This window comes from Zingiber officinale, chromosome 8A (genome assembly GCF_018446385.1).
Source record: "Zingiber officinale cultivar Zhangliang chromosome 8A, Zo_v1.1, whole genome shotgun sequence".
NCBI lineage: Eukaryota > Viridiplantae > Streptophyta > Magnoliopsida > Zingiberales > Zingiberaceae > Zingiber > Zingiber officinale.
This window is the reverse complement of record NC_056000.1, coordinates 37,908,909-37,980,997: the sequence shown is the minus strand read 5'-3', so window position 1 is coordinate 37,980,997 and position 72,089 is coordinate 37,908,909. Positions and strand designations below refer to the sequence as shown.

General features: G+C 36.3%; 3 protein-coding genes and 1 pseudogene across 3 annotated transcripts; 3 read left to right on the top strand and 1 right to left on the bottom strand.

The window, feature by feature from the left end:
• Positions 1-24,518: 24,518 nt before the first annotated feature.
• LOC122008532 lies at positions 24,519-33,261 on the top strand. The gene is made up of 6 exons (XM_042564285.1): positions 24,519-24,898; positions 26,009-26,206; positions 28,576-28,692; positions 28,798-28,947; positions 32,089-32,147; positions 32,925-33,261. The coding sequence occupies exons 1-6, from the start codon at positions 24,677-24,679 to the stop codon at positions 33,058-33,060; spliced, it is 882 nt and encodes a 293-aa protein (XP_042420219.1). The 5' UTR covers positions 24,519-24,676; the 3' UTR covers positions 33,061-33,261.
• A 2,028-nt stretch (positions 33,262-35,289) lies between these two features.
• On the top strand, positions 35,290-38,687 carry LOC122008531 (RAP domain-containing protein, chloroplastic-like). Its single transcript, XM_042564284.1, has 4 exons — positions 35,290-35,476; positions 35,779-37,637; positions 38,020-38,102; positions 38,549-38,687. The coding sequence occupies exons 2-4, from the start codon at positions 35,789-35,791 to the stop codon at positions 38,651-38,653; spliced, it is 2,037 nt and encodes a 678-aa protein (XP_042420218.1). The 5' UTR covers positions 35,290-35,476; positions 35,779-35,788; the 3' UTR covers positions 38,654-38,687.
• A 2,932-nt stretch (positions 38,688-41,619) lies between these two features.
• On the bottom strand, positions 41,620-49,919 carry LOC122008530 (glutathione S-transferase Z1-like). Its single transcript, XM_042564283.1, has 9 exons — positions 49,784-49,919; positions 49,599-49,655; positions 49,395-49,480; positions 49,228-49,299; positions 46,949-47,002; positions 46,777-46,852; positions 43,550-43,611; positions 42,276-42,335; positions 41,620-42,003 (listed from the first exon to the last, which is right to left on the bottom strand). Exons 1-9 carry the CDS (start codon positions 49,866-49,868, stop codon positions 41,899-41,901), a joined length of 657 nt encoding a protein of 218 aa, XP_042420217.1. The 5' UTR covers positions 49,869-49,919; the 3' UTR covers positions 41,620-41,898.
• On the top strand, positions 42,889-43,012 carry LOC122013081 (annotated as a pseudogene).
• Positions 49,920-72,089: the final 22,170 nt, after the last annotated feature.

Sequence of the window (72,089 nt, the reverse complement as noted above, 5' to 3'; positions counted from 1 at the left end):
ATGTTAGATTGCTACCTCTGTCTACTGCTATTGTGATTGAATTCTTGAGTTGGGTTGTTGAAGTAATTGCAATTATAAATTGGATATAGTTTTGATTTCTACAAGTGAGTGTGGGCTAAGAGTTTATTTCTTTTACTGTTATTATAGATTGAAGATGTGATCATTGTTTGAATTTAATTGAGCCTAAATTGTTGAAACGAGTTTGATCATGTTTAGATGAGAATTAAATGAAGATTTGTTGTTTGAGCTGATGTGAATTGAATGGAAAAGTCTAATTGATCTTGTTGACGAAATAATTAAATTTGAATCGAATTCTAGAATCGACACACATTTACTTATTAGTTTATCCTTGAAAAAAAATACGACTTGGGACTCTTTACTACACGTGTTGTATTAATTTGAGTGAGTTTCAATTTTTATTAATTTGGAGTGCCTTGTGAAATGTGAAAATGGCAAACACTAGTCACCATTGCATGCTTAACCAATGCACTAGCTAAATCAAAAGGGAAGGTTAAAAAATTGCAAAATTAATTGAAATTACTTAAAAATGAAATTGTGTCATGTGAAATTTGCACGCTTCATGAAAATGACAAAAATGATTTTGATGATCTTAAAAAGGAAAATGAATCGTTGAAATTACAAGTTGTTGATCTTAGAGGTGTTCTAGAAAAATTTACTTCAAGCTCAAGATATTTAGACATGATTTTAGGAGCTCAAAGGGGTGTGTACAACAAAGTGGGACTAGGTTTTAAATCACAAGATAAGGAAGTTAAATTCATGTCTCTAATTAGTAGAAATCATGCTTCAAGGGTTAAGTTTGTTCAAGCTTGGGTACCCAAACATTTTGTTATTGATGCTACCGGACCCAAAGTTTGGGTACCAAAACATTTGGTTCATCGTGTGTAAATAGGCATGCGTCGAGAGGGAGCATCCAACAACATGGTTCGTAGATAGTGGATACTCTAAGCATATGACGGGGGACTCTTCAAAATTTTCATCATTTAGACACAAAAGTAAAGGTACTGTTTCTTTTGGTAATAGTGGTGAATTAAAAGTCATAGGAATAGGAGATATTAGAATTTCTGAAAAATTTGTGATAAGAAATGTGTTGTTAGTGAAAGGCATGGTCTTTAATCTTTTAAGTGTTAGTCAACTATGTGATTCGGGTTATGGAGTTGAGTTCAATTCATCTCAATGCTTAATCAAGCATAGTGAACTAAACACAAATATTCTCATAGGCCATAGAAGAGAAAATATTTATCAAGTTGAACTATTTGGTGCTACTAATGTGTTTGCTAAGTGTCTCATGTCTAAAGAGGAGGAGACTTGACTTTGGCACCGAAGACTTGCTCACACTAACATGAGGAATATCAAAAGACTTTCAAAGAAGGAGTTGGTGCAAGGATTGCCAAAATTGAAGTTTCAAAAAGAAAAAATATGTGATGCATGTCAAATGGGTAAGCAAACCAAAGCTACTCATAAAGGTAAAAATATAGTAAGTAGCTCAAGTGCTTTGGAGCTCATTCACATAGATTTATTTGATAGTAGTAAACATATTTCTTTAAATGGTAGTAGATATTGCTTTATAATTGTGGATGATTACACTAGATATACATGGGTGTTTTTCTTGAAACATAAGGATCAAACTCTAGATATCTTGATTGCTTTTTGTAATAGAGTAGAAAATGAAAAGAGTCATAAGATAAACAAGATAAGAAGTGATCATGGAGGTGAATTTGAAAATGATATATTCACAAGTTTTTGTATGGAAAAAGGGTATAAACATGAATTTTCCACCCCTAGGACTCCTCAACAAAATGGAGTTGTTGAGAGGAAAAATAGGGTTTTGCAAGAGGCCGCTCGGAGCATGTTAAATGAATATTCACTTCATAGTTTCCTATGGGCCGAAGCAATTAATACGGCATGTTATGTGCAAAATCGAACATTAATCCATAGGTTTCTAGGAAAAACACCTCATGAGTTGTGGTTTGGTAAACCCCCTACAATTAAGCATCTTAGAGTGTTTGGGTGTAAGGTCTATATTCTAAACACCAAAGATCATTTGGGGAAGTTCTCCGCTAAGGAGGATGAGGGCATTCATGTAGGCTACTCAAGTCACAGTATGTCATATTGAATTTACAACAAAAGATCAAAATTAGTTGAAAAATCACTAAATGTTGTATTTGAAGAAAATCCTTCTTTGAACTCTACAAGAGCAAATGATGAAGAATTACAATTTGAATTAGAGAAACTAACACTAAACGAAGTAAATCATCAAGGAGAAGAATACCAAGAGAGTGATGGTGAGAAAAATGAACCTTTGCCACTTGAACCCAAAATTATAACAAATCAAGAATCAAGATCTACTAGGATTCATGTAAATCATCCCTTGGATCAAGTAGTAGGAGACATCACTCAAGGAGTGAGAACTCGATCTTACTTTAGAAATGAAGGAAGCCAAGTCGCCTTAATATCTCAAATAGAACCAAAAACCATTGATGATGCCTTGTTTGATCCGGAGTGGATCTTAGCAATGCAAGATGAACCATCTCAATTTAAAAGAAGTCAAGTTTGGGATTTAGTTCCTAGGCCTACCAACAAATCAATTATTGATACAAAATAGGTTTTTAGAAACAAACTTGATGATAAGGGAATAGTTGTGAGAAACAAAGCTAGATTGGTTGCTAGGGGTTTCAATCAAGTAGAATGATTAGATTATGATGAAACTTATGCACCCGTAGCAAGATTGGAGTCTATTAGGATGATGTTGGCCTTTGCCGCTCACAAGGAGTTTAAGTTGTACCAAATGGATGTAAAATCAGTATTTTTAAACGGTGTTATAAAAGAAGAAGTATATGTTGAGCAACCACCGGGATTTGAGAATTTGGAGTGTCTAAACCATGTATATAAATTTAAAAAGGTCTTATATGGGCTAAAACAAGCTCCCTAAGTTTGGTATGAACGATTGTCAACATTTCTAATATCAAAAGGATTTCATAGAGGAAAAATTGATCCCACATTATTCTTAAAAAATAGTGGTGATGATATGTTTGTGGCCCAAGTATATGTAGATGACATTATTTGTGGCTCCACAAATAAAGACTTTTAAAATGAATTCATTAGTCACATGGAGAGTGAGTTTAAAATGAGTTTAGTTGGCGAGTTAACATTTTTTCTAGGGTTACAAATCAAGCAAACAAAAGAGGACATTTACATTCATCAATCAAAATATGTCAAAGAGCTATTTAAGAAGTTTGGAATGGAAAATGCAAAGGAAATATCTACTCCCATGGCCACTAGTACAAAATTGGATAAAGACATTGAGGGGAAAGAGGTTGACTCTAAGGTGTATCGTAGTGCTATAGGAAGTCTTCTCTATCTTACGGCTAGTAGACCCGATATACTCTTTGTCGTAGGAATGTGTGCAAGGTATTAATCTTGCGCCAAGGAGTCACATTTGAGTGCCCATTAAGCGAATTCTCCGATATCTTAAGGGAACTCAAAATGTTGGTCTTTGGTATCCTAGAACCGAATCTTTTGACCTAGTGGGCTATAGCGATTCCGATTATGCCGGATGCAAATTGGATCGCAAAAGTACTAGTGGTAGTTGTCAATTTCTAGGATCCTCTCTAGTAAGTTGGTCAAATAAAAAACAACATTGTGTAGCACTCTCCAGAACTGAAGCGGAATACATTGCCATGGGAGAGTGTGTATCACAATTATTATGGATGACTCATACTCTAGAGGACTATAAGCTTACCTACAACAATGTTCAAGTTCTTTGTAATAATGTGAATACGATAAACTTGACCAAAAATCTCGTCCATCATTCAAGAACGAAACATATAGAGGTTAAACATCATTTTATTCGTGATCATGTGACTCGAGGTGACATCACTTTAAATTATGTTGAGTCAAAATCAAACTTAGTCGATATCTTCACTAAACCTCTTCCCGAAGTCGAATTTAGCTTTCTTATAAGAGAATTGGGAATGTGTTGTATTGATTAAATCACATCCTCCATGCTCATTTTATAAGTAAAGCGTTTTAAGGTCTCTTCACCTTAATTTTGCCTCTCACAAAAATCTAGAATTGCCCTCTTAATATGATTTAGATGGGGGTGAGAGGTTAGAGACATTTATCTTGGTCATAATGCTTGTTATGATGCATTATTTTGGTCAAGAAAAATGACTTTCATATGAAATATTCATTTGTCCGATCATAGGGAAAGCAAGTGTACAAATCATGTGCACGTTGCCCTACGATTATGATTGGAAATTTTAAATTTAACATATGTGTAAAACTTATTTTTGAAACCTTGGGTGAAGTTTGTTATTGGATGGGAGTTAACACTGAACATTTAGATACGTACTTACTCAAATCATTGAAGTTTTCGACAATTTGCAATTTTGTATAAGTTTTCGCTAAGAAGAGTCAAATCTTGTCAAATTTTATTTTTTCCTTGATAATATGCGATATGTATAGTGTCTACACAAAATTTCGTGATTTTTAGAGTAGTGTACGTTTGTTTGTGCATTTCCAAAACTTGGATCTGAAAGTTTTCGAAAGTGCAGTAATATCAGACCTCCCAATCGATCGGTTGATCGATTGAGAGGCTTGTGTTTCACCATAGAGATCATCTGAATCGATCAATGGATCGATTCAGAGTGTTTCAATCGATCAATGGATCGATTGGAACGCGTTTTTGATTTTCCAGAAAGCATTTAGATCGATCAATGGATCGATTCAGTGCGTTTGGATCGATCAATGGATCGATTGAGACGCATGTTTAGTTTCCACAGAGGCGTCATGAATCGATCGACCGATCAATTCACTTGTTCTCAATCGATCGATCGATCGATTGGGAATTTAAAACCCATCTTAAAACCCGATTAACCTAGGTTTTCTCTCACTCCACCTCACTTTCTCTCCCGACTCTTTTCGTGCCCTAGCTCTTAGGCGATTTTCCCGATGACTCTCCCGCCTGCATCGACCGTTCTCTGCGGCGGTTTTCTCCGGCGAAGGGCGCTCTTCCACCTTTCTCCCACCTCTGCTCCTTCTACGACCTAGGCCGCCTCGTCTTCCTTGTCTTCGCATCGCTCGCACACAATGCGAACTCAAAACCCCTAAGTATTGTCTTACTCCTTTCTCATTTTTCTTTGGTTCTTGCTCCTATACTTGAACTAATCTACATATGTCTTGTGTTTTTTTTGTGTTGCTTTGCATTTTCCTCCTGCATTGCATTGTATGCATTGTCCTTGCATTTTCCGTTGCATTGCAATTTTTTTTTTAATTTTCTATCCAATAGGAAGAAATAAAAAGTTCGTGAATCGGGCGAAGGATCATCCGTACCATCATCACGCCCATTACCTCCTTCTGATCCAAGATTTCCTAATGCTGCTATGCAATAGGCCTTTGGCAAACACACCTTCAAACTAATAACCCCTAGGTCTGTTGATCTTCAGTTCTATAGGGTCTCTTGCTTTGATACCTACTCCCGTTTCAAGCACTATAAACTTGAGTCGTTGTTATCTTGTGGGAGGAGAATGAATGTAAGTCTTGTCTCTGAATTCTATAACAATCTGCACACTTCTGATGGTGTTAACTATCGCACTCGTGTTGCGAAGCGAAGCTTGGATTTTTCATATGAGATTCTTCAGTCCTTTCTAGGGTGTCTACCATCTGACAATGATTTTATTTTTTATCCTACCCTTCCTGATGAGTCGCCTCCACCTTTTGAGCATCTCAGCATTGCATCTATGCATTAGTTCTTTTTTGGTCGTCCTCGTCCTGACGGGCCGGATGCTCACATCACCAATTTCTCTTCTCTTGAGTTATCGGCTGAAAACACCGCCATGTTTAAGGTGATCATCAACTATCTCTTTCCTATTGTCTCCCACGCCTTAGCAACTCTTCGACCTCCTCACATGTTTGCATTATATGTCATTCGACACTCCCTTGACATCAACATCGCCCTGAACATATTTTATTGCATCATTCATTTTACTCAACCAGTGCAGGACACGATTCACATGCCTTTCGGTCATCTCATCACTGACTGGCTGGAGTTTATGAAGATAGATGTCTCTCGGGGACGACTGGAGCCCATGACTGTTGCCTACTCTCGGATTTCGTCACGCTCTTTCACGAAGACGGGCTTAGCGGGTGGTCCCGGGGGAGTTTGATGGCGCGATAGGTGTGCTCTTGGTGAGGGACCCAGGGCTCGCCACAGGAGGGCTGCACAGGCATTGGTTCCTGCGGCAATTGATGCTGAGGAGGATATCCCCGAGCCAGCTTCTCCGACGTTCGAGGAGACTGTCGATACCCGGCTTGAGGAGCTGACCATGGAGGTAGCCAGCCTGCGCACCATGATGGATACCATGGTCCATCGACAGTCTATGATGCAGGCGACACTGGACATAATCGTGGATTTGGTGAGCTCTTGGGTGACGGGTCATCCGTCTCAGTCTGTTCCATCCACTGATCTCGTCCCACGTGCTGAGGATGTTCATGGTGTTGTCTCTGCGGCGACCCCTGCTCCAGCTACTACGTCTGCTCCTTCTACTGATCCGGATCCCCCTCCTCCGGGAGATGATATCGTTGAGTTTTATGTCCCCTTATGATACGTGTTATTGTGCGCTACATGGATGTTTGTTATGGAGTCTCTCTGTGAACTTCATTTTATTTTGGTTATATGATATGTTGGTTGGTGTATATTTCATTTTGTTTCTACAATCAAATTCTTATATTATGTTGATGTATGTGTGTTTTAGGGGGAGTACTTCTCGGATTTATCATGGTTGCTTAGTGCTCGTATTAAGGGGGAGCTTTGTTTTTGATTTTTGACAAAGGGGGAGATATGTTGACGTTTATGCTTAATTTAATTGCAATTGAAGTTCATGCTTACTGCTTATGCTAAATTCAGATAAATTTCAGCGTAGTTGCAATCATTATTTATCATTATATTATTATGGTGTATTGGAAATTAGCCTAAACTTAAATAGATTGTCAAACATCAAAAAGGGGGAGATTGTTGGTGTAATCATGCCCTCGAAGTTTCAATGTGTTGACAATTGTTTAAGTTTATGTTAATACGTTGAATCTAACATGCATTATAAGTTTGCAGGAGAAGTTTCTTGCAGGTTGAAAGACCGGATGCAAGAGAAGTCCAAGAAGGTCAAGGATCGGATTCTTGGCAAAAGAGTCCTTGCAGGTCAGAAAATCGGATTCTATTGCTCTAGTGTGATCAACCTTTGAAGTGCTCAAGATCTCTCAAGGAATTGAAGATCAAGCTTTCCATCTCCCCACACTTTCAAGACTCACGTCACAAGGAAGAAGCATTTCACGTTTGTAATCTTTCTTTTCTTCCTCATTATTGTGAGTGTGATCTTTTCTCTTGGAAAGGGAGGCTTGTAAGTCTTGTAAGGTTTCTCCACCTTCGGTGTTAGTCCGAGAAGGAGAAGTTTAATAGTGGAAAGGGTGACGGTGGTGTGGATCCTTGGACTAGTCACCTCCTTGAGGAGGTGGATACCAAGTAAATACAAGAGTTAGCATTGCCTTCAAATGTCTACTGCGAAAGATCAAATTTATCAAGAAAACGAAGTGAGTCATTCACCACCCCCCCTCCTCCTCCCTCTAGCTCAACCGATCCTAACACAATTTATACACATTTAAAAATAAATCTTCTAAATATTTGTCAGTATTATTATTTTTTATTTCTTTATATCAAGTTTGACCAATATTGTTATTTGAAATTATAATATATTAGTAAACATTCTCAAACCAACTTTATTATGATCCAAAACTATTATATAGATCTAAACTAATATTTTTTTAAAATAAGTAGGTTTTTTATTTTTTAGAACCTCCATAGTTATTATATGATCTTATTTATTATTAGAAGTGTGTGGACCTAATTGATCAAATTTTCAAAATAAATCTTTTCTTGTGATCACCGAAGTTTTTAAAGTCTTTCCATGCTTATATTTTTAATTTTTTTTTACTAAATTAAGTCAATATAGCAGTTTTGACAAAATTGGTATAAGGATATTTCTTATAAGACGATTTACATGACTAAGGAGAAAGCAATAGGTTGATCATAATGTGCCCTAGATTTTTTTTTTTTTTTTTGGGAAAAATATCATCTGAACCGCGTATGAGTAATAACTCGAAGTTTCCTATATTTCTTGGCTGGATTATCCAATCACATATGAAAATTTTTAAGGTTAGATTTAAAATTACCTGATTATTTTTTAAATTATTATTATTATTATTATTATTATTATTATTATAAGAAGTCTCCAACTAAGGAGAATTACACTATAAAAATACAAGAAATACAGATAAAATTTATCCGTCGCTAAATACATATTGCAATGGAATAGTGATTGAAAGCGTCTAGTCGTGCATATTTCAGTTGTTGATATTGTAGTGCCGAATATTTATATTTCGTCGCTATATATAACAACGAATGTCTAAAATTTTATAGCTCCTAGCCAAATGGAGTAAAAATCTATGTTAAAATATTAGCGACGGAAAATTTAAATACTCATCACTATTAGCGATGAATATTTAAATTACCTGTTGCTGTTAGAGATAGATATTTAGATTATTCGTCATTATTAGTGACGGATATTTAAATTTTCCGACGTTAATCTCTTGTTTTATGTATCGAAACGTATTGTAAAAGTATCGCACCCTTAATAGTAGCAACGGACATTTGACTTTCCGTCGCTATTAGCGACGGATATTTAAAAAATCTGTCGCTAATAGCGATGATTTTAAAAATATCTGTCGCTATTAGCGACGGAAAATCAAATGTCCATCGCTAATCTATCCTACAGTTTACTAATTCTCTTTTTATTTTTCTGTTTTTCCTATTTACATATAAATATAAATCACTCCAATTATTACAAGCATGATTTTGATAATAAACTCATAATACTTAACAACAAAACTTATAATAAACTTATTACACATCAACAATTACAACATAACAAACTCATAACACATAACAAACACACAACACATCACAAACAACATAACATTCTAGCTGAACTAAAATGAACTAGATACATAATAGTAAATCCAACCCATGTTCGAATCTAATATAAGATGAAGTTTGTCCAATACAAAATAATCTAATACAATACATCAAAATCAAAATAAGTAACAAAATCATCTCAGCATCCTGCATGAAATTTCATTAAGATTAATTGTGAATAGAAAATGAGATATTAAACTACAAAAGATATAATTATTTATCTTAAACTAATAAGTAGTTAAGCTAGTGGGCAGTTTTTAAAAATACATACTTGCATCCCTAGGATAAAAATATGCCAAATCTAAAAACATTTATGAAAATGTATAATACAATCAGATATTCATATAATTATTTTTTTAAAAAAAAATAATATTATTTTTTATTGAAATTAGAAGTTAAGATAAATGATGTATACATTAAAATAATCTACTCTGTAGGGGAATGGTTGGGATCTTGGGTGTCCTAGGACTCCAAACGATGCGAGCTAACCATATGTGAATCTAGAGAGAACGTCACTGTAAATGTTTACAGATAACAAACTATCGCATCAGTCTAAGCCCGTTGCTATCGCATCTCCCATATCTCTGCATCCCTCCCGGCCATCGTCTTCTCCAATGACGATAGTTGAGTCCGCAAGTCCTCATTTTCCTCCTGCAATTCTTGTACCTCACTAGATGAGGAGGAGGAAGTAGGATGACCCCTGATCCCTGGAGTCCTCATCCGTTCATACATAACTAAGGCCTGAGAGCCAAGCTTGTAAAAGGATGTCTTCTTCTTTCCACCGACGACATTATAATAAATGTCATTAACTAAATCGGTTGAAAGAGATTGTGACCCCTCTCCCTCTGCCTCAGGCTGAGATATCTTAGCAACTTTAGTAGACATTATTTCCTGTGTCAAAATAATAATTTTAGTAACCTCCACATAAAGTGTACAAATATATTCATGAAATTTAATATTCTTATGTTAATTGCTGAGAAACGTCGATCGACAAATGACACATCTTTCTTCTTATGAGTTTTATTAAATATCTCCCAATAAGTGGGAGTTCTTTGTAATTTAGCAGTCTATGTACAGGTAAATACATTAAAACTAATAACAAAATATATGTTAGAAAGATTTATATAATTTAATTTTAAACATACCAAGTCAGAGGCATGCTTCACCATCGAACGAGATCCATCAGTATACTTTGTGGATCCGATGCTCGGCCCAGTAGGCTTTGAATTACGATTGCTGCGTGTAATCGTTGAATTGTCCTGCCAATGCTGGGTAGCCCAAATGACTCTCCAAGATTTCCAAACTACATCAGGAACCTTAGATGGACTGGTGCTCCTTTGCCTTCACTTGTACAACATGTCCTTGTACAGTTTAGAGCAGTAGGCATTCCAATTTTTTTTTTTTAACATTTCCTCCTAGCCCTCCTCCCAAACATATATCTTCTGCAATAATATATTTTGATAATTAATATTATGTTAACTATAAATATGGTTCTATTCTAAATACTTACAAAAAATTTTCTATAATAAAATTCTTCATATCTTGATCTACAAGCCGCCATATAGTACCAGTAGGAGATAATCGTTCTTTAAACTTTTTTGATATATATGATGCTATCTAGTGAGTATCTCTGGGTTTGTTAGTTGAGTATCAATCAGAATTTCGAGGACACTTATGATGTCTCATTTTCACATGATCAACAAAATAATAAGAGCAGGAGGAAGTTGTTTCTTCAACCAAATATGTATTACATATTGATTCCTCAACTCTTGCTTTGTTACGAATATTATTTTTTAATTTCCTTAGAAATCTTTCAAATGGGTGCATCTATCTGTATTGCACAAGTCCACCTAGTTGTGCCTCATAAGGAAAATGAACAGGTAGATGTTCCATAAAATTTTAAAAAAAAACTAGGTGAGAATATTCGTTCAAGCTTACAGAGTATCATTGGAATGTCTGTCTGAAGCCGAAGCATATCTATGGATATAATAACCCTTGAAGTCAAATCTCTGAAAAAAAAAAAAGACTCTACTCTGTAAGTACTTGCCAAACATTGTTAGGAAGTATATCATAGAATGCTATTGGAATTAGTCTTTGTATAAACACGTGATAATCATGACTCTTCATTCCGAATATTTTTAACCTATTCTTATCAGCACAGCGAGACATATTCAAGGCATATCCATCAACAAATTTGATTGCTTTTAACCAAGTATATAATGCTTGCTTACCTTCTTTGTTTATTGTATAACATGCTTTCAGATATTTACTAGTTGTTTCATTCTGATATAACTCAGGTCTGTTTACTAATTATCTTAATTCCTCATGTAATTTTGTTGTATCTGTAGTTTCCCCATGAACCTTCATCACAGTATTGAAGATGTTATCGAAGATTTTTTTCTCAATATGTATCACATCTAAATTATATATGTCGAATGAGTAAATACTTCCAATATGATAACTCACAAAATATGCTTCTTTTCATCTAAAGATACATGTTCACTCTAACAATGTATTTATTTATATCATCAGATCCATTCTGATATATTGGAAGAAATCCATAACTGTCAATTTCATCAAGAACTTCTTTACCTGATTTTGATATCGTAGGAAGTTTCCTAACCATTTCATTCCTTTTGAAATTTTTCTTATTTTTTCTAAATGGGTGATTAGCTAGTAAAAATTTTCGATGATTATTAAACCAAGATACATTTCCACTACAAAGCAATGAAAATACATCAGGCTTACTCATGTAATGTGGATATGTTAACTTGTCAGTCATGCTCAATTCTAACAATATTGAGTATACTGAAAAATCACTAATCGTCCATAACAAAGCAACATGCATTGTAAAATTTGATTTACTTTCAATGTCATAAGTTTTAGACCCTACATTCTATAAATGGTTCAGCTCAACAATCAAAGGTTGTAAGAAACATCTACTTGCCCTTTTGAATTCTGAAGACTTAGAATAAGCACAGTAAGAAATATGAATTCATCTTTCATGCACATTTATGGAGCTAAGTTATATGGTATTAATATAACTGGTCAAGATGAATATTATTGTCTATAACTTTCAAATGGCTAAAATCCATTTACCGAAAGTCTAAGTCTAATATTACATGGTTCCATTGCAAAGGAAAAAAATATTGTATCAAGATATTTCTACGTTAGTGAATCACAAGGATGACACATTATATCTCCTTTGTGTATATGATTTTGATGCCATCTCATGGGGCTTGCTATTTGCGGTAGATGCATAGAAGTGTTGGAGCCTAGCAGTTAACGGAAAGTAATACATGACTTTCAAGGGAATATTTTTCTTCTTCTTCCCAGACATGCGACTACTCTGCTTATAACGAGAGTAATTACATATTCTACATTCCATCAGTTTGTTATCTTTATTCCAAAAAATCATGCAATTATCGATACAACAATGAATATTCTCTATTAGCAAACCTAAATCTCTAATCAATTTCTTTATATTGTAGAAGCTATCAGTCATGCAATTATCAGCGGAAAACAACTTTGACATCAATTGGCACATTTTATCATAATATCGTTAAGAGAAATGATGTTTTACCTGTTGGGACCAAAATGTAGCTAGAGGGGGGTGAATAACTCGGCGCGATCCCGTGCTCGACGTTGCTTGCTTCTTGTGATGAAATGCAGCAGAAAATATAAAGAAACAACCACACCATGCTAACTCGTAGATTTACTTGGTATCCACCTCAAGAAGAGGTGACTAGTCCAAGGATCCACACACTCATGCACCCTCCACTAATAAAAACTCCTTTACGGTAACTACCGAAGGCGGAGAAGCCCTACAAGCTCATAGTACAAGAAGAAAGGGAAGAGAAATACAATACAAGCAAAAGCTTACAAGATATGCACAAGAAACCCTAACCCTAGCTCCTTTCTCGCCTCTTGACTTGGACGTGCACCAGCACAAGACTCCAAGAACCTTCAAGATCTGGCGTGAGAGCTGTGGAGAAGTCGCTGTGAAGATCTGCTGTGTCGCTGAAGAATAATCAAGGAAGAAGTGTTGTGGGAAACGCTCGCCAACAGTTATATCCTGCGCCAACGGTCAAATCCCAATCGATTAGATTGCTCCCAATCGATCGGGGAGGCGTTGGATCGATCGGCCAATCGATCCAGAGCGCCTCTGTGCTCTTGGGAATTGCCTGGATCGATCGACCGATCGATCCAGGGCTTATCGCGCGAAATCGCAGCTCCCAATCGATTGGGAGGCTTTCTGTGTGATCAACGATTCTCCCAATCGATCCACTGATCGATTGGGAGGAGACTTGTCGCAAGGACTCGCCCAATCGATCAGCCGATCGATTGGGCATGAGCCAATCGATCGGATGATCGATCCAGCTCTTGTTTTTGCCCAAAAATAAGTCCAAAGTCCCCTAGACCAACATCTGGTTAATCATGACCTGTTGGTACATCATGCCTAGCATCTGGTCACCCTTGACCTGCTAGAACTCCCTCACCAAGTGTCCGGTCAATCCCTTTGACCCACTAGGACTTTTCTCTTCGTAACAAGTGTCCGGTCATCCTTGACCCACTTGGACTTTTCTCTTCGTACCAAGTGTCCGGTCATCCTTGATCCACTTAGACTTATCTCCACCAGGTGTCCGATCAACCTTGATCCACCTGGATTTCCCGTGCCAAGTATCCGGTCAATCCTTTTAACCTACTTGGGCTTCCCAACATCAGATGTATGATCAAACTTGATCCATCTGGATTTTCCTTGCCTGGCTTCACTCACCAGGACTTCCCTTCTGCCTAGCTTCACTCACTAGGACTTTTCCTCTGCCTAGCTTCACTCACCAGGACTTTCACCTGGCTTCACTCACCAGAATTTTCTTCTACCTAGCTTCACTCACTAGGTCTTTCACCTGACTTCACTCACCAGGACTTTTCTTCTACCCAGCTTCACTCACTAGGACTTTCCAATCAAGTATCCAGTCAACCTTGACCTACTTGACTCTCCTTCACAATCTTCCCACATGAACAATCGCACCTGTAATCTCCATGTGCTGTCTATATGTATTGTCAAACATTGAAACCCAAACATCAAGACTCGAGCTTGACTCAATTCAAGCTCAGTCAACAAGGTCAACTTTGACCTAGGGAATATTGCACCAACAATCTCCCCCTTTTTGATATTTGACAATACCTCCTTTAAGTTAGGCTAATCTCATAGCCCCAACTTCCTTCATGCCAATATATGAATGAGGATTCCCTTCATTCTCCTCCTTTTCTAGAGGGCAACCTCCCTCTTAGGTAATGAAGATCTAACTTAACCCTACATTCTCCCCCTATTGGCACACATCAAAAACTCTCCCCCTGAAGAGTTATCCAACGTTGTTTACAACTTCACTCGTTGTTCACAACACAATAACGAAGGTCTCATACCCTTCATTATTCTTAACGCTCATCCTTGAGCATATACCACTTGGTATATTCACACACGATTCAAATGAAGGTCTCATACCCTTCATTGTCATCAAATGCTCATCCGTGAGCATACACCACTTGAATAATGAAGATATCCACTCTCCATTACATTCAAATGCCCAACCTTGAGCATTTTTGTTAAAAAAAAGTTAACCACCTTCCAAGGTGTATGAGAAATAGATTTTCATGTCCTTAAAGAGTAACTCCCCCTAAAGATATGCACATAACATCTGTCATTGCACCAATAATGACTTGAAATCCCTAAACATATAGGAAATCCAAATTTAGAAGTTTTGAGGTTCAAAAATTCAATATTGAAACCAAACCTCAACCTAAACTTCTACTTAGTCTTCCTTGACCAATCCATCCTTTTTTACCATGAAAACTCCCCCTAAATGTATACAAATGTGTTTTGAGGAGTTAGGAATGATTTTATAGACTAAAAATGGTTCAAATGTTGAAAATAAGCTTTCCCAGATAAAATCAGCATCCCCAATCGATTGGAGTTGGGTCCCAATCGATTGAACCCTGCTGAATCGATCCACTGATCTATTCAGACTGTGTGGATCAATCGGCTGTGTGGATCGATCGGCTGATCGATCCAGCGAGCTTCTGCTCGCGGGAAAGCTCCTCTTAATCGATCGCCCGATCGATTGAGTCACTCCAATTGATTGGGTGATCGATTGGAGCTCTGAAAAACTGAAAATTTATTTCAGTGAATTTCAGAAACTCCCCTAAAATTCTACACAAATCGAAAAATCATGAAAATTTATGCAAACATTCCTTAGGGTATATACTATCAAGGAAAAATAGTTTTCTATGAAAATACTTTCCATTTTCCACTATTGACACAAACTTGAAAACTTATAAAAACTTTAGTTTTTTCTTCCAAGTTTGTGCTCAACTATTCAATGATGATTACTATCAAAAGATAGTCTTCACCAAGGTTTTCCAAAAGTATTTCAAAAGGATTTTCAAAACCAATATCCAACCATGTTCTTTGAGCTCAATGCACATAACTTGTACATTAGCTTTCCCAATGATTAGAAAACACATAACTATGTGTTTTGATGAACCTAAAACTCAAAAGAGTGCACTAAATCAACATCTTGAGTTTTGTTCATCACCCTAACATCCCACTTGTATTTAATGTGTACGAAACCACATACAAGTCACCTTATAGTTCTTAGTGAGATATAAACTTTGGTTTTGCCCTAATCTAGGGATCCTGCATATCTATCTAGGCATTTTGAGGTTATGAACATCCACCAAAGATGTTACTTGTTAATAAATACCTTTTGCCCTTAATTGCAAGGAATAAAGGTTATGCATGATGTGATATGACATACATCAAAGATAAATAATTTTTAAAAGAAAATTTCCTAGAACTACATGATGTATGTATGACATGACATGGTATTTTTGTGTTTTTCATAATAAAATATGAATACAAAATATGATGTCATGGCATATGATGGGCAAACAACGCATGGTAAATTAGCATAAAAGAAATACCTAGATTATCTATCTAAGTATCCTTAATCCTTAGCTAAATTAAAAATTTAAACCCTAAATTGCCCACTATTTCCCAAGAAAATGTCAAAATTCAATATTGACATTTCTTTTGATTTTCTTAATTTTGTGCCAATTTAAATTAAACATATTCATCAAATTTTGACACATATTACTCTTTTAAAGAGTAACAAATTAAATTAAGGCTTAGATTTGCCTTTAACTTCCCAATAGGATGCCAACATCCCAACTTGACATTTCTTTAGACTTGATTTCTTGTGCCAATTAAAATTATACCCACATACTCAAATTATGACACATCTTACTCTTTCCAAGAGTAATCCATTTATTCATATCATTTTCAAAAGTTAACAATAACCTTGAAAATGCTCTTAAAGTGTCAACTTCATCATGATTAGGTTAACTACCTTTTCAATTAGAGTTGACATTCTCTAACCCATCTACGGGGTAGAGAAAATGCTCCAAGGAACCCAAAACCTATTGGTGCTCCTTGGATGCTCTAGGTACTCACTAAGGATAGCCTCCCTAGATACCTTCTAGAGACCTTGTTAGGCTTCTTAGAGGCCTTGGTCACATTTTCTAGGTTAACCCTAGGGATTGCTTCCCTTGTGACCTTCTTAGTGACTTTCTTGGACTTCTTAGAAGTCTTAGTCACTTTTGGTGCAAAAATACTCTTAGGAATAACCTCCCTAGTATTTTTGACTTGACCATTTAACCTAGGGTTGGTTCCATAATTATATGGAACCATATGGTAAGAGGACACATCCTTTTTATTTTTCGGTATGTATCCCAAACCCCTATGGCCCGTGGATGACCCTTGTAGTACTAGACCTAGATTTTGCTCTTTTTACCTTTTAAGGATACTTTCCATCCTTTTTAGGGGCCTTTCCATTTTATCAAGCCTTGACCTCAAGACTTGATTTTCTTCCCATAATTCCCTAGATTATGGTTCTTCATTTAATCCTTAAGCATTTTTATTTTTAAGCTTGTAACTAAAATCCTTAGAATTCTTGCCTAAATTTTGATCTACCTTCCTAGACCTAGGTGTGGTAGTTTTAGCATGTATAGCCACATGTTTTTCCTGAATGACATCATGCTTCCTATTTTTATGGTAAATAACATTAAAATGATAAAAGTTTGAACTAACATGTTTTTTACCATTTTTCAAAGGAGTAGGCCCAATAAATGATACTTTTTGTTTTACCTTGGAGACTCCCCCTTGAGTTGTGCTTCCTCCTTGAGCCTTGACCGCTTTCTTCCCTTTAGGACATTTGCTCCGGTAATGCCCTTTTTGATTGCACAAGAAGCACATAATGTGCTCCTTGATCTTCTTTGTTGTGGGAGCGATCTTCTTTGGCTTCTCCTTGCCCTTTAGTGTCACTTGGCCCTTCTCCTTGACCAATTTAGGGCACTTACTCTTGTAGTGCCCATGTTCCCTACACTCGAAGCATACAATGTGATTTTTATTTTTAATTGAAATATTTATATCTTCACATGTAGGGATGACACTTGCTCCTCCATTTGATGTCTCTTGATTTTTGGAAGATGCATCATCTTCTTCTCCACTTGACTTGTATGTAGAAGCTTCTCCTCTTCTTTATCCGATGTCACCAAGGGTTGCTCCCCCTCAATCCTAGAGGTGGAGGCTTCTTCATCTTCATCTTGTATGTGAAACAAAGAGTATGCTCCCTCTTTGCCCTTTTCATTGTACTCTTTTGACGATGAGGCTTCTTGGACTTCTTCTTCTTCGGAAGTTGAGCATCTCTCAACTTCGGAGTTCTCTTGCTCTTGGTCTTGCTTCAATGAGTTTCCCTCTTTGGATTTATCTTGATTTAGTACAGTGGAGGGTTCTTCATAAAGTTTGGCCAACTTGCTCCACAATTCCTTTGCATCTTCAAATTCTCCAATTTTGCAAAGAATGATGCTTGGCAATAAATTAACCGATAATTTGGTTACCTTGTCATTCGCCTCGCACCTTTGAATTTGTTCTTGGCTCCATTTGCTCTTTTTGAGGATTTTACCCTTTGAATTTTTTGGAGCCTTGAAGCCTTCCATGAGAGCAAACCATTGCTCTATCTCCATCATAAGAAAATTCTCGATTCTTGATTTCCAAGAATCGAAGCTTGTCATGGTGAACGGTGGAGGCACCCTTGTATCGAATCCAAGTCCATCTTAGAATTCCATCTTGAAGTTGAGCTTCTTGAATGAAGTCTTCGACTTGTAGAATTGCTCCAACTTCTTTACCCTCTAGCTTTTTGCCCCTTCCGGCGATGATTCCGGTGAAGAGCAACCTTTCTCTGATACCACTTGTTGGGACCAAAATGTAGCTAGAGGGGGGTGAATAGCTCGGCGCGATCCCGTGCTCGTCGTTGCTTGCTTCTTGTGATGAAATGCAGCGAAAAATACAAAGAAACAACCACACCACGTTAACTAATAGATTTACTTGGTATCCACCTCAAGAAGAGGTGACTAGTCCAAGGATACACACACTCACGCACCCTCCACTAATAAAACACTCCTTTACAGTAACTACCGAAGGCGGAGAAGCCCTACAAGCTCACAGTACAAGAAGAAAGGGAAGAGAAATACAATACAAGCAAAAGCTTACAAGATATGCACAAGAACCCTAACCATAGCTCCTTTCTCGCCTCTTGACTTGGACGTCCACCAGCACAAGACTCCAAGAGCCTTCAAGATCTGGCATGAGAGCTGTGGAGAAGTCGCTGTGAAGATCTGCTGTGTCGCTGGAGAATAATCGAGGAAGAAGTGTTGTGGGAAACGCTCGCCAAGCTATATCCTGCGCCAACGGTCAAATCTCAATCGATTGGATTGCTCCCAATCGATCGGGGAGGCTTTGGATCGATCGACCGATCGATCCAGAGAGCCTCTGTGCTCTCGGGAATTTCCTGGATCGATCGACCAATCGATCCAGGGCTTATCGCGTGAAATCGCAGCTCCCAATCGATCAGTCGATCGATTGGAGGCTCCCAATCGATCAGCCAATCGATTGGGAGGCTTTTTGTGCGATCGGCGATTCTCCCAATCGATCCACTGATCGATTAGGAGGAGGCTTGTCGCAGGGACTCGCCCAATCGATCAGCCGATCGATTGGGCATGAGCCAATCGATTAGATGATCAATCCAACTCTTGTTTTTGCCCAAAAACAAATCCAAAGTCCCCTATGTTGGTTAGTCCTAAGAAAATCGTACCGGTTCCACTGCACAAAAATTTTTTGTACAAGTGTCGAACCTTTCCTTAAATAACCTATTGTGTTCTTTAGAAATTAAATTAGGAATCGCAGACGGAACTTAACATTATTGATTCCAAATTTAACTTATCTGTTCTTAATGGTTTAGATTTGAATCGCAAGTGGAACTTAACACTATTGATTCAAATCTACCTAAGTTATTAATTCCATAAATATTAATTTCCAAAATTGGCTTCTAGGACTGCATGGCGAGGCACATGGCCTTCTTGGATATGAGAGCAACCACCACCGCCTAAGCAAAGCCTTTTAAGGAAAGCTAATATTTATTTTCTTAAATAACTCTAGGTTAATCAAAAAGAACAATCGAATCACAAATTCGAAAAAGAAGAAAACACAAACTCGAAAAAACTATTTCGAAAACTCTAGAATCATATGCCTCTTGTGTTTGGTATTTCCATAAATAACTATACAAAGAAAACTAGTATGATGCGGAAAACAATTACTAATTATACCTTTCTTTGTAAGCAAAATAACATCTTGATCTTCTACCGTATTCCTCTTCTTATCTCGGACGTTGTGTGGACAACGATCTTCCGAGACGAGAACCACCAAGCTCCTTCTTCTCCAAGCTAGATTCGGCCACCATTAATTCTCCATGAGAAGTAAAGGTCCGGCCACCACCATCAAACTCCAAGGGATGCAAGAAACAAAGTCTTCTTTCTCTCCTTCTTCTCCTAGCTAGAACCGACCACCATGGAAAGCTCTTGTGTTGAAGCCACCGGCCACAAAGGAGGAAGAGAAAAGAAGGAGAAGAGGAGACCCTAGGGCCGACCACACCAAGGAAGAAAAGAGAGGAAGAAAAGAATAGAGTCGTTTTTCATGAATGCACCTCTACTCCCTCTTTTATAATCCTTGGTCTTGGCAAATAAGGAAATTTTAATAAAAACTTCCTTAATTCTTTTGCCATGAAAAGGAAAATTTATTTAATTAAAAATAATTTTCTCTTCTCCAAATTATTTGGTCGGCCACTATTCTCCCCAAAACAAGGAAAGTTTTAATTAAAACAAGAATTAAAACTTCCTAATTTGTTTCCAGAAATTTATAAAAATTTCTCCAATAATTTTTCCCTTCATGGTTGATCCTGTCTGAGAAGAAACCTAACCCATATCAATGGTGATTTATAAAAAAAGAAATTTTATAAATTAAAATCTTTCTTTTAAACATGTGGATAATTTCCAAAAATGAAAGTTATCTCTAAAAATTAAAATCTCTTTTCAATCTACAAATAAGGAAAGATATCAAATCTTTTCTTAATCTTTTGTAGAAACTAATAAAAGAGAATATTTAATTTTTAAAACTCTCTTTTAAATTATGATCATGGTTTAAAAGGAAAGTTTTCTCAAAATTAAAATCTCCTTTCAATCTACAAATAAGGAAAGATTTCAAATCTTTTCTTAATCTTTTGTAGAAAGCTTATAAAAGGAAAGATTTAAATTTTAAACTCTTTTTTAAAAACCTGATATCCACATAAGAAATAATTTTAATAAAAATCTTTTTTATTATTCTAGTGGTCGGCCACCTAAGCTTGGGACCCAAGCTTTGGCCGGCCACCAACTTGGCTCATCCACTTGGTCTTGGCCGGCCCTAGCTTGGGTTCCAAACTAGCTTGCCGGCCCCATTAGGATGGGTAAGAAGGTGGGTATGTGGTGGGTATAAATCTCTATATACAAGAGGCTACGATAGGGACCGGGAGGAGAAATTGGTTTTGGTCTCCCGATGAAATTAAGCTTCCCGTGTTCGCCCCGAACACACAACTTAACTTCATCAATAATAATTCATACCACTAAAGAATTATTATTGAACTATCGCACCAATCCCAAATTACATTTTTGGGCTCCTTCTTATTATGAGTGTGTTAGTCTCCCTGTGTTTAAGATATCGAATGTCCACTAATTAAGTGAGTTACTGACAACTCATTTAATTAATATCTTAATCCAAGAGTAGTACCACTCAACCTTATCATCATGTCGGACTAAGTCCACCTGCAGGGTTTAACATGACAATCCTTATGAGCTCCTCTTGGGGACATTATCAACCTAGATCACTAGGACACAGTTTCCTTCTATAATCAACAACACACACTATAAGTGATATCATTTCCCAACTTATCGGGCTTATTGATTTATCGAACTAAATCTCACCCATTGATAAATTAAAGAAATAAATATCAAATATATGTGCTTGTTATTATATTAGGATTAAGAGCACACACTTCCATAATAACTAAGGTCTAGTTCTTTTATCAAGTCAGTATAAAAAGAACTTACCTAAAATGGTCCTACTCAATACACTTAGAGTGTACTAGTGTAATTTATTAGTCAAGATAAACTAATACATAATTACACTACGACTATTCCAATGGTTTGTTCCTTGCCATCTTAGTCGTGAGCAACTATTTATAATTTATGAAGAACCGATAATATGATCTTCTGTGTGTGACACCACACACCATGTTATCTACAATATAAATTAATTGAACAACTACATTTATCATAAATGTAGACATTTGACCAATGTGATTCTTATTTCTAGATAAATGTTTATACCAAAAGCTAGGCTTTTAGTATATATATCCTAACACCCTAAACCAACATCCAGTCAACCATGACCTGTTGGTATATCATGCCTAGCATCTGGTCACCCTTGACCTGCTAGAACTCCCTCACCAAGTGTCCGGTCAATCCCTTTGACCCACTTGGACTTTTCTCTTCGTACCAAGTGTCCGGTCATCCTTGACCCACTTGGACTTTTCTCTTCGTACCAAGTGTCCGATCATCCTTGACCCACTTGGACTTATCTCCACCAGGTGTCCGATCAACCTTGATCCACCTGGATTTCCCGTGCCAAGTATCTGGTCAATCCCTTTGACCTACTTGGGCTTCCCAACATCAGATGTCTGATCAAACTTGATCCATCTGGATTTTCCTTGCCTGGCTTCACTCACCAGGACTTCCCTTCTGCCTAGCTTCACTCACTAGGACTTCTTCTCTGTCTGGCTTCACTCACCAGGACTTCCCTTCTGCCTAGCTTCACTCACTAGGACTTCTCCTCTGCCTGGCTTCACTCACCAGGACTTTCACCTGGCTTCACTCACCAGGATTTTCTTCTGCCTAGCTTCACTCACTAGGTCTTTCACCTGGCTTCACTCACCAAGACTTTCCTTCTGCCTATTTTCACTCACTAGTACTTTCCAGTCAACCTTGACCTACTTGACTCTCCTTCACAATCTTCCCTCATGAATAATCGCACCTGCAATCTCCATGTGTTGTTTATATGTATTGTCAAACATCAAAACCCAAACATCAAGACTCGAGCTTGACCCAATTCAAGCTCAGTCAACCATGTCAATTTTGACCTATGGAATATTGCACCAACATTACCTTAATGTTTAGTAATCTTACAGTAGCTTATAGTTGAGAATGGTTAGAAGGAATTACTTCTCACAATTCTCTCTCACTAGCATTCAACATGTCATACATTTTCTGAACTTCGAGCATAGATGTTTCCTATATATTCAATTGATCATATGCATTCATTGCATTGTAAACCATTGATTACATTGTATTCACATGCCTTGATAATTCCTTTGGAGTAATCAGGCAGGATGACGAAGTAACGAAAGGTTCAATTTCTTCAAATACATATGACTCTTCATGATAATACCAGTTGTAATAATTTGGAATAAACTCATATCTACATATATGAGTTTTCACTGCATTCTCATCACGGAAAGTCGTATTTTTACATTTACGCTGATTACATGGACACTTTAACTCGGTATCATTCCAACATTATGGATGAGACTTAATGAAATTCACAAACTTTTCAATCCAGTAAAAATTCTTGACTGATAAATCTATTTCTAACCTATTATACATCCAAGACTTGTTCGTATAGATTGTATCATAATGGGAATAAAATTTCTAATATGGTTAATCATGTCAAACTAAGCATAATTATAATTTTGAACATGATTAATCATGCAAGTAATATCAATATGGTTACAAGTAATATCAATTTGATAATTATATTAATATTCTAAATCCAATAATTATATTTACAAACGATGCAAACATAATTTTATTATTGTCTGATTAGTGTCGGACGCGATCAAGCAGTGCCGAACGCGGCCAAGCAGTGTCGGATGCGGACAAGCAGTCTATCGAGCCTTGGCACTAATCGGCTGTTGATCGACCACTGATCACGGCCTGGCAATGACTACCATCCGCAACTTGGCAAAGGCTGTCAGACGCTGTTGCAGCCTGGCAGTGGCTGCCGCCAACAACCTGGTAGAGGCTGTCGGACGCGGTTGCGGCTTGGCAGTGCCTGCCTGTCACGGTCATTGCCTGGCAATGCTCGGCCAAAGCACGCAGGAGGAGGAGAACAAGGGGGAGGAGAAGAATGTACCTTAAGTCAGAGGAGGAGAAGTCGAAGGAGGAGATGCCGAAGGAGAAGTAGGAAATCATCGGAGAAGCCGAAGGAGTAGAAACACGAGCAAAATTCGTGTAGGGAAGATCTGTCGCGGGCGAGCCCTAATATCAAAAATATAACGACGGATAATTAAACCTATCCAGCGCTTCGGTTTTCAGGCAAAAAATGCATAAAAAATATAACGATGGAATATTTAATTATTCGTCGTTGATGGAAAATTTAATTATCCGTTGCTAATAGTAACAGATAATTTAATAATCCATCTCTAATAATAACGGATAATTAAATAAATCATTACTATTAACGATAGATAATTAAATCTTCTGTCACTATTAGCGACAGTCGTCGTATATCAGTCACTATCCCAATGATAAAAATTAGAGTTTATGGTCATATTAGTAGCCATGGATATTTTAAATCCATCACTAATAGTGACAATAATTAATAAGGTCGTCACTATATAGAAACAAAAATTAAACATCCGTCATTAACTCCGTCGTTTGTTATGCATGAAGAACCATGTAAAATCATCTAACTAGCGTTGCATTAGTTATACATGAATAACCAAATTGGCATGCGAGCAATCCATGAATACCAGCTCTCGAATCATTTGTGTATGCTGCAAGAGAAAATGTTATATTTAGGGACCTTTCGGTATATTCGAAACCCAAAAGGTGTAAGTAAAAAAAAGATTATATTTTCAATTGTACCCTGCTGCTTTATGATTCGTGCACAAATATATAATATAGCCGATGAAGAATAGAAAAAGATCCGTGTGGAGCTCTTCCTCTCCTTGACCACACCACGCCTATCACTTCGCTTCTCGGGCCTCTCCTCTCGCGAGCGAGCGAGCGAGCGAGCGATCCCAGAGGCGACAGTGCGAGGCGGCTTTGGGTTGAGGATTGGCGAACGGAGGAGGAGGAGGAGGAGCGATGGTTTCGTCTTCCCCTCCCTTGGGTTTCATCTTCAAGGCTCCGAACCCGGGTATTTGTCTGCCTACGCCGGTGGCCGCCCCCGGACTCGGCGGATTGGGCGGTTCTTCTCGAATCCCTTTGTTTTCCAAGCCGTCCGTCCGTGTGTCTCTTGATTCCTCATGGGTTGGAATCGAAAGGCCGCATCTTTCATATGGAGCTCTCCGTCCTGGAAGAACTATCGTAATCTCTTAGCTCGCGAATCGAAAATTGTTTTACTTCTAGATGGATTGATTGTCCTCGGGATATGTTATCTAGGGAAATCTTTTTGATAAACTGATTTGGGTTGTTCTGATACCATCGACCCCAATAGAGTATATGTAGATCCAAATTTAGTGCATTTAGAATGCAGAATTACCTCCACTATGGGCTGCCCGATAGAATCCTCCTCCCGTTGTAGGAAAATACACACAAGAGAGCAATATAACATGTTCAGTCCAAGGTTACTCCATTAGGAAAAAAAAATTATGTCTATATAATATGAGAGCTCTCTAAATCCTCCCTTAGACTTTTCTCTCAACATCAATGGAAAAACTCACCTCAAGTCCTCTCTGGACAACACAGTCTCTCAAGCTCTCCTCTTGAGAAGAAAATCCTCCTCTCTACAAGCAATTTGGTATCCCACAGTCACTATACACACTTTAAGACATGCTTTAGGTTCTAGAATGCTCCCAAAGGTGACAAAATCTCTAGCTAACTTGTTACAACTGACATGCGAACAAATTTCCACTGGAAGAAACTTCATAAATAGGATTTTAAGTCTGCTTGGTTGTAGCGGAGCCAGCTTTGTCAGGAACCTCAGGGAAGCTTCTTGCTGGACCGAGCTGGCCCAGCATTCTAGCTATCCCAGGGAATGGACTACTATTCTTCAGAGATTGGTACTGATATTTGTTAGTTATGTTTGTTAATTTGTTGATCCTTATTTATGTAAATGGATGAAAAATTTGAAGAACATTTATAAGTTAATTGGCCCAATACACTTTTTTACATTAACATGCACTGACTGTTAGAAGCATGTAATGGAGGAGGGTCGATGGTGGATTATTAGTCTGCTAATGGATTCACATAATAAAATAACCCTTTTTTTTTTTCTCCGTGGTGCAACAATAACTTTGATTTATAAAAGATGGTTTATAACTCTTTCTCCAAATGTTGCTTGAATATATACATTTATACCTCTTAAGTCTAACGTGTCTATCCTTTCATATTCTTAAGTAAAAAATGAAAAAAACTTTGCCATGCACTGATGGTTTACTAACTGGACCTTTTTCTCCTCTTTGTTTGACCATATAGGGACACTGCGGTTTTACTAAAGGAGATAATGAAGATGGAGATAATTGGAGTATTGAACAGAGAGATGGTTTATTTTCATCTGGGTTATCAGAAGAAAGTGGTCTCCAAATTCCAACTCAAGCTCAGACTCTTGTTGAAGGTTCAGCCACAGTGGCTGTTTCGGAGTACAAACCAACTCCAGATATTGATTATCTAATGGTAGTGTCTTAAACAAGTTGAAACTTTGATTACTTTAAAACAACAATATATCTCTAAAGATTATCTGTTTTTTATGCATAATTTTTTACTTCAACAATATATTGGTCAACTCTACATTAAACTTTAATCATGTATCTAATTTACATGGTTGTCATATCAAGGTCCGTACTGTGAATTGTATAGAATCATAAATCATAAAGTTGATATAAAAAATTAAGATATTTAGCAAAGAATTCTACTTATTCAGTATAGTTTTAATTCAGTAAAAGGACCAAAAATAGCAAAATTTTCAAAAAATTTTTGCCATAAGTCAAACAAAAATGAGAAATTCTATAAGGTTGAATAAAATTTGATTGACCATTTGTTAAAATTGCCATGCTTAGTGTATCTTTTCAATTTTTTTAGAGTTAAAGTTGTATTAAAGGAAAAGATTGACCGCTACTTATACTTAATAAGTATATTTAAAAAAATGTCTCATGGTCCTGCAATCATCACATCTCTAAGAATTTAAGGGCTTGTTAACAGGTTACCAAAATGACTCCGATGCAGAACTAACGAATCTTATTTTTAATGTTCTCGAAACTCGAAAGTGAATTTCTTTTCTATCCCGGTATGGGATTCACAATCTCTATAGTGTGATGGTTCGTTCGAATTAATGGATAGGCAATGCTCGATTATCTTTTGTTTTTCCTTCCAAAATTGGATATTAGTTGAATAAGTATTTGACTCAAACTAGGATATTAGATGGAAGTGTAGTAACTCGAGGAGCGTGTAAGGTAAAAAATGAACCAGAAAGTGGTTTTACTCTATAGTTCTTTCCAAATGAAATGTGCTTACCTTCCTCTCCTTCTAGTGATTCAAATACATAAGCATTCTAGGCAATGGATAGATATAAGGAGACTGACCACCAGATGGCTGATGACTAAACTGCGCGATTTCACCTTTTCTTGTTCTGAAAAAACAACGGTTCATTTGGGATTCATTCTCAATCATTTGATGAAGGGAATTCACCTTCATAGGACGAAGCATCCTATGATGCAGCTATGTTTAAATGCATAAAAAATTATGCAGCTTCTTCTCACATTCCTTAGCATACTTAGTAGCAGCATCGTATCCACAGGGACATTAGAGTAGTTCTTCGACTCATCCCACAGGTCCTTTAGCTTGGAGTTATACTCTGTCATCGTCATCATCTCTTGTCTTAAAGTGGTGATGATGGCTTTATTCTGGTGGGCTCAAAGAATGTTACCATGGGAGGAATAATCCTTCAGATTGTCCCATAATATTTTCACCTCCATAAGGATAGGCAATACTCTTATTGAGTCTTTCCTTCACAGAGTTGGACATCCATGCAATTGCAATAGCATTACAAGGTCACACCTCATACATCGGAGTATTCTCCTTCGTCTTCTCCATCAAACCATCAACCAATGTCAATTTATTCTTGACTTGAAGAGCATTTCACATGACTTTGGGATCAAGTAAGATAATTCTCCCCATTACGGAGAGTCGGAGACACAAACTAAAATGACTCCGGGGTTCTTTGACAAATTGAGGAATAATGGGAAAGGAGAATTGAGGATCTTTTTTCATTATCCATGGTCAATTATCTTTTCTCTCCCACAGTTTAAGACTATGATACTATGTAAATTTAGAGGATTTAGGGAGAGAAGCAAGAATACAAATTGACAAAATGGCAGAAATGTAGGAAGAAAGAAATGAATTAGTAACAGATTAATTGGAACTTCTAATTTGCTCCTTTGCATTACATCCCTCTCTTTATATAGAAATCGACGTCAATGAGAATGACTGCCGACATTCCAAAAGGGTTGCCACTTTACAAAAATTTACTATGTTCTACAATCAAATGAAGTTGCTATCATTACTATAAAAAAGACAAGTTTCAATATGCACTATGCAGGTTTGACAACTTTTACTATTCTAATAGTCTTTGTGGTCATTTTGTCCAATACTATATTACAAAATATTCTTTTGCAATACATCTTGACTTTAAGTCTTAACTCTTCAATCTTTATACTTTTATCATATTACATAAAATTCATCCATTCTTTTATGATTTTGATTTAATTTTTTAATAAATTTAGTTTAGTTTAATTTCTTATTAGGTTATATTTACCTTTAATAGATTACATTTAACCTCTACTGAGTTTTCATTTAATGTTTAGAATCATATAAATAATTTTTTTTATTAAATTGTACAGAATCAAATTGAATTGTCCCGTCTCTTTTTATTTCCAGTTCATATGTAAAGATCATTAATTATATGCTGATTTTTTGGCATGCATATTCTTTCCATCCTAAAATAAAATGTTATTGTTTTGCATTCAAATGTTGATAATGTTTTCCAGGAACTTTTGGCTATTCAACAGCAAGGACCCAGACCAATCGGATTCTTTGGGACACGTAATATGGGGTTCATGCATCAGCAGCTTATTGAGATTCTCAGCTATGCCATGGTTATAACTGTAAGGTCTTCTCATGACTGCTGTTTCGTGCTATCTCAGATTTTCTCCAAATTTCATGTCATTCAAGCGATCAATTAATTCCTGAACTTTATATTTCCACTGCAGAAGAACCACATTTTTACTTCAGGAGCTTCTGGGACTAATGCAGCTGTTATCAGGGGCGCTTTAAGAGCAGAGAAGCCAGAGTTGCTCACTGTGATCTTGCCCCAGAGCCTGAAAATGCAATCACCTGACAGTCAGGAGTTGTTAGCTAAGGTACGGCGTGAGGTTCTCATTTTTCACTCATGTTTCATTCTTATGTTTTCTTGTTTCTCCCTGCATGCTTTTTGTGCCTTCCCAAAATGTTTGCATTTCTTGCAAAGAACCTAATTGTTTTTATAACCTGTAAAAGGATTCACTATCAAAATGCGGCAAATATAAACTTTTCAGTTTTTGTTAATCTTAGTTTTTACAATCTATCTTGCCATTTGATTAAAACCCCACTAGTGGGATAAGGCTTGGTTGTTATTGTAGTATCTTGCTGTTTGATTAAGATAATAAACTCTATCTCTATTGTATAAGGAGTTCTAATTTGGTCTATTTACCTTATTGTTTAGCACAACGGCAATGCAAATGACTTGGATTCACAAATTCCTGAGCTTGCAAGTATAAAATTTAGAAAATGTTCGTCTTAATTGGATTGAATTTCATTGACAAGTTTCAAAGGTGGTTGGGTTTCAACATATTCCTTAAGATTAGACCATTAGGAATGGATTCAACTTAGGTTTTTTTTATAGAAATACTGTTACACCTCCCTTAGATGTCGGCGAGCAAATTGAACTAGACAAAGTTCACATGCAAATGAAACTAATTTAATTTATAGTATTCTTCAATTCAAGAGGATTTGAACTCAAGATCTCATCTAATATCATTTTAATTTTGATTAGATTATCTTTTATCTCTTGAGATTAAAGTGTTGGGAATAGATTTAGTATTTATACTTTTAACACCACTTGACCTGTTTATGGGCAACTTGATCGAAGTCCAACACATGGATGAAATTAATTTAATTTGTGCTATTTCTTCAATTTAAGAGGATTTGAACTCCATATCTGTTCTAATATCATTTTAAATTGGGGAAAAAGATCAAAACGGTGCCCTTTATTTTGAAAATCATCGAAAGGGTCCCCCTGTTTTGATTATTAATGTGTCCCATCGTTAATAATATGCCCATGATGTCCCTTTATCTTGATTTATTGAAAAATGAACAGTTGGGTTGAAATTGTTTACTTTTGCTGTATAAAAATTGTTCTTATTCAAATAAAAATGTGTATGAATGTTCACTTTCTAAATCATTCACTATTCATAAGTAGTGTTAGAAAGGTTTTCGTCTCAAATTAGCAAAAGCAAATAGATTGTTAGTTTGAGAATTTTGGATATAAATTGCAATATATCGTCATTCAATTAGTGAATATTTTCTCATAGCGAGTTGATAGGTACTAGAGAAATTAGAATATTTTTGTTTTGAATTAGTAAAAGTGAAAAATTAATTGAAGGTAAAGAGGGTATGATGGGTATTTTAAAGATTTTGACATTTGATAATAAACAAAATAGGAGTGTCTATTTGAAGATCTTAAAAATAAATGGTGTTGTTTGTTTACCCCTTCAAATTTGATTAATTTAACACATCCCCATATATTAGATTGTTGGGAATGGATTCAATTTAGTTGTCTATCCTCTTGACACCATCCCCAGGCGTGCATGGGAAAATTGAACTCGTCTAAGTTCAACACATTGACAAAATATATTTATTTCATAGTATTTCTTCAATTTAAGAGGATTTGAACTCACTATATGCTCTAGTGTCATTTTAAATATGATTACTTAACTAATAACCAACAATCAAGTTGATGAGAAAGGATTCAATCTAGATGTTTTACACTATTGACTCCTAGGAATTTCAATTTGCAAATAAATTATCATATTATCATTGAATCATGTCTTATTGTGTGGTGGGAGATCTTGAGTTACATGAGAGAGACTTGTTGTAACACCCAAATCATGTCTAATAGACGAGGCTTGTAAACTTAAATGAGGTAGCTACTCCTAGATTGAGCTTGAATATTTTAGACTAGTGGTTAGATGTAACAAGTTAATGGCCCAACTCTCTTATCTAAACGGTTCATGACAATTGGTATTGGAGCAAACATGGTTAGTTGTGGGCTAATAGAGAATCTTTATAAACTTAAATGAGTTAGCTAACTTGAGCTAAGTATTTTAGACCAATTGTTAGGTCTGACAAGTCAATATCAAAGTTACGAGTCAATTTAGTTTTTGTTGTGGATAGTTGTTTTACACTTGCTACAGCACAAATTTAGGTTGGCCAGTGGCCCGAGCTCATTATCTTAGTCAAATCATTTTCTGTTATTTAAATGGATCCTGATGCAATCTATTGGATCACTGAAACATCAGCTTAATTTGTTAGAATCACCAGGTTGAAAGTTCAGGGCACTAGGTTGCTACACTGAAATTTCTTACTGCACGATGATTGTTGGTTTTCCTTACTGTGGTTGAAATAAGTGGTAATCACCTGTAGGGATACCCTTCTGTTTTGCAGGGAATATGACCTGGTAATTCGACAACATTTTGTGTCGCTTCAAAAGAATTTGAAAAAGAATGTTGTATTGCATCACAACACTCCTACAATCATCTTGACTAAGTTGATAATTTTTCTTTCCTTTTAATTCATAAATGCATCTACTTTGATTTTTAGCTAAACTTAGTGCTGGCCAATCTTCTACCATGCTACATATCTTTCAGTTATTGTACCAGTAACTTTCTCTTTCCTTCTCATTTCCAAGAATAGGAAGTCACACATAATAAAAGTTCAATGGATGCTTTGCAGCATCTTTGCTGCATTACTATTAATTTGGTTCATTCTCTAACATCCTCTATGAGCAATAGACATTAATCTATAGTGTTTTAGGATGTGAGGACTTGTAAGCACTTTTATGGTAGCCCTTCCTTCCTGATATGCAGGTATATTTTAGGCACTCTCTTCAACCTGGCTCCTATGTCTTTTCGATTCTACATACCCAAGTCTGTAAATTGTTTTGTTTTCTATTTTTGGTAACTTAATGCTTTGCTTGAAGTGATGTGGCACTGAAATTATTGATACAGTTTATTAAGTTAATTACAAATTCAAGTAAATTGATTAATCAGCAATCTTATCTTCCATGTCAAAATAACACGGTATATCATCAGAGAGCATAATTTGAGTGCTGGAAATATTTCTACTGAATCCTTTTGAACATATTTTACTGCTTAAGTGATTTTTTTTTTTTGCAGCTTCTTACATTAATTGTTTGATTGAATATTGACGTTGATATTATTACTGTATTTATTCAATCTTTTTAGGTTCGAAATCTAATCGAGAAACCTGAAAATGATCAGTTGCCATTAATTGAAGCTAGCAGGTTTGCTTCTACCATGTTTCCTTACATAAACATTTAATTAACCCACCTTTTATTTTTTTCTTCAAAGTTTTTTGTTGATTGCACTGATTCAGGAAATTTAGTGACAATTCACCAATACAGATCATTTTAATATTGTTGAACCGATCTACTGATTCACATTCCACTACATTTGCAGAAAATGGTCATATTTCTGTAATTTCATAATTTTGTTGTGAAAATATTAACAGTACAAATTCCTGTAGATTGTTCTATAGCATTGACAATATTAATCCAGATCAGTGCTATCATATATTGACTGGAATATACGACATCTTCACATTTATATCATCTGGAGCGTTACATTGATTTAGTTAAAGAAAAAAATCAATAGGGTGAGAAGATTTTGCATAATCAGGCAGTGGATTGAATCTCAAATTTTCACTTTAATCTTTTAAAATCCATGGTTCAGTTGAGATACTAGAAATCTATAGAACTAACTCGATAGCACATGTATTTTTGTTCTTTTTTTTTTCTTTCCAAATTGCTTATCCCTTTGCAAAATTGTTGTATCAGCAAGAAAGACAAGTGTTGAATTCTACACATGTTTGGTCTTTTAAGAACCACAAAGGAAATAATTTTCTTTTCGGTATCTCTCAAAGTAAAATGAATTGGTACTGATCGACTGATGCTTCTGTCAATCGATTCCATTAGCAAAACCTAAAGGCAATCTTAGATTGTTTGATAATTTCTTGTCCAAAAATGGAATTGTTCTAATGTTTTTGTTTATTTCAACAACAGGCTGTGCAATATGGATATCTTATCGAAGGTGCAACAAGTTATATGCTTTGCATTTCACGACAGCAAATTGCTCATGGAAACATGCCAAGAAGCCAAGAAACTTCGAAAAATTGTGACTCTATTTTATCTCGATTGATCTCCATGGTCGGAACACATTTTAGTATATACTGTCCTGTCTATAGGATGGCAGATGATGAGAGTCATTCGATTCTTCTCTTTGTTTTTCTTTTCCTTCTTCCTACTTCACTGTTTGATAGGTAGCTCGTTCTTTTCGGTGCAAAAGGAATTACTTGTTGATTTTCATTCTTAGTAGAAAAAAAATGAGTTATCAGGGAAATGATGTGCCGGTGCAAAAGGAATTACTTGTTGATTTTCATTCTTAGTAGAAAAAAAATGAGTTATCAGGGAATTGATGTGCTGGTATAAAAAATGAGATGCAGTGGTAAAGCATGAATATTTTAAAAGTGTGTATAAGACTATAAGTTGTATTTCAATTTCACTCAATATGTGAAGTTAGGAAAGATCATCTATCTCCCGAATTAGTTGGATAAAATTTGAACACTTAAATTATAAAAAAGAAAATAACATAATTAGACTTCTATAAGGGTAAAATGTACTACTGAAAGCTAAAGAGTATTGTTGGCAAATAAATTTAATTAATTTTTATAAAAAAATATTTATATACAAATTTGTATTTGTATAAATATAAATCAATAAACAGACACCAACATATATAAATTTAAACATGACAATAATTTTCTGAAATTAAATCAATATAATTTATAAATCATAATTTATGAAACTAATTCAACTAATTTTTATAAAAATATATTTGTATATAAATATAAATCTATAAACAGACACTAACATATATAAATTTAAATATGACAATAATTTTCTGAAATTAAATTAATATAATTTATAAATCATAATTTATGAAACTAATTCAACTGTTTTTTATAAAAAAAATATATTTATATATAAATATAAATCTATAAACAGACACTAACATATATAAATTTAAATATGACAATAATTTTCTGAAATTAAATTAATATAATTTATAAATCCTAATTTATGAAACTAAATTATTTCCCATATGATTGACAAAGCAGTTTCAAAAAAAAGGGCTAAAATTGAAAGGGTAAAAATGAAAAGAATAAATGATCTCGATTAATCTACTGTCTGTAGTAATTTAAATTAAAAGAAAATAATTTAAATAAGTTGAAAAAGAATATTATTATTGATCCTGTCTGAAAGTCGAAAAGACGAAAAGCTGGGGATGTGACGTTCACGCTGACCTCTTGTGGATTCCGTGCGGACCTGCAACACAGACTACGTCAATGCCGAGCCAGGGAAGGGGTTCTCGACGTTGACCCTCCGACACTCAAGTTAGTCACTGGCGATGAGGAATGAAGCGGAGCAACAAAAAGACTGTAGCACAAACAGTGAATATCGCATGTATAACGTATCTTTGTCGATGCTTGGGCCCCCTTTTATATAGAACTCCTGTAGCACGCATACACGTTTCCCAAGGTGGGCACGCTTCTCAAAGCTTTCTCTGAAATGACTTACCAGTAAAGTGTCCATGACACAGTGCCTTAACAGACCGAGCATATCTCTGAAGTGACAGTGGAAATTTCCGCTGTACGATCTTCTGGTAGCTCATGCCTATTGTCGATGGCACCAACTCCCAAAAGGATATCACTGGATATCATCAAGAGTATACTGCTAGGCGGAGCGGATTGGTCGCTCGGCCATCCTTCCGCCGCCTTGATGCCCCGTCTGGTCGGGTAGAACCTTGCTGTGCCATAGTGTGTCTGCTTGACCGAAGGTTCACTGTGTTATTGCTGAAGCCTGCTGCCAGGCTGAGCGAGGTAGCTGCTCGGCCGAAGTATGTTGCCAGATCGAGTGGGGTAGCCGCTGCACATCTCTATTTTCTGACCGAGCGGGGTAGCCGCTTGACCCAACTTCTGCACATTGTCTTGAGCGTCGGTTGTTTGATTGCTCCCCATGTCGAAGGCGATGGTGGTTCGAAGCCCTATTTCCGATCAGGGCATGTTTCGCCCAATCGACCGATGTCATCTACGTGTTGACCGTCTTGACTTTGACCTCCTCTGACCTCCACCGTGATAGCGGGGTGTATCTTTCATCATCACCGCATCAATTATATAATATTATTCCACATGTATAATTTTAATTAAGTTATACTAATTTTACTTTATATTATATAATTTTAAATAAATAAAAAATCGTTTTATTATAAGATTTTTTTATGATAATAAAAATAAAGGGCGTTATTTTAATTTTTACCAGATAGGTCGGGCGAAGGGAGTATTTTGAAATTTCCCATTTATTTTGGTCCCCTGGCTAATTGACCGGCGGCCCTCCGCATCCTTATCCTTCGTTTGCTTCGCTGCTTAGTGCCAACTTCTCCTCGCCGTCGACCGTCGGCCGTCAGCTTGTGGCCTCGGAACGGAGTCGCCGGCCAACCTCACCCGTCAAAGGCAGGAAATTTTGCCTCGCAACGTCGCTTCCCCTTACTCGTCCAAGTCAGTTTCCTCCTCCAATTCTTCTTCCTCTTTTACTTTTTTTTTTCTTCCTCTCCTGCGTCCGATTTCCGTCTGAGGAAGACGAGTCCATCACGTCGGACTTTTTCTCGTTACCTTAAATTCATAATAGATTTTCAATAGATTATATGTTGCAGCCTGATTATCTAGATACTAGGGATTAGTGTAGCTCTCAAAACCTTGACATGATATTTCTTTGTAGCATACAAGTAGTTGGTTTCTTGGCATTGGTATTTGAAGGAAATTTCTCTCTGGATGGCCTAAGATTTTGCATTTCTATATAGGAAGGTGTAGATGGAGTCGCAATTCGCCACACTTCTGGGAAGGCAATGCCTTGCTCCACCGCAGATTTCAGCAAAAATCATGCAGACCTCCCCAACAATGAGAACTATGTTTCGTTTTCATTATTTAATGCTCAAGCCGATGTCTCTGAACAGAAAGATATGTTCTTGTAGACTGGGAAGTGATTTGGCAGACCAGAATGGTGTGGACGTGGATGATCAAAATGAGGTTAATTCACAGTGGCAATTGGAGTTCCTAGGAGAGATTCCTTCATCTAAGACTCAAATACCTCCGAAGAAGGCCCGGGAAAGATCAAGACTGCTGAATGATGCAGAGAGCATGGATTGGTGTGTCGAGGCAAGGAAGATCGCATTGAGAGCAATTGAGGTCAGGGGCTTGACTAGTTCAATGGAGAAAATGGTGGTTCCGAAGAAAAGAAATAGGAAGAAAAAGGCCAAATCTAGCAAAAAAGAGAAGAAGATTAATGTTGAAGATGTCTTCTCGGATGATTTAGAGGATGATGATGACCATGCCTCTACTGTAATCTCTGAGGAAATTGATTTAGATGAATTGAATTTGAAAAGTGGCATCAGTGGTCTTAGAGAGAAAATCAATACAGTTGCAAATGGGATGTTCGAGAAAAAGCGGATGAATTCGAGGGAGGAATTCATTGAGAAGTTATCACAGTTTACAGGAGCCTCAGATAGAAAGAAAGAGATCGCTTTGAACAAAGCCATCGTGGAGGCACAGACTGCTGATGAGGTCTTGGAAATAGCTTCCGAGGCTGTCTCAGCAGTGGCAAAAGGCTTGAAACCTTCACCACTTACTCCACGAAATATTGCTACAGCTCTCCACCGCATTGCTAAGAACATGGAAAAGGTTTCCATGAGTAGAACTCATAGGTTGTCAATTGCCCGCCAAAGAGAGATGTCAATGCTCATAGGTATTGCAATGATCATGCTACCGGAGTGCTCGGTGCAGGGGATATCGAACATAGCTTGGGCCTTGTCAAAGGTTGGTGGTGACCTTCTCTATTTGTCAGAAATGGATAGAATTGCTGAGGTGGCTCTTGTGAAGATTGGAGACTTCAATTCGCAGAATGTTGCTAATACTGCTGGTGCATTTGCTTTGATGCAACATTCTGCACCAGACCTCTTTTTTGCCCTATCTAAAAGGGCATCTGAAATAGTTCATACTTTCAGGGAGCAGGAAATTGCTCAGTTCTTGTGGGCATTTGCTTCTTTAAATGAGTGTGCTGATCTTTTTCTTGACTCACTAGATCAGGCCTTCACAGATGCAGGCAGTTGGAAATATTTTGTGGAAGTCGAAAATTCACCTCAGTTAGAAATTTTAAATGCCAAGACTGAGGCAAGTGACCATGCTGAAAGTGTTGTAAGCAACCATCTGGATTCTTCTACATTGAGATTTGACAGAAGTCAGCTTGGTAATATAGCTTGGTCTTATGCTGTACTTAACCGAATGGATCGCCCATTCTTTTCCTGCATCTGGACTTCTTTAAGCAAGTTTGAAGAGGGAAGGATCTCAGAACAATACAGGGAAGATATCATGTTTGCTACACAGGTTCATCTGGCCAACCAGTGTCTGAAACTTCAATATTCGAATCTTGGTCTATCACTATCAAGTCATCTAGAGGAGAAAATATCTAGAGCAGGGAAGACTAAGCGATTCAATCAGAAAATTACTTCCTCATTCCAAACTGAGGTTGCTAGGCTTCTTGTAAGTACAGGTCTCGACTGGGTGAAAGAGTATGTGGTGGACGGATACACACTAGATGCAGTACTTGTCGACAGAAGGCTTGCATTTGAGATTGATGGACCAACACATTTTTCCAGAAACTTAGGCATGTAGCAATCACATTCTGAATTTACCAAAAACACCTCTTATTCATTTTTTTTATAATAAAAAACACTCTTTTCTTTCTGATTATACCCTTGTACTTCAAATTTCTATCTACCCAACCACATAAGATTTCAACTGAAAATGTTGCCACAAGCTGATTTCAAGATCAGTCTGTTGTCATTGTTTGACCTAAAGTTATTTAGACACCTTTAGAATGTGAATATCTTAAAATGCATGTTTTGAATTTAAGGGAATAATAGGAAAGAGAGAGAGGAGCACAAAAAGAAAAATATTTTGCTTTTAGGTAAATTCAGAATATGAATATGGAAGGTGCGGTTTGTAGATTGCACCTGAAAATTTAACTTGTCTATGTTGCTCAACAGGTACTCCGTTAGGCCACACTATACTGAAGCGTCGATATATTGCTGCTGCTGGTTGGAAGCTTGTTTCTCTTTCTTTCCATGAGGTAAAATTTTCCTGATATTGTTTTTTGATGAAAATATAATATTGTCTTATACACATTTGTAATTGTGTATTCAGACTGTAAAATATATGAGAGATTGATTTGGAGGAAGTTTGTGAATAGGTTCCTTGATAGACTAGTTCAGAAGGAACAGATGCTCACATTTCAATGATGTTTTTTGTTGAGATTAAGTGCCTTTATATGTAATTTGCAACAGGAATCTCATACAAAATGGCGTGCTGCTTTCTGAATGTTTGACATTTGTTTCTTCTTACTGACATTCTGAAGAACTGGAAACATAGCCAATTAATCGCTCGGGCTGTGTTTTATATTTTGTTAAGGATTGTCAATGCATTATATCTTGACTGATCATATTTGTTCCTGTTCTAGACACCATGCCCTTGTCTTAGAATTGTTTCGTAATAACTGGGGCCGTTGTTTCTTTGCAGTGGGAGGAACTTCAAGGATCTTTCGAGCAGCTAGAATACCTCAGGAAGATTCTGGGCATCGACACGAATGATGGTCTTCAGAGTGCCAACTTAGTTTTGACGTGAAAGAGAACCAGCTGTGTAGATAATACAGTGATGTCCACCGAAGGCAAAAACATCGAGAGCAGGACTTGTAACATGTGGCTAACCATTTATATTTTCCATCTGGTTGAAGAATCAACCATTAGAAGGGCAAAATGGAATTGAATGTCTCCTTGATGATATATAATTTTTCTATGTTTGGACCGATCATCCAGTCGGATAAAGGCATGGTTATTGTATGTTTGGAGAGATTGAAATTGAAATTTTTTTTTTCAAAATGGTGAAATATTTTCTTTGCTCATGGAATATGATACTATATTTTACTATTATTTTAAATAAAAAATAATGAAATAAATGAGTTGTGTAGGTCAGAAGAGCATGATGGGGTTGAATCGATAGGGAGAGCTGGATGAAAACTTTTGGGGCGTTATGCATGGAACATTGTGGACAGAAATATACACATGTATTATCTAAATATGTTATATGATAATTGTATAATCTCCAATTACTGATATTGGTAACAGGCCCAATGTAATTTGATTATAATTCAATTCGTGAAATTATTTCGTGGATTGGATTTCACTTGACTGTTTATGGCTCTATTGCGTATGCTCGGGATAAGGAGACTAAGTGGATCAAATGGGTTGGACAAACAAAACGAATTAGCTTGAAATGATAACCTAGATTAGACTAGACGTGTTGGGTGAATTAAGTGGATTAGAAGGGTCAAGTGGGTTGTTCCAGTCAACTTGTTCAAGATTGGTTGGAGGATTGGATAGACGAATTAGGTTAAGTTAGAAGACAAGGGACGAGTCAAATGAATGACAAACAAAGAATTGGACATATGCATACACAATAAGTGCGAGGGGCAACCATCTTTTTTAGATTGTGTTAATCATGTCATAATTTATGACATTAATTAAAGTCTCTAAAAAATTATATAATATAAGAATTATTAATATTTATTAAAGTGAATTATCTTCGTAGGTTCATTTGTATCAATATATTTATATTTTTGGTCCTATTGTGTAACCTTTAGGAGTACAAAATAAAAGAACATCTTTTTTTTGTTATTGAAATTATCAAAAGAGTGCTTTTATTTATTTATTAATTATCAAAATAACACTTGTCCCCTCAATTTATTTTTATTTTTAAAAATATTCTTATTTTTAATAATATTGTAGTAGCTTTTATTTTATAGTTATACATTTATAATTTTATAATTGCTACAACTATATAATTATAATAGCTACAATCCTATAACTGATATAACATAATATTAATATTGATCAACGGTGTATGTTGTAACAACTAAGAATTTTAATTATTACAACATAATATTGATCAGAAATGACTACAATAACTGTGTAACAGTAATCCATAATTGCTATAATAAATATTGATAGTTCAAAAACAAACTATGTTGTAGTAATTTAATTCATAGCTAATACAATATATTATTGACTAGACATAAAGTCTCCACATTGTACCGTTATAATTTATAACTACTAGAACAACTATGATCTCATAATTGTAACAACAACATCAAAAATAAAAATATTTTTGAAAATAAAAATATACTAAAGGAGATGAGATGTAATTTTGGCAATAAATAAAAAAAAAACTTTTGAGGATTCTAATACAAAAAATCCTCTTTTGATTTTTGCCTTTTTTTTTTCTTGTGAAGTTTGATTTGATGAATAGCGGCTTCTTTTAAATGTTTGACCCAACACAGTTATAGAAACATGTTTAAACTAATACTACTTTGAATCTCCTAACAACCTCTTCCTCTGATGTCAATGACAATGTCTACATGGATGAGGATACATATCATACAGGGAATAAAACTACTGAAAAATAGTACGAGGCAAAGAAGACATAATTAGATTAATATATCACATTTGAAAATTTTGGAATGACATTTGAATGTAAAAATTATGATAAATCAAGTGCATGAATAACTAATATATCAATCATAAATGAAATAGCTAGCTTTTGGGGCTACGGTACAATAGTAAAAGGTGGGACAGACACCCTAGACAATGAAGATTCAAATCTCATTCAAAGTCAATTATCTTTAGGATTAATTGGAACATAAAAATTGAATATATGAATTATTAAAATAAATTAATAGCTAATAAAGTACCTGTGTCTAGGGGTACAAAATGAGCAAGCCACTCGTAAACCTCTCAATCAAAGCTCAACCTGAGTTCGGAGTTGACTGAGCTCAAGTCGAACTCGTTTAATATTCGAGCTGATCTCGAGCCCATTTAATATTGGCTTGATGACTCGTCGCGCCTGTTCGAGCCAGGTTAATTTAATATTCTAATATTTAAAATAATTACTACTACAAAACTAAATAATAAGTTGCGGAAGTGTTTATGTATAGAGTTTCATTGGATTTGTTGAAAGTTGAAGATTTGAATCCTTTTTTCATTTAAATTCAATGTTTCGAGTTGAGCTCGAGCCTGAGCCCATGATTAAATGGCTGAACTCGAGCTCAAATTCACAAACTCGCTTGAGCCGAGCCTCTTTAATTTTCTCGAGCCCAAGCTGACCCAGGCTCGACTCATTTGCGCCCCTACATGTGTCTATGAACTAATATGGCAAAAGGCGATCCGCTGGTCTCCAACGTTCCTACCAATCCGTTTCTATGCTAACACTGAGGAGATAAATCACAGATAACTATTAACCATTAGTACAGGTATAAAAATTAAAAGGCACGCTTGGACACACCGAATTTCAACTCTATGACCTAATGTGACAACTTTCAACCCCATGACTTATTGTGACAAGATCCCATGTCATAACTACCGCTGCGCCCCGAGAGGACCCCAGTGTCTATGAACTAAGGATCTTATAAGCAAAAATCATTGACAGAATATAATGCTGAAAATCAAATATCCTGTAAGTGAAAGCAATTTAAATCTAACAATAAATTCTAAGATTTAAAAGAAGAGATACTCTTTTCCAAAAATTTCAAAAGCAAGTGACCTCAAGAAACAAATACTAAAATGTGGTTTATGATGGTTTTAAACAGTTCGTAGATCTATTCGCACTTGTAGTGCAGTTGAAGAACGATAGGCAATTCACATTCTACGATACTGCGGACAAGTAATTAGATTTTACAACAAGAGTGCAAATTCTTGATGCATACATCCTCTCTTAACTTACAAAACAGTTTTTGTTTTAGGAAGTAAATCAGACCATCGATAGCTTTATTTTCAGTCTTGATCTCAATCTGATATCATTTAGCAACAGAACTTTCCTCAGGATTGCAATGGTGCGTCTGGCTGCTTAAGTGGGTGAGCAGCTTGAAAGGCAGGGTGCTCATCATATGCTTGGCTCAATCTCGCTAATGTAGGGAAAAGTGACTTCACTCAAAAAAAAAAGAAGGGTTAAAAATCCAATGAAATGCAGACAAATTTCAACAAAATGATTCGATCCAATTACAAAAGTTTTTCCGAAGTAAGCTCTAAATTTCTGGGCCTACTCGATTTCACTAGAGTGAGGTGAAAGAACCACCATGAATCAAGCGATGTCAATTGTTTATACCACCACCCAGCATGCTTGATAATTGTAGTTATAACAAATCTTCAGTAATTCTAAATTAAGAAAAAAACACATACTATCCAATTAGAATTACCATGTCAATTTGGAAACGTGATATTGCTCCATATATTTGGGGTGCCAAAAATAAATCAGCCTGCAGGTAACAAAGATCATGCTGAGTCACTAGTATTTTGGTTTAGAATATCTGAACAAGTACAATTGCAATCGTAGTAATGAACCTTTTCCTATTAGCTTAAGATTTGGGATAATTGCTCACCAGAGGCATATGTTAATAGGTATCTAGCAAGAATCAATGTATTCAAATCCTCCTATTGTTAATCTTACTATTTTATTAAAAATCTTCCCCCCTTTACTAACTAACTTTGGTAAAGCCTAAAATGAATTTACGCTAATATCCTTTCTTTTTATTTACACCGAAAATAATTCTAAGATTTATTAGTAATTTCCACAAACGTATCAATCAGTGATCTAGAATTCGAGATTCAGCTACGACATATTATTGGAAATTTTTCTCATTAATCAATCAGGGATCTAGACTTCGAGACTCAACTACGATGTATTATTGAGAATTTTTCTCATTAATCAATTAAAAATCTAGAGTTTTCTTTAGTCGTACATCTCAAAATTGGCAACACTGCGAGCAGAGAAGCTTCTAAAAATACCTTGAGCCGATGATATTAGAAAGAATACTTTTCTTGGCTTTTTGGCTAACATCAAGTATGATATTAAATTAATTTTTCATAAGGGGGAGTCTGTTATAGTAGCTTGCTGCTAGAATTACCAGAGACGGAGCCAGGGAGTCTAGCTCACGCAACACATGTGCACGATCACTAGTAATATATTGAAAGTGTTAAGATGTGTAAATTTAGACCAATCCACTTGCCCATGTGCGAAGGCATCAAGGATCCAAATTTATGAATTGGGTCATCTCCTATTAGTTTAAGCTTTTAGAATTCACAGTCACTCAGTTAAAGACATGAACAACGTCTAGGCTGAAACATGTCAAATTATAGGAAAAGAAAATAAACATAGCCAAGGATGCCTGAAAAATTAAATATGACCTGTGTTTGGACAGGCGTATAATTTGCTTACGGCGAGAAAAATAATAATTAAGGGCCCTTAACCACATTGGTTCAACCTCAAGTTGGTATTTAGGAGATATCTAAGTAATTCCATGACTTAAAAGAATCTAAAACTTCAGTTTAAAATTGCTTTTTTGTGTTTTTATCTGTATTTTGGGCAACTGGTCTTACACCAAAGTTAAGATACTTAAGCACTTTAAATGAATATAAACAATCAGTTGAAATTTTTCAAAAGAAGAATATAAGAAAATCATATTGGACTGACCAGATAGACCTCATCTCCAGTAGCGTATTTGCCAGCAGTTTCCTTTATCAGTTTCTCAATTGCTGAAGAAAACAAAGTTAACTACAGCTTATACTGTAAAGGAATTAAAATACCAAACATGAACAAATACTCATAGTTATCAGCATCAAGAAAAAACGATCATGCAACAGCAACTACCTAAATACATATTTTGCCATCAGCTTATTGTCGTTCATTATGTTACACAACTATGTGTCAATTGAGGCAGTTCTCCATTTTATTTTAAAGTACTTTCAAGTTTCAATATATTGGCCAAAAAAATGCAAGTTGACTCTGTATCTCTCAGAATTTTGTATATGGAGTTAGAAAAGAACCAACTCAGAATCTTGGAGGAAGAGAGAAAACAAGAAGCACACAAACTCTTCAACAAAAAAATAAAAAATAAGATTTTTTTTATTGTCTCAGTGGAAGACTAAAAGTTGTTGCCGAGACCTAAAGGTCACGGGTTCGAATCCTGAAAACAGCCTCTTGCAAAAAGCAGGGTAAGACTGCGTAAGATCCTTCTCCGGGACCCCACATGGCGGGAGCTTCGTGCATCGGACTGCCCTTTGTCTCAGTGAAAGACTAATTGAATGAGGTTTGTGTGTGGGTGTGAAAGAGAGATAAGATTCAATTCTATTTTTTTAATGACAGAAATTTTCTAAAAAACAGAATGAAAAAAACTATTGATAAGTTTTCTGGAAATTTAAGTGTTTAAACCTGACAGAGAGAACTATTCCAAAATTCTCTTGCATGCAACTCATGGAAAATTGGTCATACTGTTAATCTTTCAACAAAGTAGTCCAAAATGAATTTCATTATGACCTTGAAGCCAATCAAATCCTTGGCAACAAACCTTCCAAATTAGTCAATTAAAAAAAATGTAAAGAAAGGATTAAGAATGATACCCAAAATACTTGCCAGCTTTGTACAATAGTCTTCTTAAATTTGAAACTATTCTTAAGGCACAAGCTCACTTCTTGGACTTTCCATAGACATTGGAGCATGGTATTAAATCTTGTACCATGCCAAGCGAAACGGTTGAAACATACCATTCCGGTAAAGTACTAAAACTCGATACCACTTGACAATGTCTCATTCCTATTTTTCATCTCCTTCTTCCTTCCTCCTTCCTCCTTCCTCCATTAACCTTCAATCTGTGACCGGTACTATGCATTGAAATGTTGGTACAATACCGAAACAGTATCGTTCCAACTAAAGACCAAAACTTCAACATAACTTGAGATTTTAAACCTTGCACTGGAGTATGATTATTTAAAATCTCTAATTATATATTAAAAAGGATTGTACTAATCATTTACTTTAATGATCATCAAAATCCTAATACCAATATGAATCAATTGAGTTATATAACGACTAGAAAAATTGGGAATCTTGTGAGTATTCACAAAGAAATTTTAGCAAATCTACAACAAACTTTCTAAAAAAACTAAACAACTTTATGAAAAAGTTAAACAAATATAGAACTTTAAAACAACTAAAACTTAAAACAGTTTTTTTCAAAAAAAAAAAAAACTGTGTTATTTACCTTGATTAATACCCCTTTCAAGCACCCTCTTTACAATTAAAATCACAACTGAATTTTATCCCATGGAGCAATATACAGTATGATTATATTAAATAATGTAGGATTATTGCTAGACCTAGCATCAAACAATAATATGATTTAGCAAGTTTATAATCTATTAATAGTCTAATAGATGAGCATGTATATCATATATTATTTAGCAATTCAATTAAACAATATTAGCTTGAAATCACATATTAGGAAATGTGCTCCATAATTGATTTAGTTTTATTAATTCTATTATTTGTTATTATATTATTGTATAATAATTAAGATCCAATTATAAATATGGATCCAATTTTTGGACTTCTTTTCCTATACCATGCTTGAATTTTTTTTTATTTTTTATCAATCTGCTACCAATTGTAATAGGGTTTGCTTTTAACTATCTGAGGTTGATACCAATTTTGGCAATCATGTTAATTCATCATTCTCTCATTCTCTGATAATTTAATGCATCCTTTCAGACATATATTCACTTCATAGAACATCTTACCCTAATCTATTTTGGTTCGAGTGGCTTGCTAACTTTCCCAAGTTCCTGGGCTGAAGGTGCCAACAAGATAATCTTTAATTGATCCATCTAAATGCTTCTGATCCAAAACTAAAAGACAAGGTTTACAGGAGGATACCTCCAATAGTTCAATAAACAAAGTTGAGTTTCATGTGATGTTGTCAAATCTAAGGAATATTATCTTTGGACATGAGAAAAGTGATGCTATATCACACCTTTGTGGGGTTCTCTGACTCCTCTTCTTTCACATTAGTGATAATTGACTACTACTTTTGCTCCATACCGGTGGCTGTCTCACCATTATAGAACCATATACTTGCATCAGCACCTACCTTTTGTAGTCAGAATAAGAATAGTAGGTGCATTTTTATATATGTGGGTGGCAGTAAAAATATATTTAACTTGTATTGTGCAAGAAAATCATTTGCAATTCCTTATGAAGCAAATTGATTTCCTTCTATTCACATATAACCTTCCAGCAAGAACCATATAATCAATGATTTCCTTCCTTGGAAGCAAGTGGGCTTGGGACACTAATTGAGGAGAGCAAACTGAAAATAGGCCACTATAATAGACTGTACAGGTCTTTGTGCTTATTAGAAAAATAATGCATCAATTATTAATTATACATAGACTATTGCTTATTAGAAAAATAATAATAACTCACTTCAATTATCAATTATATATGAACTTGCTTTGTGGTTGTAACGCATCAAAGATATTAGGAACTACAATTATCAATTATATAATGGATAATGTGCCAATTAGTTACTCACTTGAATTATCAATTATATAATTGACCATGTTCTTATTAGAAAAATAATGATAATTAAACGCTTTGATTATAAATTACATATGGACTTGCTGCACCATAGCTATTAGGAAACTGCAATTATCGATTATATATGAACTATGTGCTTATTAGAAAAATAATAATATTTACTCACTTCGATTATCAATTATATAAGGACTTATTTGCTACGTGATTGTAACACACCATAGATATTAGAAAACTATGAAATTATTTTCACAGAAACTCCAAGGAAAGCATATCATTTTAGGGATTAAATCATATCAATAGAAGCATTATTAATTTTCAAAGACGACCTGCAAATCCATTGTTGATATATAGCTGCGCCCATGCAAGTTTTGCTTCAGAATCAATTTTTTCTTCGATATATTTCTGCAAGTTCATCGTGGAGTTAAAACCTATCTATATGTAGTGTTGAGCCTTATTAACTCGGTATCTTCCAATAGGCAGGCACAACACTTTACTTACTATCACACAGGTATTCTGGAGTGGCTGAATGCTTGAAGTGACAATACTTGCAATCTGTGAAAAAAAAAATAATTCAAATGGTATTAACCAGAACAACTACAAGCATGAACTAATATAGTTCCAAATCTGTGTGTATTTTCCACATACAAAAAAAGAGTTCAAACTGAACAAGAGCCATCTTGTCTCATGCCTTCAGTTCAAGAAATTTTTGTAAGTGGAATATTAAGTATGATAGTTGAAATATAAGATGTGCAGAATAATTTTTTTATGCTGGACCTAAACAGTTTAGTTGAAGAGTTTAATTGAAGTGTTAGTTGATGATTGTGACCTTGATAGGGATATCTACATTTCACATTTGTTAACAGAAAGTGAGTGAATCCACCCATGATAGACGTGCCCGTTTCCACAAGGAATGATGAATTGTACTAGTTGTATGCCATTATAAATTTTATATACTCATTTTGAGCAGAGTCCTTGTGACCTTCATGGGATTACTAATTAAGGAGGTGCTTAAGGTTTCCAAAAAATTAATTCCATGCGACAGGAAGATTGATAGTATGCCTTTGATTTGTAAAGTATTTTTTGAGTTTCCATTGTGATTATACACGATTGTGTGATTCAACTGAAACTAAGATCTAGGAAGGGCAAGGGATGGTCAGTTTATTTATCTATTTGTTTTAATCATTTCTAATAAATCAATGCAAGTACAGGAATGAACAATACAAAACATAAAAGGGTATGACATGGTAATATGAAACGTACCATGATACGAACTATAGTTCATATAAACCTTGAAACAAAGAAAAAAAGCCAATTGCACACAGCATTTAGCACGAACCAATTTTTTTTTTAAAGAAAACAATTTGTTATTGCACTATTGGCACTTGGTTATTGTAGAGATACATCTCACACTACTTCAATTGTGAATGTAATCATCACCAAAAAACTCATAGACACTGAAAGTACACGTTGAAATAACAACCAAGTGTTTATCCCGCTAAGTGAGATCGAATATATGGATCCTCCCATACCATTAGACTCAATCCCCTACTATATCCTCATCATAAAGTGAATTTTATTTTATTTCATTGTTGTTAACCGAGTTTTCTTTGGTCTCTCTCTTCCTTGCTAATGTGCGTATTTGTGCTGGTCTCACATTGACAAATTGGGGCATTTATTGGTAGCTTAAGTTCATATTCATATCATCTTAAACGTGTCTCGAGTTTTCCCTCAATAGTCACAACTCAACTTTCTCTCATTTTCATTTTTTATCTTATCCATCCTCATATGTCTGCACATCCACTTTAACGTTCTCATCTCTGCGACTCTCAACTTCTGCTTATGTGCTCACTTTATAATTCAACATTTAACTTCATATAACATAATAGATATAATCGTCGTTTTATAAAACTTTCCTTTAAGTTTTAGAGGTATCTTACAATCACAAAAAACATTCCTCCTCCATTTCAACCATCATGCTTATATATTATATAAAATATCTCTATCAGCCTCTCCATCTTTTTGCAAAAAGGATCTTAAATACGTAAAGCTCTCAATTACAGGTAACTCGTCATCTTCTATCTTACAAATTGTCAAACAACGTCTAATACTATTAAACTTAAATTCCATATATTTTGTATTTATTCTACTAAGCCGAAAAATATTTACTTCTAGTGTTTCTAGCCAAGATTCAAACTTAGCATTTACTCTTTCATGTGTCTCATCGACCAAAATAATGTCATTTGCAAACATCCTGCACTATGGTAGCATATCTTAGATGTATCATGTATCCAGTGAGTTCATTCATAATTAGTATAAAAATATATAAACTTAGAGTTGATCCATAGTGTAAACTTATCTTTATAGGAAACACTTTAGTTAATTCATATGGAGTCTTCATTTTTGTCATGACATCATCATACATATCTTTAATTGTCTCAATATTTGCTACGCTAACATTTTTCTTCTCTAAAATTTTCATATAATTTCTGTTGGGATTTTACCATACACTTTTTCTAGGTCAATTAATATCATATGTAAGTATTACTTCTTTTTCTAATACTTTTTAATCAGTTGCCCAATAAGATGTATAACTTCTATCGTTAACCTTCTAGGCATGAATCTAAATTGGTTTATAGATAAATCCTCTTAATATCCTGCTATTTAAGTGTTGGGACAAGTAGATTCAGATTTATCATAGTGCGGCGGGGAACAGAAAGATGCAGGCAATCAGAGATCATAATGCACCAAGACTCATAACATCCCCATATGCGACTCACCTGGATGTTGAGCGCTTTCTTTTTCAGGTCTTGCGGAAGCAGGGGATGCTGAGGGTATTTGTCTTCTAAATACTTTATAAAACCAGCGAAAAGATGAGGTTTGGAATGAAGATAAACCCGACTTGACATGAAATTAAACAAGGCAAAGGAATCAACTTCTGTCTCACCAAAATTATGGCAAATGAATCAGCAATACCAAAATCCCCATCTACCAGTGCCGGAACAAACTTGACTGGATTCAACTTCTCAAATTCTAAGGTCAAACACGAACAATCAATGCGCCAGAGGAAAAAAAAGCAGAAAGAAAAGGAATCATTTGAAAAGCGCAGTAACAGATGTGAGATCGCTAGAGGAGGGATTGAGTCCCTAACCTGGATCAAAGATCTTTCCATTCAAAACATTTACAGTCTTGTACTCATAGTCCAACCCTATCAAGAGAATAAAGACGATATCACCGATTCCGACCGCCAAAGAGAGAGATAGAAAAAAACATTCACCTGGAGTAAAACCGAAGCTTCATAGAAAGTCAATTGGTGAAGAAGTTACGAACACGAACCTTTGAGATTAAGGGCGATACGCACTCGCTGCGAGCATGAGCTCAGCCAGTGGGAATACAGCGTGATCTTCACTGTCTCCGCCATCGCCGAGAAAGAAGAGTCAGTGGAAAAATACTTATCTATTTGGCTCGAAGAGAGCGGTCTGAGACGAGTCTAGAAATAGAGTTGTCAAATGGGTTAGTTCGTGATGGGGCGGGTCGGCCCATGACAGGCCAACCATTTGACAGGACGGGACGGATCAATCCGTCAACTTGACGTATTGAGAAATTTTTAATCCAACCCAATCCAATGAGGGTTGCGGATTTGACGAGCCAACTCGCGGGTCTATCATAATTTTTTAAAAAATTGAAAAAATATTTCATATTTTTAAAATTTTACTTGGCAGGTCAATCAAATGTATCCATAAACATGTATTTTAAATATAAATTGACATAAATGAGTAATTTTGTTGGATGAAAAATATTATTTTTATTTTAAAATTATAAAAAAAAATTATAAATTGGCATAAAACCTTACTTACATGTGTTTGTCAATCTACGGGTCAACCTAAGCTCATCTCGGGTCGACCCGTGCGGGTCACGGGCCGACCCACGCGGGTCGCGAGCCTAGGTGGGTCGGCCCGCCGCGGGCTTGGATTGATAAAATTCCAACCCAACCCAACCCACTTAAATTATTTGGCGGGGCGCCAATCCGACGGACCCAACCCAAATTGACGGCTCTATCTATAAACGAGCTGAGCCGGGATGTTTAACATCGGGATGTTTAAACTTATAAGTAATCGGGCGGGGCCGAGCCGAGCCGAGCCGAGCATAAAAGGAAGCAAGCTTTTAAAATGATTATTCAAGCTTGACTTGGTTTATTTTTTATGAGTTTGAGCTAGATCCGACCCCGGGTCGGGTTTGGCCCGGACCCGGCCCGAGCCCGTAACCGGGTCGGTTGCCCGTTGACCCGGTTCGCCGGGTCGAACTGGAACTGGCTCGGCAAGTTGCCGGGCCGGTTCCCGTTCATTGGTTGTATAAACCGGCAAACCGTCGGTTAGCCGGCGGGTTGAACCGGCGGTTCAATCGCAATTTTTTTTTTTTAAACGACTTGAACCGCCGGTTAACCAACGGTTCATAGCCGTTGGAACCGCCGGTTACCGGCGGTTCGTAGCCGTTGGGAGGGTTTTTTGGGTATTTTTTTTTCAACGGTTAGGATCATTTGACCGTTTTTTGATCAATGACTATGATTTAGTGTTCGTTACTATCAATTAAAACTCTATAAATAGAGAGCTCATTTCATCATTTTTCACACACATCTTCTCTACTCTTAATCTCATTTTCGTATTTTCTAATCTCTACACGCTTTCGTTTCCAATTTTCAATTACAATGGAAGGAGGTCGCGGAGGTGCATCATCTCGAGCTCGAAAGGGAAAGCAAATAATGAATCCGCGGGAGGAGGACCCCAACATTCAATCCACCGATGATGAGATCGAGCATCTTCCGAATCCGACACCCGAAACACAAGGAAGTATCGATGCAATTTCTTCTAAGGTTCGGGAACTTCCTCCTCTAAAGTCTTCTATTTTCACTAAACATTTTGAGAATGTCACTCTTCCGTCGGGAGAAATGCGTGCAAAATGTAAGCACTGCAATGCTTCCTACAAATTCCAAGCCGCCGCCGGCTATGGGTCGTTGAAACGACATGTATAAATGAAGCACCCGACGGAATATTGACTCGACCGTTCTCAAACACAATTATCAAGATTTTCTTCAACTAGCGGTAGTACCGATTCCGGTTTATGTTTATATTCGGATAATAAATTAAGAGAATCATTAACTAAATTTGTTTCCGTAGAACATCTTTCTTTTAGTTTTGGATCTAAATGCACATTTGAAGATTTTTGTAAAGAATCTCTTAATCCATGTGTTAAACGTGTTCCTAGGACTACACTTACTCGTACAATTAAAAAATTAGTAAAACAAGGAAAAAAAGAATTTAATTGATGAATTTAGTAAATTAGATAATAAAGTTCCTTTATGTTCCGATATTTGGAGTGATCATTGGCAAACACATTCGTATATGGGTGTGACTTGCCATTGGATCGATAACTCTTGGAACCTCCAAAAAAGATTATTAGCTTATAGAGTTTTTGATGAATCACATAATGCTCATAATATCGCACAATTATTATGTTTAATTTTAGAAGAATATGGTTTAACTCATAAAATATTTTCAATATCATTAGATAATGCTAGTTCCAATACCGCTTGTATAGATGATCTAAAATTTATTTGTCAACCTATTATTGGAGGTTTATTTTTTCATATTCGTTATGTATGTCATGTTTTAAATTTATGTGTTCAAGATGGTTTAAAAATTTTAGAAAGTTATATTAAACCAATTAAAATTGCAATTTCTTGGTCTCATCCATCTATAATGAAACAATGAGGTAGGTTTTGTAAAATTAATGGAATAAGACCTAAAAAATTTCCATGTGATGTACCAACAACACGTTGGAATTTAACATACCAATTATTACAAGATTCATTTCAATATAAAGAATTATTATGTTCATTTTTTTTGCACAAAACACTAATACTAATATATATTCATTTTCACAACAATGGAATATTTGTAGTAGTATTTGTGAAATTTTAAAAGTATTTAATGATGCAACTGAACAACTTTCCGGTGTTTATTATCCAACTGCTCAATTAGTTTTAGAAAATTTTTCTAATATAGTATTAGTTTTAAATGAACATATTAATAATGAATCTTTATTTCCTTGCATCTTAGCTACGAAAATTAAATGGGAAAAATATTTTTATTTAATTCCTGAAATTTATTTAATTACATTTGCTTTAGATCCTAGATTTAAATTAGAAGTTTTACAAGAAATGTTAACTTTATATTATGACGCTTTAATTCCAATTAAAGATTCTTCTTCCCCTGATCCAGTTAATATTATATATAATGTTAGAATTTATTTATATGATATTTATAATCAATATTATGTAAAATATGGAACACAAATTAATATTTCTGAAATACAACAAACTACTAGTAGTAATTTAAAACTTACAAAAGCACAACTCTTATTAAAAGAACGGACAAAACGTCCACGAGGATCCTCAAGTTCCACACAGGAACTTGAAAATTTTTTTACAACTTCTTTTGATTTTAATGAAGCAAATAGCGAAAACTTCGATATCTTAAAGTGGTTGTCACAGAAGGCTCAAAGCTTTCCCGTTCTCTCTGCGATCACAAAAGAAATTTTAGCTTGTCCAGTGTCAACTGTTGTTGTGGAGCAGACGTTCAGTGTCGGCGGCAACATATTAGATGAACGACGATCAACTTTGTCTCCCGACTCATTGGAATCTCAAGCATTACTGGACGATTGGACCAGAGCGGAGAAAAGAATTCAAGGAATGCAACTTTCATATTACGAAGTTGAAGATTTTGATACTGAAGGAACAAATACGACAGGAACAGGAAATGGAAGTGAATGAATATGTAAAAGGATAAAAATGTAAAAGAACTACGTGACCTTTGATTCTCCTAAAGGGATACGTAGGCAACTTAAATAAGTGCAAGCCCTTTTTTAATAAATTTTAATTTCTAATTTTTAATGATTAATTTTTAATTTTTAATTTTTAATTTTTTTTTAACATATTAATCTTGAACTGTGGCGAACCGTGACGATTCGTGAACCGTAACCGTCTTGGGCGGTTAAGGTTAAGGTTAAGGGTCCACCTGTCTGGAACCGTTGAACCGGCGGTTCCGAACCATTGAACCCTCGGTTCTGAACCGTGGTCAGGTCTAGTTTGAGCTTGATTCATTTAGATATTATTAAATTCTCAATTCAAGTTTGGTTCGAGCTTGGTTTCAGTTTGGTTCATTTAGATATTATCGAGCTCTCAATTCTTGTTTGAAACTTTTAATTATTTGATTGATTATTGAATTTGATAATTTAAATTTAATTTATTTTATTTAATTATTTATTTAAAGAGTTATTAATAAATATGATTCATGAATATTATTCATGAATATTGACGAATTAAATGTATATATGTTTAAATTTATTTATTTAATTTAATGAGTTATTTAAATTCCTCGGGAGGAACTTCAATTATAATAAATCACGGAAAGAGACAAAAGGGTAGAACACTCTCGAAATCGATACTCTAGCACAATTATTAATTGTTTAAACATTAATTTTGTTATTAAAAATGTAATAAGGGAGTTTTTAGGATTGTTCTAGTCCTTTTATAATTTTATTAGAAATTTGATTAAATTTATTATTGTTGAAAAGGACGACGAAGAGGATAATTTCTATTTTTATTTTCTGATGAATATATTTTTTTTCTCACCTTTTCTATTTTTGATTTTTTCATAAGATGATATCTATTTTTTTTTAAAAATAAATATAAAAATTATCATCCTGTCCGAACGCTGAATCAATGGACGTTGGGCACGTGGCGCTCTCCGAACTGATGACGTGGATCTTCGACAGACCATACGGATCTCCGGCGAACCTGCAAAGAAGTCGAGCCGGGAAGGGGTTCCCGACGACGACCCTCCGACGCTCAAGTCAGGACAAGAGGAAAACGATGAAGTGGCTCCAATGACGAGAGATTGCATACCTCCGGCGAAGTCTAAGGGCTCTTATATAGAGCTATGGGGAGGCTCAGGCACACCTAACGAGGCGTATACGTGTCCTTTGCCTATACCTTAGCATGGGCTTACCAGAGGAGCATGCTTAACATCATACTGCTACAGTCTGAGCACCTCTCTGATGGGACAGCAAAACCTTCCGTCGTACGATTCTGCGTATGGCCTGGTCGTCGCATATACCTGCTGTCAGAGGATGATGTTTCCCAATGTCCCCTTGTCCTTGTTGTTGGAGTGTATACTGAAAGCCTAAGCTTTTGTAAACATTTATGTTAAATAAAGAATCACATTTGATCAATTTATCTACATTTGTTTGTAGTTGTTCAATTAATTTATATTGTAGATAACATAGTATGTGGTGTCACATATAGAAGATGATGTTATCAGTACCTTATAAATTATAAACAGTAGCTCACGATCAAAATGGAAAGGAACAAACCATTGGAAGGTCGTAGTGTAATTAGGAATTAGTTTATCTTAACTATATAATTATACTAGTACACTTAGAGTGTATTGAGTAGGACCATTTGAGGTCGTTTCTTTTATACTGACTTTATAAAGAAACAAAGACCTCGGTTATTATGGAAGTGTGTGCTCTTAATCCTAATATAATAACAAGCATATATATTTGATATTTATTTCTTTAATTTATCAATGAGTGAGATTTAGTTCGATAAATCAATAAGCCCGATAAGTTGGGAAATGGTATCACTTATAGTGTATGTTGTTGATTATAGAAGGAAACTGTGTCCTAGAGATACTAGGTTGATAATGTCCTCAAGAGGAGCTCATAAGGATTATCATGTTAAACCCTGCAGGTGGACTTAGTCCAACATGATGATAAGGTTGAGTGGTACTACTCTTGGACTAAGATATTAATTAAATGAGTTGTCAGTAACTTACTTGATTAGTGGACATTCGATATCTTAAACACAGGGAGAATAACACACTCATAATAAGAAGGAGCCCAAAAATGTAATTTGGGATTTGTGCGGTAGTTCAATAATAGTTCTCTAGTGGAATGAATTATTATTGATAAAATTAAGTTGTGTGTTCGGGGCGAACAAGGGATGCTTAATTTTATCGGGAGACCAAAACCAATTCCTCCTCTCGGTCCCTATCGTAGCCTCTTATTTATAGAGTACTATACCCACCTATACCCACCTTCTATACCCACCAATAAGGGTCGGCCAAGCTAGCTTGGGAACCAAGCTAGGGCCGGCCTAGGTATAAATTGGGGTGGTCGGCCCTAGCTTGAACCCAAGCTAGTGGGGGCGGCCAAATAAAATTAAAAAGAAATTTTAATTTTAATTTTTATTATGTGGAAGAAATAATTTATTAAAGAGAATTAAAATTAAAATATCTCTCTTGTAAAAGATCTACAAAAGATTAAAGAAAGAGATTAGATCTCTTTCCTTATTTGTAGATTGGTGAGATATTTTATTTTCTCTTTAAAAATTATCCACATGTTGATAAAATTAAAATTATAGAAATTTCTTTTTATCAACCATGAAGAGATTTTTGAAGAGAAATTTTATTTTAAAATTTCCGGAAACAAATTAGGAAGTTTTAATTTGTTGATTAAAACTTGTCTAATTTATCTCTTTTGATGTGGCCGGCCATTAGAGATTAATTGGGGAAATTTTATTTTATTTTTCTCAATTAAATCATGTCAAGGGAATTAAGGAAATTTTGTTGTAAATAAATTTCCTAATTTGCCTAGGCCAAGGAATATAAAAGAAGGGGTGAGGGTGCCTTCATGATACACAACCTCTATTATTTCTCTCCCTCTTTTATTCCTTGGAGTGGACGGCCATCCTCTTCCTCTCTCCCTCTTTGTGGTGGCCGAAATTCTCAAAGGCTTGGAGCTCTTATGGCGGCCGGATACTACTTGGAGAAGAAGAAGAAGGAGGAGGAGAGAAAGCTAGCATCTCTTGGAGCTTGGTTGGTGTTTTGTTCTTCATCCTTAGTAAAGCTTTTTGTGGCCGAACCTAGCTAGGAGGAGAAGAAGGTGGTTGGTGGTTTCTCATCTCGGAAGATCGTTGCCCACACAACGTCCGAGGTTAGAAGAGAAATACGGTAGAAGATCAAGAGGTTTTTCTAGAAGGTATAACAAGTAGTTTTTCCTTTTCCGCATCATACTAGTTATTTATGGAAATAATACCAAATACAAGAGGCTTACGTTCTAGTATTTCGAATATGTTTTTCGAAGTTCTGTTCTTTTGTTTTGTTTTTTTTTTATCTTGTGATTTGATTGTTCTTTTCGGTTAACCTAAAGTTATTTTAGAAAATTAAATATTAGCTTTCTATAAAAGGTTTTGTCTAGTCGGTGGTGGTTGCTCCCATATCCAAGAAGGTCGTGTGCCTCGCCACGTCAGTACTGGGAACCAATTATGGAAATTAATATTTAATGGAATTAATAACTTAAGGTGATTTGGGTCGAACGTGTTAAGTTCCGCAGGAGACCCAAGTCAAAACCTAAAAGAACAAATAGATTAAGTTTTGGATCAAACGTGTTAAGTTCCGCAGGCGATCCAAAATTTAATTTAAAAGAACACATGGTAGCTAGGAAAAGGTTCAGACCTTTGTACAAAATTTTTGTACAGTGGAACCTCTAGGTTTTCCGAGTAGCAACCAACACTTGTCCCCTTTCTTTCCCCCGGCCGAGCGTCCATCCGCTCTGCCGGCATCGGTCCGACCGGGCGTAGAGCTTGGTCCGATCGGGTGCTCGACTGAGACTGTTCCTTCACAGCATTGATGCTTTACGCCTCGGCCGAGCGAGCTACTCGCTCGGCCCGGCGACCCTGTTCACCATGAGCGTCGGGAACCCGACTCCCCGTCGAGTTATCTTTGATTCCACTTGGACCCGTTCGGCCGGTTGACCCTACCCTTCTCCGATTGGCCTAACTTCATGCTGACCTTGACTTTTGCCCTCCACGTGGTGTTGATTCCCCTCAAAGGGGGTCCCTTGTCCGTACATCCGGATCACTTGCCTCCCCTTCAAGTCTAGTCGAAGGAGGCGATTAGTCCGACTGACTGGACCGTTAGTTGAGCCGAGTGACGTCTCCGTAAAACTATCTGCCGCTCGGCGCCCACGGGGGTAGCTATAACGTCAGTCAACACCCACATTCCTCGGATCTCTTCGAAGTCTGCGCCAATCTTCGACGTTAAGGCCGGGCACACGCTCATTAAATGCACCCAGTGGCTGGTTGCCACATGTCACTGCTGTCGTCATCGTACGACGGCGACGTCGCGGGCGACGAGACCGAAGCGGTTTAAAATGGACGGCTCGATGCGTGCTCCGGTTCCCGTGACCTGCATCCAACAGTGGAGGCCGCTCGGGCTCAGCCCTATAAAGCCTTCGTCTTCTCCGCCTTCTCGCCGCATTTGCGTCTTCGCGTGTCCCGTAGCCTCCTTTGGCGTTTCAGTGCTCCGGTGATCTCGTTGCTACTTCTTCCGGCGACTTCGTGTTCCTCGTCGATCTCTATTCTTCTCTGTAAGGTTTTTCTTCTTTTTTATCTTTGGTTTTCTTTGCGTTTCTTTCCTGAGTTTTGGTCCTCTGGGCGCTGTCTCGTTTGTCGTCCTCTTCTTTCTATTATCTGCCTTTTGTGGTTTCGTCCGTTCAAACAATGGCCAGTTCTTCTCAACCTCAAGACCCAGCCCTCGACCCATGGTATACCACCATGGAGTCGCTCTTCGATCGGCGGGACGCTGAGGTTCTGATGAACAAATTTGACATCCCCTCTGATTTTGAAATTATCTTACCCTCCCCCTCCGCTCGGCCACACAAACCGCCACACGGAGCTTTCTGTGTTTTCCGCGACCAGTTCATAGCCGGTCTGCGCTTTTCAATCCATTCCTTCATCGCTGAAGTTTGTAATTTTTTCGGCATTCCGCTCGGAAGCCTAGTCCCCAACACTTTCCGCCTTCTATGTGACGTCGTCGTCTTGTTCAAAATTCACAACATTCCCCTCCGACTGGAGGTCTTCTACTTTTTTTATTACCCTAAACAGTCCGAGTTGAGCACTTACATGTTCCAGGCTCGGCCCGATTTAGTTTTCTTCAATAAACTTCCCTCTTCCAATAAACATTGGAAAGAGTATTATTTCTACCACCGTCTTCCCGAACGGGCCTCTTTCCGGACCCAGTGGCAGGTCGGACCGCCAATCTCCCCCGAGTTGAAGAGGTTCAAGACCCGATCGGAATATCTTCACGATGCCAACATGCTAGCCGGTCTGAAGTTCAACATCAACAAGTTTTTGCCTGAAGGGGTGATGTACATATTTGGCCTGAGTCCGATCAGGACCCCTCCTTCCGAGCGGCTTCGGTAAGAATTTTACTTGTGCATTCGCTTTGATTGCTAACTAATTTTTTTCCTTTTTCCTTTGCAGCGGATATCGTCATGGAGTCCATGATGGCCGGCATTTTGAAGAGGAAAGCGGCGGCGCTCGAGGCCGCAGCTGCCAAGGAGATGGAGGCGCTTGGCATTGAGCCGGTCGACTCACACGAAGAAGAGAGCGACACTAATGCGGGGGAGTCGGCAGCTCAGGCTTCTCTCCCGGAGCCGGCGGTTGGCATAACTTCCAGCCTAGGGCCTTCCGCCCGGGACGAAGGCTCCGCTCAGGAGGAGGAGCGCCCTCTTCGACAAAAGAGGCGCCGAGCGGAGACACCCCTTCGATCGGCGACTTCCGCTATCCAACCGTCCGAGCGGACCACCACCGATTCCCGCGGCAAAGCCCCAGCGGTGGAGGCAATCTCGTCCGATCGGACTCCGTCGCATCTGGACACGCCCGCGGACCCCCTCGAGGTTGTGCCTGTCAGCATTCTTCCGCCTTCTCCCCGCCGAGTCCAACGCTCGGCCATTTTGTCCTAGATGTCTGCACCGGCCTCCGATCCTTCCCCAACTTTCGCCCAAACGACTCCCGGTCGGCACCGCACCATCAGGGTCTCCCTGCACCTACCCACCGAAGAGCTAATGCCCGAATTGGATCGGCCAACCGCGCCCGAGCACATGATCACCATGAAGGGGCCCTTAGCCGAGATGTGGGCCGACGCTCGACCGCGCGTCGCGATGATTCCGCTCAGCAATTTGGCCAACAGCCACATGCAGCAGGCGACTGGGGTAAGTGTGTTTTCTCAAGTCCTTTTTGCATTCTTTCCGATCGGCTATTAACAACCTTGCTTATGTCAGAGATGGGTGGAGGAGATCACTGTCTCCAATCGTCTCGCCATGGTGGACGAGGATCTAAAAAGATTAAGGAGTTCAGGCGGCGCGCCTTCTCAGGGTCCTTCCTACGCCGAGCTGCAAAAAGAGCTCAAGAAGACCCAAGCTCTACTGGCGGTGGAGTAAAAGAAAATGGCCGACCAGGCGCATACTTTGTCCGAGCTCGATCGACAGGTCAAATCGCTTGACCGAAAAATAAGCCTGGCGACCGAGCGGAAGAAGACGACCATTGCCGACCTGGAGAAGAAGAATGTCGAGGCTCGGGGCCTAGAGCAAAAAGTTAAGGAGCTAATTGATCAGCTGGCTAGCGAGAAGGCGGCCCGATCGGACGTGGTGACGAAGCTTGAGGCTGCCCTGCAAGAACACCAGGTCGCCGCCGACGCCTCCCGAGCGGCCCTCAAAGAATACCAGGAGGCTGAGCCAGGCCGAATCGCCGCCTTGAGGCAAAATTACATCCGTTTGGTCGAATTCTCCGAAAAAGTCTGCGAACGGATGCACACTGCCTTCGAGCTTGCTATGAATGCCACCACAATCTACTTGAAGTCAAAGGGTCATCTTCCCGACTCCGTCCTCATCCCGGCCCAGGACCAAGCAACGCTCGTCAGCACCATCCCACCAGACATTTATGATTTCCTTGAGTAGAGGCTTTTATGTAATTCTGTCGCTCGGCCAAAACTATCATTTTTGTAATTCGGCCGCTCGACCGTAATTCGGCCAAAACTGCACCAGAATCAAACCTGAGTTTTGATGTTGTCAAAGGTTCAAGTTAAGTCTTGTTATGATCTAACAAGTTGACTGAGTGTGCAGGATGTTTACTCAACCGAGAAAGTCCTAGCTGGAGGCTAGGCAGGAAAGTCTTAGCAGATCGTGGAACCTAGGTGCAAGTCCAAGCAGGTCAAGGGGACCCAATGCTTGGCGGTATGATCGAGAAGTCTGGAGGATTGAAGATCAAGAGAAAAGTCCTGGGGAGCCGATCAAGGCTAAGTGAAAAGTCCAAACTGGATCTGGAGGATCAAAGTTTGGCAGGTAGGTTGAGGTAAGCAAACTAGAGGAGTGACAGTGAGGTCGGGTTCCCGGAGGGAACAACCTTAGGTCGCTGATCCAACTGAAGAAACCGGGAAGGTTTCCAAGTTGAGATCAAGAACAGTTCTACTGTTCTTTTATTACTCATGCATTATTATACTGTTATGCTAACATCTGTGTTGTAGGGTGTTTTTTGTTCTAACACTGTTTTGCAGGTCTAGGCGGATCGATCGACCGAACCAGAGGACCGGTCGACTGAACCAAGTAAGATCAGCACAGAAGTCAGTCTAGATCAGAACTGAGTTAGAATCCGGTCAAAGCTTGATCGGTCGACCGAAAAGTAAGATCGGTCGACCGAACCATAGTGACTCAGCACAGGACAGATCATCAACACCGATCAGCAACAAAGGAAATAGAAGCTGATCGGTCGACCGAACCTGGGGATCGGTCGACTGATCCAATCAGCATTTAATCAGCATTAAAGGGTGATCTCGGTATATTTCAGCGAACAAGGAAAAACCTTGTTCGGTCGACCGATAAAAGGATTCGGTCGACCGAACCATTGAAGGCCAGTTAATGCAGAATTTACGAGCCAGCGTCAGACTCCAGCTGTGGGTGATCGGAGCTGGTTCGGTCGACCGAACAGAGGGATCGGTCGACCGAACAGAGGGATCGGTCGACCGAACAGAGGGATCGGTCGACCGAACCTCAATGCACCTATAAATTAAGGCCCGAGGTCAGAGGCTAAGAATAATTTTCTGATCACAAGTTACTACTCTGCAAGCGACTCATCTTCGGTGCAAAGCTACGTCATTTGGAAGAACCGACCTACGCTACATCTTCGATTCATTTGTCGGTATACTTGTTTTTTGTTTTATACTTAATTGCTAATAAGATAGTAGGTTTGTTACTATCTTATTCTATTGTACTTGTACGATCTGCTTCTCTACAAGGAGTTCGGAGAGAAGGGTTTTAGTGCTTTGCCCATCGGTGCGGTCAAGGACCGCGGGCCTTCGAGTAGGAGTCGAGCTAGGCTCCGAACGAAGTAAAACATTTGTGTCTCTATTTACTTTCCGCTGTGCACGACTTTGATTTAAATACGAAAATAATAGTTTTTAAAAGATGCGATATTCACCCCCCCTTCTATCGCTCCAAACGATCTATCAATTGGTATCAGAGCCTGGTAGCTCTGAAATTACTTAACCGTTGTTCGAGCAACTTTTAAAACTTTTTTCTTTTCTTTAAATTTTTTTTACTTTTTACTCTTAATCCCACACTACTAATCCCAAGACGAAAGTCTTGGAAATTTGTTTTCTATTTCTTTTCTTGCAAGAATGATGACATCTTATCAAGAAGGGAGAAGCATCTATGAACCTCCGTCGTACGATAAAATCTACTTCAATTCCTGGAGGCAAATGATGGAATGCTTTGTTGGAAGCAACAATTTCGAAAATTGGATTGCACTAAGACAACCTTCTCGAAACTCAGAATCAAACACAAAGGTAATAAATTTGTTATTAAATATTTTACCTAATGAAATATTGTGTAAATTAGAAGGTTACAAGAATGCGTTCGAGATGTGGACCAAATTGATCGAGCTTCACGGGACTCCGTCAAGGCTAGAAGATCAAGACGAAAGTGAGTTCGAATCCGAGTCCGAATCTGTAGAGCTATCCTCAGAGCCAGATCTAGAAGAACAATACCAAATCAGCTTCATAGCTCTAGTGGCTGAGGAGGAGGCTGATGAATCTGAACCCGAGTCTGATCAAACACTCAAGCCTGAATCTGAAACGACAATGGTCAAGGGGGAGAATCCTAATAAGGATTCAGAAGGTAAGTTTATAAATTCTAAATTTAAAGAACACATAACATGTTTTAATTGCAGTAAAAAGGAGCACTACAAAAATAATTGCCCGATGAACCGATCTGCACAACCGGAGGCAAAGGAGGAACTAATGCCTAGAGTCCAAAAAAAGGAGGACCACATCGAATGTTTCAAGTGCAAAAAGATAGGGCACTACAAATCTTAATGTCCGGAGAGAAGACCCAAGGATTCAGGGGGAGCAAATTTGGTAAATAAATTTAAATTATATGAAAATTTGCATGCTTCAGATCCTTCTTGTTCGAATTGTGCTATGAATTTAAATTTTTTTGAAAATCCTACATTACTTAACAAAACTAATTTAATTAATAAAAAATTAAATAAAAATAAGAAACTAAACTATAAATCAAAGTTTAGAAAATTAGAAAAACAAAATAATGTTTTGAAAAATAAAATTAATAAATTAGAAAACATTATTAATAATTTTATCAACTCACAGAATCTAGATTCAAGTTATAAATCAAAACCAAATCTAAAACAAAACTTTCATAAACCTAATTATAATCATGTACCTTTTAATTATGAAACTAATCAATAATAATAATAATAATAATATCAACCATAAAACAATAATAATAATAATAATAATAATAATAACAACAATAATAGTAATATTAAATAATAAACAATTTAAAACAACAACAATAAAACAATAATAATAAAATTAAAACACCAATAATTTGTATTATGCATGACTTGTTTGAATTGGTTAAATTGTTTGACTTGCCATGATCACGCTTACTTATCTATCATGCATCTTCTCTTAGTTTAGAACGATTAGTTAAAAAGGTTTACCAAACCCTATAACATAGCATCGGAATGGATTGGGATGATAGTACGTCAAGGAAGCTTTGTCGAAGGCATGTCTAGGCTGAATATGGAATTCTACCTGGTGCATTAGACTTAGTGAATCTGACCAAAGCTACCCCAGTCAAACATGGGCTAGTTAGACCAAAATTTAGTATTAAGTTTTTTGGGCAGGAACAGTTTGGAAAGTCTTCAGCAAGTGATCTAATGATATTCAAGTAGGTCATATGCCTCGCCACTGAACTGAAACTTATCCTTAGGACGCTTGCTTGATTAACCCAAAGCTAAGTTTGAATCTAACATGGGTTCAATAACCTCTTTCAAACAAAATTTATTTCTAATTCAAACTAAAATTAATTCATTTTAATTCAAAAATAAAATAATTTAATTCTAATTCAAATTAATTCTAATTAAATTAATTCAAACACAATTTAATTCTAATTCAAACTTAAAAAAACTATTTTAAACTTATTAAAAACTATAAAAAATTATTTGTATTAAAAACTATTTAAAATTATTAAAAATTATTTTAAAATATTAAAAACTATTTTAAACTTTTAAAAATTATTTTAAACTTTAAAAAATTATTTTAAAAATATTAAAAACTATTTTAAAATTATTAAAAATTATTAAAAATTATTTTAAAATATTAAAAACTATTTTAAACTTTAAAAAATTATTTTAAACTTTAAAAAAATTATTTTAAAATTATTAAAAAATTATTTCAAAAATATTAAAAACTATTTTAAACTTTTAAAAATTATTTTAAACTTTAAAAAATTATTTTAAAAATATTAAAAATTATTAAAAATTATTTTAAAAATATTAAAAACTATTAAAAATTATTTTTATTAAAAACTATTTTAAACTTATTAAAAATTATTTTAAACTATTAAAAATTATTTTAAAATATTAAAAACTATTTTAAACTTTTAAAAATAATTTTAAACTTTAAAAAATTATTTTAAAAATATTAAAAACTATTAAAAATTATTTTTATTAAAAACTATTTTAAACTTTTAAAAATTATTTTAAACTTTAAAAAAATATTTTAAAAATATTAAAAACTATTAAAAAGTATTTTTATTAAAAACTATTTTAAACTTATTAAAAATTATTTTAAACTTTAAAAAATTATTTTAAAAATATTAAAAACTATTTTAAACTTTTAAAAATTATTTTAAACTTTAAAAAATTATTTTAAAAATATTAAAAACTATTAAAAATCATTTTTATTAAAAACTATTTTAAACTTTTAAAAATTAATTTAAAAAATAAAAAATTATTATAAAAATATTAAAAAATATTTTAAACTTTTAAAAATAATTTTAAACTTTAAAAAATTATTTTAAAAATATTAAAAATATTAAAAATTATTTTTATTAAAAACTATTTTAAACTTATTAAAAATTATTTTAAACTATTAAAAATTATTTTAAAAATATTAAAAACTATTAAAAATTATTTTTATTAAAAACTATTTTATAATTATTAAAAATTATTTTAAACTTATTAAAAACTATTTTAAAAATATTAAAAACTATTTTAAAATTATTAAAAATTATTATTAAAAAACCATTTTAAACTCATTAAAAAATTATTTTAAACTTAACTTTTAAAATTACTTTAAGGCTTATTCACCTTGCTTGATTCACACAATAGATAATACATACTAAATTCATGTAAATCAATTAAAGTTGAAAACTACTTATTTAATCCCTTAACCACACTTTGGTCTCATCCTACATTTTGTAGGATTCCAAAGCTCTGGATAAATGGATTTTGAATAGCGGGTGTTCCAGACACATGACTGGGGATCAGCACAAATTTACAACATTGAATTCAAAAATTTAGGGTCTGTTGCCTTTGGAAACAATGGCAAATTAAAGGTAATCGGTACAGGTGAAATTCAATTACAGTCAAACATTTCAATTAAAAAAGTTTTACTTGTTGAACATTTTAATTATAATTTACTTAGTATAAGTCAACTTTGTGATTCAGGTTTTAAGGTTCAATTTTTGTCTTCTAAATGCTTAATAAGTTACAATGACTCAACTAATGTTTTACTGAGAGGTTTTAGAGACAAAAATATATACTCCATTCATCTACCTAAAACAATATCTAAATGTATTTTAGCAAACAATGATGAAACTTTGTTATGGCATAGGAGATTAGCTCATACTCACCTTAGAAATTTATTAAAATTAAGCAAAAATGGTTTAGTTAAAGGTTTGCCAAAATTAGGAAATCCTTTAAATAAATTTTGTAATTCCTGTCAACAAGGTAAACAAATTAAATCAACTCATAAACTTACAAATCAAAATAGAACAAATAAAATACTTGAACTAATACATTTGGATTTATTTGATTCTCATGGAATAAAATATTTTAATGAAAATCTATATTGTTTAGTAATCATTGATGACTACTCTAGATATACTTGGGTAAAATTTTTATCTAACAAAAATGAAACCTTTGAAACATTCAAGCATTTTTGTAAACAAGTAGAAAATGATAGAGATATTAAAATAAAAAGGATAAGAAGTGATAATGGAGGAGAATTCAGAAATCATAATTTTAATAATTTTTGTTTAGAAAATGGTTATCACCATGAGTTTTCATGCCCTAAAACACCACAACAAAATGACTTAGTAGAACGTAAGAATAGAACCTTACAAGAAGCTGCCCGAACCATGTTAAGTGAATACAATACACCAAAATACTTTTGGGCTGAAGCTGTTAACACAGCTTGTTATGTTCAAAATCGGATCATAATTAATAAAGATAAAAATAAAACATCCTATGAAATTTATTTCAACAAAATTCCTAATATAAAATATTTTAAAGTTTTTGGTTGTAATGTTCATATTTTAAATCTTAAAGATCACTTAGGCAAATTCACTTAAAAAACTAACTTGGGAATTTTTCTAGGGTATTCATCTACAAGTAGGGCATATAGGGTTTATAACAAATCTACTTTAAAAATTGAGGAAACAACAAATGTAACATTTAATGAAATTGATATTGATTCTACTACTCAACCTCATTCAAATGGTAATCAAGTAGATGATGAAGAATTACCTAACCTTAAAGAATCTGGAAATTCAAAATTATTAAAATCTAACCCTCACCATCCGGTCAATCAAATCATAGGAAATCCTGAATTAAGAGTTCAAACAAGATCTGCTTTTAGAAATCTAAGTCAAATAGCATTGATATCTAAAATTGAACCTAAAAATATAAATGATGCATTAATAGAACTAGACTGGGTAATCGCAATGCAAGAAGAATTAAACCAATTTGAACGAAATCAGGTTTGGGACTTAGTACCTCCACCAATAAATAAAACCGTCATTGATACTAAATGGGTGTTTAGAAACAAATTAGATGATCAAGGCAATATTTTAAGAAATAAAGCTCATTTAGTAGCGAAAGGGTTTAGTCAAGTCGAAGGACTAGATTACGATGAGACTTATGCCCCGGTAGCCAGACTTGAATCAATTAGAATGTTGTTAGCCTATGCTGCATTTAAGGGGTTCAAGTTGTACCAAATGGATGTTAAATCCGCTTTTCTAAATGGTGTTATTAAGGAGGAAGTCTATGTTAGTCAACCACCCGGTTTTGAAGAACTAGAAAATCCAACCTACGTCTTTAAACTTAAAAAAGCTTTATATGGATTAAAACAAGCACCTAGGGCTTGGTATGAACGTTTATCTAGTTTTCTAAAATCCAAGGGTTTTAAAGAAGGCCAAATTGATCCTACACTTTTTATTAAAACCTTTAACTCAGACATTTTTATAGCCCAGGTTTATGTAGACAATATTGTATTTGGTTCAACTAATTCAAAATTCTTAAAAGAATTTGTCACCTTAATGGAAAATGAATTTGAAATGAGTTTAGTTGGTGAATTAAATTATTTTTTAGGTCTCCAAATTAAACAAACTAAAGATGGTAATTATGTACATCAAACTAAATATACAAAAGAACTTCTTAAAAAATTTGGTATGGAAAACTGTAAAGGGCTTAAAACACCAATGGCAAGTAATCTAACCCTTGATAATGATGAAAATGGTATACCTGTTGATTTAAAATATTACAGAAGTATGATAGGGAGTTTACTTTATCTAACTGCAAGCCGACCTGACATTTTATTTGCAGTTAGTATGTGTGCCCGATATCAAACTTGTGCAAAAGAAACCCATCTTTCATTGGTTAAAAGAATTATCAAATATTTAAAAGGCACTATAAATGTGGGAATTTGGTACCCAAGAACCTCACATTTTGACTTAGTCGGATACTCGGATTCGGATTATGCTGGGTGTAAGTTAGATAGAAAGAGTACAAGTGGAGGTTGTCAATTGTTAGGATCATCTTTAGTTAGTTGGTTTAGCCGTAAGCAACAATGTGTTGCCTTATCTACCACTGAAGCCGAATACATAGCAATGGGTGAATGTGTATCTCAATTGTTGTGGATGTCTCATACATTAAAAGATTTTAATCTAGATTATAAAAATATAAAAACCTACATTGATAATATTAGCTCTATAAATCTTACTAAAAATCTAGTACATCACTCTAGAACTAAACATATAGAGGTTAAGCATCACTTCATTAGAGATCATGTGTCTAAAGGGAATATTGAACTTAATTATATTGAATCCAAATCTAACTTGGCAGACATTTTTACTAAACCCTTACCTAAAGCAGAATTTAGTAATCTAAGAAGACAATTAGGGTTATGTTTTGTAGAATAGGTTCTTTGTTTTTGAAAATTACTACGTAGTTTATTTTTCAAAATTATTTTTTGTAAAAATTCCCATTTCAAATTTTTGTTTCAAAAATACTTTGAAACTATTTTTTCATTTTATGGAATAGCCTAGGTCTTACCGTAGAATTGCATGATCCTATAGTTCTAGGAGCCAGCATCTCACAAGCACAGTAGGATCCCTTGTTTGATAACTTAGATTGGGTGAGATGCTTAGGTCCTAGCCCTAGATTTCAGATGCTTATATCAGTGCATCGCTATAAATCTGGGCTTTAAATAACAAACATTGATCAATTTGAGTTGACTAGTAAGTAAAACCTTGCTAGTTATACAATGCTCAAATTGACCAACCTGAGTCAAATTGCTACTATCTTGTGATAGCTGGCTTTGGACAAGGGTTGGACATTTCATCATAAGGACAAATTTTCCTTAGTTTTTCTATATCCATGCTTAGACTTTAGGAATTTGTTAATTTTTGGGGGAGTCTCAAAACAAGATTTTTAGGCTTATACTATTTTGATCAAATTTTTTATTTTTCAGAAATTCATTCTCCTAAAACTTTATTTAATTCATTTTCAAAAGAAACAAACTTCAAATGCTTTAATTTATTTAATGTTTCATTTTTTTTAACATATAATTTTATAATTTTTCAAAATATTTCTTGCCTTAATATTTTTTTCGAAATTCAAAATATAACTTTTTAAAATGTTGTTAAACTATTATTATTTTCAAAATAATAATAATAATAATAATAATAATAATAAAATTTCAAATGCTTTTATTCATTCTTTTCAACATAAAATTTTAGAATTTTTCAAAAATTTCTTGACTTAGAATATTTTTCAAAATATAATCTTTTAAAAGGTTGTTAAAAAAAAAAATCTTTTCAACATATAATTTTTGAATTTTTTCTTGACTTAGTATATTTTTCGTAAAATTTTATTCTATTCTAAATTTACTTGGTTTTTGGTTCTGCCCCTATTTTTGATGTGTGTCAAAGGGGGAGGGATAGTGAATTCAGGGGGAGAGTTACTTAATTCAAAGGGTGAGTTAAAAGTTAAATTACTTGCTTATTTACTTGTTGCATATTTTTATGCTTGTTTATTTACCTATTGTATATTTTTAAACTTAACTTTGAACCTTGGTTGCCAAACATCAAAAAGGGGGAGATTGTTGGTGCAAACTGCACCAGAATCAAACCTGAGTTTTGATGTTGTCAAAGGTTCAAGTTAAGTCTTGTTATGATCTAACAAGTTGACTGAGTGTGCAGGATGTTTACTCAACCGAGAAAGTCCTAGTTGGAGGCTAGGCAGGAAAGTCTTAGCAGATCGTGGAACCTAGGTGCAAGTCCAAGCAGGTCAAGGGGACCCAATGCTTGGCGGTATGATCGAGAAGTCTGGGGGACTGAAGATCAAGAGAAAAGTCCTGGGGAGCCGATCAAGGCTAAGTGAAAAGTCCAAACTAGATCTGGAGGATCAAAGTTTGGCAGGTAGGTTGAGGTAAGCAAACTGGAGGAGCGACAGTGAGGTCGGGTTCCCGGATGGAACAATCTTAGGTCGCTGATCCAACTGAAGAAACCGGGAAGGTTTCCAAGTTGAGATCAAGAACAGTTCTACTGTTCTTTTATTACTCATGCATTATTATACTGTTATGCTAACATCTGTGTTGTAGGGTGTTTTTTGTTCTAACACTGTTTTGCAGGTCTAGGCGGATCGATCGACCGAACCAGAGGACCGGTCGACCGAACCAAGTAAGATCAGCACAGAAGTCAGTCCAGATCAGAACTAAGTCAGAATCCGGTCAAAGCTTGATCGGTCGACCGAAAAGTAAGATCGGTCTACCGAATCATAGTGACTCAGCACAGGAAAGATCATCAGCACCGATCAGCAGCAAAGGAAATAGAAGTTGATCGGTCGACCGAACCTGGGGATCGGTCGACCGATCCAATCAGCATTTAATCATCATTAAAGGGTGATCTCGGTATATTTCAGCGAACAAGGAAAAACCTTGTTCGGTCGACTGAACCATTGAAGGCCGGTTAATGCAGAATTTACGAGCTAGCGTCAGACTCCAGCTGTGGGTGATCGGAGCTGGTTCGGTCGACCGAACAGAGGGATCGGTCGACCGAACCTCAGTGCACCTATAAATTAAGGCTCAAGGTCAGAGGCCAAGAATAACTTTCTGATCACAAGTTACTACTCTGCAAGCGACTCATCTTCGGTGCAAAGCTACGTCATTTGGAAGAACCGACCTACGCTACATCTCCGATTCCTTTGTCGGTATACTTGTTTTTTGTTTTATACTTAATTGCTAATAAGATAGTAGGTTTGTTACTATCTTATTCTATTGTACTTGTACGATCTTCTTCTCTCCGAGGAGTTCGGAGCGAAGGGTTTTAGTGTTTTGCCCATCGGTGCGGTCAAGGACCGCGGGCCTTCGAGTAGGAGTCGAGCTAGGCTCCGAACGAAGTAAAACATTTGTGTCTCTATTTACTTTCCGCTGTGCACGACTTTGATTTAAATACGAAAAGAATAGTTTTTAAAAGACGCGATATTCACCCCCCTTCTATCGCTCCAAACGATCTATCAGTTTATAGTCGTCGGTGCGACTCTCGATTTTTAACGTCGGAGCTCGACGGTCTTCCGGCCGGAGTGTTTATAGTCGCTGGCGCGACTCTCGATTTTTAACGTCGGAGCTCGACGGTCTTCCGGCCGGAGTGTTTATAGTCGCTGGCGCGACTCTCGATTTTTAACGTCAGAGCTTGACGGTCTTCCGGTCGGAGTGTTTATAGTCGCCAGCGCGACTCTCGATTTTTAACGTCGGAGCTCGACGGTTCTTCCGACCGGAGGGTTTATAGTCGCCGGCGCGACTCTCGATTTTTAACGTCGGAGCTTGACGGTTCTTCTGGCCGGAGGGTTTATAGTCGTCGGCGCGACTCTCGATTTTTAACGTCGGAGCTTGACGGTCTTCCGGTCGGAGGGTTTATAGTTGCCGGCGCGACTCTCGAATTTTAACGTCGGAGTTCGACAGTCTTCCGGCCGGAGTGTTTATAGTCGCCGGCGTGACTCTCGATTTTATCGTCGGAGCTCGACGGTCTTCCGGTCGGAGTGTTTATAGTCGCCGGCGCCACTCTCGATTTTTAACATCGGAGCTCGACGGTCTTCCGGCCGGTGTGTTTATAGTCGCCGGCGCGACTCTCGATTTTTAACGTCGGAGCTCAACGGTCTTCTAGCCGGAGGGTTTATAGTCGCCGGCGCGACTCTCGATATTTAACATCGAAGCTCGACGGTCTTCCGACCGGAGGGTTTATAGTCGCCGGCGCGACTCTCGATTTTTAACGTCGGAGCTCGACGGTCTTCCGACCGGAGGGTTTATAGTCGCCGGTTCGACTCTCGGTTTTTAACGTCGGAGCTCGACGGTCTTCTGCCCAAAGGGTTTATAGTCGCCGGCGCGACTCTCGATTTTTAACGTCAGAGCTCGACGGTCTTCCGGCCGGAGTGTTTATTGTCACCGGTGCGACTCTCGATTTTTAACGTCGGAGCTCGACGGTCTTCCGGCCGGAGGGTTTATAGTCGCCGGCGCGACTATCGATTTTTAACGTCGGAGCTCGACGATCTTCCGGCCGGAGGGTTTATAGTCGCCGGCGCGACTCTCGATTTTTAACGTCGGTGCTCGACGACCTTCAAGGCTAATTTCAACACGGATGGTATACACCCTGCCGAGCGGCATGGGGTCTTCATGCAGTCGTCCGTTCAGCGTATAATGCTAAATGTGTTTTATCGCTTTGCTTCCTGCATTAAAGGGACACAGACGACCATACAAAAAATGAATTACATTGGCGCACCTATCACCCAGCTCGGTATGGCTGGAGATGATTTGCGCTCCATGGTCGATCCAGCTGTCGTCCGTCTTCATCCTCCAAATAATAGGCGCCCGATGAAATGGAACCG

Bases quoted from the DNA above. Each gene is read 5' to 3' on its own strand.
- LOC122008532 (XM_042564285.1), top strand. From the start codon at position 24,677: ATGGTTTCGTCTTCCCCTCCCTTGGGTTTCATCTTCAAGGCTCCGAAC. The intron at 24,899-26,008 runs GTAATCTCTTAG...TTGACCATATAG, and splicing joins TCCGTCCTGGAAGAACTATC to GGACACTGCGGTTTTACTAA. The intron at 32,148-32,924 runs GTTTGCTTCTAC...TTTCAACAACAG, and splicing joins CCATTAATTGAAGCTAGCAG to GCTGTGCAATATGGATATCT.
- LOC122008531 (XM_042564284.1), top strand. From the start codon at position 35,789: ATGGAGTCGCAATTCGCCACACTTCTGGGAAGGCAATGCCTTGCTCCA. The intron at 37,638-38,019 runs GCATGTAGCAAT...GTTGCTCAACAG, and splicing joins ACATTTTTCCAGAAACTTAG to GTACTCCGTTAGGCCACACT. The intron at 38,103-38,548 runs GTAAAATTTTCC...GTTTCTTTGCAG, and splicing joins TTTCTCTTTCTTTCCATGAG to TGGGAGGAACTTCAAGGATC.
- LOC122008530 (XM_042564283.1), bottom strand. From the start codon at position 49,868: ATGGCGGAGACAGTGAAGATCACGCTGTATTCCCACTGGCTGAGCTCA. The intron at 49,481-49,598 runs GTTAGGGACTCA...GTTTGACCTTAG, and splicing joins TGGAAAGATCTTTGATCCAG to AATTTGAGAAGTTGAATCCA. The intron at 49,300-49,394 runs GTGAGACAGAAG...GGTTTTATAAAG, and splicing joins ATTCATTTGCCATAATTTTG to TATTTAGAAGACAAATACCC.